The sequence below is a fragment of the Somniosus microcephalus genome, unplaced genomic scaffold (genome assembly GCF_052327205.1).
Source record: "Somniosus microcephalus isolate GS21.2 unplaced genomic scaffold, FLI_Smic_1.0 unresolved_chr1, whole genome shotgun sequence".
Taxonomy (NCBI): domain Eukaryota; kingdom Metazoa; phylum Chordata; class Chondrichthyes; order Squaliformes; family Somniosidae; genus Somniosus; species Somniosus microcephalus.
The window spans coordinates 123,729,727-123,801,159 of record NW_028225179.1 but is presented as its reverse complement, the minus strand read 5'-3'; the positions used below and the strand labels follow the sequence as shown (position 1 = coordinate 123,801,159).

At 49.1% G+C, this 71,433-nt stretch overlaps 2 protein-coding genes and 1 long non-coding RNA gene across 4 annotated transcripts in view; 2 read left to right on the top strand and 1 right to left on the bottom strand.

The window, feature by feature from the left end:
* LOC147095799 (zinc-binding protein A33-like) overlaps positions 1 to 15,018 on the top strand; it is a 198,380-nt gene extending 183,362 nt beyond the window's left edge. The window contains exons 4-6 of the mRNA XM_085974806.1: positions 530 to 552; positions 7,781 to 7,893; positions 8,943 to 15,018. Coding sequence (XP_085830932.1) covers positions 530 to 552; positions 7,781 to 7,893; positions 8,943 to 9,490 — 684 coding nt within the window. The 3' untranslated portion in view covers positions 9,491 to 15,018. The remainder of the gene's footprint in view (positions 1 to 529; positions 553 to 7,780; positions 7,894 to 8,942) is intronic.
* Positions 15,019 to 33,555: 18,537 nt separating this feature from the next.
* Positions 33,556 to 36,163, bottom strand: LOC147095798 (uncharacterized). Its single transcript, XR_015074823.1, has 2 exons — positions 36,078 to 36,163; positions 33,556 to 33,948 (listed from the first exon to the last, which is right to left on the bottom strand). It is a non-coding gene; the product is annotated as an uncharacterized LOC147095798 (long non-coding RNA).
* Positions 36,164 to 36,379: 216 nt separating this feature from the next.
* On the top strand, positions 36,380 to 65,970 carry LOC147095797 (zinc-binding protein A33-like). 2 transcript variants are annotated; one of them, XM_085974805.1, is made up of 6 exons: positions 36,380 to 36,459; positions 40,717 to 40,803; positions 44,664 to 44,888; positions 61,286 to 61,308; positions 64,000 to 64,112; positions 64,560 to 65,970. In XM_085974805.1, exons 1-6 carry the CDS (start codon positions 36,397 to 36,399, stop codon positions 65,102 to 65,104), a joined length of 1,056 nt encoding a protein of 351 aa, XP_085830931.1. In that variant the 5' UTR covers positions 36,380 to 36,396; the 3' UTR covers positions 65,105 to 65,970. The 2 variants fall into 2 exon arrangements, with proteins under 2 accessions (XP_085830931.1, XP_085830930.1); XM_085974804.1 differs by having other exon boundaries at positions 36,397 to 36,798.
* The last annotated feature ends 5,463 nt before the right edge of the window (positions 65,971 to 71,433 follow it).

The following is a 71,433-nucleotide window of genomic DNA, read 5'->3' as shown; positions in this document are numbered from 1 at the left end:
GCCGTTGAAAGGTTCCCAGGGGAATGTTGCAAAATCATCATACCCAGAGAGCTGGGCAGGGCTTAGCGAGGTCCCTTATACTGGCATTATGGGCGTGAATTTAAAGTGTTTCTCCCCTTACTCTGCTGGAGATACAGATCAGGGGTCTGTTTCCAAGGGTGCTCGCATGATTTCCCCAACTGTTCCTGTGAATGGTTTCATAGCGTTGTGTTATCGACGCACCTGTCAGAATCCCACACCCTTCCGCAGTAGCCAGTGCGCCCCTGTGGAGGCCGGGTCGGGTTCGCTGTGCAAATGCAGGTGGTCTGAGTGCACGGGTCACTGTCCCACTGTCCCGAGGAAGGTAAAAATCAGCTGAATTTGCTGAGCGCGTTGAGGAGCCAAATTTCCAACAATGGAGATCTGAGTGAATTTCTGGCCCAACCCTTTGTGCTGTGAATATCTGTTTGTTTGTTTGAGTGTCTTCTTATCTGCTGTTTAAAGAAAATCGTTTGGTTTATTCATTATGTTTTTATTTTTATTTATTTAGGATATCAAGGGTGTCCTTCAAAGGTAGTTAACTCTTAACAGCTTCCGTCCATGTTAAACCACAAGATTGTCTTTAACCCTGAATGTCGCCTCATGGTGTGTGTCTGTGAGAGTGTGAGGGCGGGCATGTATGTAAGTGGGTGGGTGTCTGTCATTGTGTCCAGGTGTGAGTGACTATATGTTGTGTGTGAGTGTGTGTCTCTGTGTGAGTGTGTGTGAGTGTGTGCATGTGTGAGTGTATGTTTGTGTGCCAGTGTTAGTGTATGTAAGTGTGAGTGAATGTGTATCTTTATCTCTTCCAGTCCTATAATGCCCCTAGACCTCTGCACTCAACCTATTCTGGCCTCTTGAACAATCCTGATTTTAATCGCTCCACCATTGGTGGTCGTGTCTTCAACTGCCTCGGTCCTTGGCTTTGGAATTCCCTCCCTAAACCTCTCCGCCTCGCTTCCTCTCTTTCCTCCTTTAAGACGCTCCTTAAAACCTGCTTCTTCGACCAAGCTTTTTTCTTATTTATTTATTGGTCCACTGCCCTAACATCTGCTCATATGGCTCGGTGTCAAACTTTGTTTTTTTTGGATAAGTTTCATTACGTTAAAGGTGCTACTGTATATAAATATTTGTTGTATGTGTGATTGTGTTGCGTTCGTATGTGAGTGTATGTATGTGTGTGCATGTTTCAGTGTGTATGTGTGTGAATGTGCAATTGAGTGTACGTGTGAGTGTGTGTTTGTGAGTGTGTTTGTAAGTGAGTGTATGTGTAAGTGCGAGTGTGGGTGAGTGTGCGAGTGTGTATATACTTGAGTGAGGACAGGATTAGGCTCCGCTGCCATTCCCTCCACAGTTGAATACATTGCTGACACTGTCTGAGCTGACACAAGAAGAATGGGCACAGTTGAGGTACATAAGAACATAAGAAATAGGAGCAGGAGTCGGCCACTTGGCCCCTCGAGCCTGCTCCGCCCTTCAATAAGATCATGGCTGATCTTGGGCTCAAAGCCACTTCCCTGCCCGCTCCCCATAACCCCTCACACTCTTATCTTGCAAAGATCTGTCTATCTCCACCTTAAATGTATTTAATGACCCAGCCTCCACGGCTCTCTGGGGCAGAGAATTACACAGATTTACGACCCTCTGAGAGAAGAAATTCCTCCTCATCTCAGTTCTAAAAGGGCGACCCTTTATTCTGAAACTGTGCCCCCGAGTTCTAGATTTCCCCACGAGGGGAAACATCCTCTCTGCATCTACCTTGTTGAGCCCCCTCAGAATCTTATATGTTTCAATAAGATCACCTCTCATTCTTCTAAATTCCAATGAGTATAAGCCCAGCCTGCTAAACCTTTCTTCATAAGTCAACCCCCTCATCTCAGGAATCAACTGTGTGAATCGTCTCTGAACTGCCTGCAATGCAAGTATATCCTTCCTTAAGTAAGGAGACCAAAACTGTATGCAGTACTCAAGATGTGGTCTCACCAAAGCCCTGTAGTTGTAGCAGGACTTCCCTGCTTTTATACTCCAACCCCCTTGCAATAAAGACCACCATTCCATTTGCCTTCCTGATTACTTGCTGTAACAACATGCTAACTTTTTGTGTTTCATGCACATGATCCCCAGGTCCCACTGAATTGTAGCATTTTGTAATCTCTCTCCATTTAAATAAAAATTGGCTTTTTTATTTTTCCTGCCAAAGTGGATAACTTAATGTTTGCCCACTCACTTAGCCTGCCTATATCCCTTTGCAGATTATTTGAGTTCTCTGCACAACTTGCTTTCCCACCCATCTTTGTATCATCTGCAAACTTGGCTACATTACACTCGGTCCCTTCATCCAAGTCATTAATGTAGATTGTAAATAGTTGAGGCCCGAGCACCGATCCCTGTGGCACCCCACTAGTTACCATTTGCCAACCGGAAAATGGCCCATTTATCCTGATTCTCTGCTTTCTGTTAGTTAGCCAATTCTCTATCCATGCTAATATATTACCCCCAACTCCGTGAGCTCTTATCTTATGCATTAACCTTTTATGTGGCACCTTATCGAATGCCTTCTGGAAATCCAAATACACCACATCCACTGGCTCACCTTTGTCCACCCTGCTTGTTACATCCTCAAAGAACTCCAGCAAATTTGTTAAACATGATTTCCCTTTCATAAAACCATGCTGACTTGGCTTGATTGCATTATGATTTTCCAAATGCCCTGCTACTGCTTCCTTAATGAAGGACTCCAGCATTTTCCCAACAACAGATGTTAGGTTAACTGGTCCATAGTTTCCTGCTTCCTGTCTCCCTCCTTTCTTAAACAGGGGTGTTACATTTGCGGTTTTCCAATCCGCTGGGACCTCTCCAGAGTCCAGGGAATTTTGATGTATTGCAACCAATGCATCCACTATCTCTGCAGCCACTTCTTTTAAGACCCTGGTATGCAGGCCATCTGGTCCAGAGGATTTGTCGTCTTTTAGTCCCATTATTTTACCAAGTACTTTTTCCTTAGTGATAGTGATTGTCTTTAGTTCCCCCCTCCCTGTGGCCCCTTGATTATTCATTTTTGGGATGTTGTTAGTGTCTTCTACCGTGCAGACAGATACAAAATATTTGTTCAGAGTCTCTGCCATTTCCCTGTTCCCCATTATTAATTCCCCATTCTCATCCTCTAAGGGACCAATGTTTACTTTAGCTACTCTCTTTTTATATACCTGTAGAAGCTCTTACTATCTGTTTTAATATTTCTTGCCAGTTTACTCTCATAATTCACCTCTCTCTATTATTTTTTTAGTCATCCTTTGCTGGTTTTTAAAAATTTCCCAATCCTCTGGCCTCCCACCAATCTTGGTAACATTGTCTGCCTTCATTTTCAATTTGATACCATCCTTTACTTCCTTATTTAGCTACAGATGGTGCTCCCTTCTCTCAAAATCTTTCTTTCTCACGGGAATATATTTTTGTTGAGAGTTATGAAATATCTCCTTAAAGGTCCGCCACTGCATTTCAACTGTCTTACCCTTTAATTTATTTTTCCAGTCCACTTTAGCCAGTTCTGCCCTCATGCCATTGTAATTGTCCTTGTTTAAGATCAGGACACTGGTTTGATACAACTTTTTCACCCTCCAACTGAATTTGAAATTCAACCATGCTATGATCACTCTTTCCTAGAGGATCCTTTACTATGAGATCATTTATTAATTCTGTCTCATTACACAGTAGCAGATCCAAGATAGCCTGCTCCCTGGTTGGTTCCATTACATACTGTTCTAGGAAACCATCCTGGATACACTCTATGAACTCCTCCTCAAGGCTACCATGGCCAATTTGATTTGTCCAATCAATATGGAGATTAAAATCACCCATGATTACCTTTTTTACAGGCTATTATTTGTTGATTTATACTCTGTCCAATAGTATTGCTACTGTTCGGGGCCTGTAGACTACACCAGAGACTTTTTCCCCTTATTATTTTTTATCTCCACCCAAACCGATTCTACATCTTGATCTTCTGAGCCAATATCACTTCTCACCCCTGCACTGATCCCATCCTTTGCCAACAAAGCCACCCCACCTCCCTTTCCTTTCTGTCTATCCTTCCGAATTGTCAAATACCCTGGAATATTCAGTTCCCTCTTATCCCAGTACTGGTGCCAGTGTTCCACAATTCAAAGCCCATTTCTCCCACACCAGTCTTTGAGCCACGCGTTCATTTCACTGATCTTATTTACCCTATGCAAATTCGCTCATGGCTCAGGTAATGATCCAGAGATTATTGCCTTTGTGGTTCTGCTTTTTAATTTAGCCCCTAGCTGCTCATACTCTCTTAGCAGAACCTCTTTCTTTGTCCTACCTATGTAATTGGTACCTACGTGACCATAAGAACTATATCTTCCCCCTCCTACTCCAAGTTCCTCTCCAGCCTAGAGGAGATGTCCTTAACCCTGGCATCGGGCAGGCAACACAGCCTTCGGGACTCACACTTTCGTCTGCAGAGAACAGTATTTATCCCCCAGCTATACTGTCCCCTATCACTACAACATTTCTTTTTACTCCCGCCACTTGAATGGCTCCCTGTACCATGGTGCTGTGGTCAGATTGCTCATCCCCCTGCAGTCCCTGTCCTCGTCCACACAGTTAGCAAGAATCTCGTTGGACAAGGCCAAGGGCTGAGGCTCCTCCATCACTACCTCCTGGATCCCAATACCTGCCTCGCTTGTGGTCACAACCTCCTGTCCCTGACCATGAGCCAAATTGGAAGTAATATCTCTAGTGGGTGTGACTGCCTCCTGGAACTTAGTGTCCAGGTAACGCTCCCCCTCCCTAATGTGTTGCAGTGTCCAAAGCTCGGACTCCAGCTCATCAACTCTGAGCTGAAGTTCCTCGAGCAGCCAACATTTGCTGCCGATGTGATCATCTTGGACCTCAAAGGTGTCCACCAGCTCCCACATGCAACAACAACAACACTTTGCCTGGTCTTCCATCACAATTAATTAATTAATTAGTTTTAACATTTAGAACACGTATATCTTTTAATCTACACCAAGGCACTTAAATTTAGATGCCCAAGTTTGGAAAAAAGCGAGAAATAGAGACATACTCACCAACCAATCATTTACCTGCTTTCTGGTGACATCACACTTCGATTACTATTTACTTCTTTACACCCTGTTGTATCTCTCTCTCGCTCCCGGCTCGGGTCCCGCTCAGGTCCGCAGCCTCTGCTCTGGGAGAGCGAGGAGTGGGAGGTGGGCGGGGGGCTCAAGTGTCCTGGAATCTTATCCCAGGAATGAACCAAGGCCACGGAACAGGAGGGGAGAAAATGAGAAGGCCAGTAAGGAGTGCTTTCAGGATGTGAATACAAACAGGTTGAATTGCGCTGTGTGATATTAGTTCACATGTTGGTGGATGCTCATTCCAATCCTCGTTGTAACAATAGCGTGAACACGTAACGCATACCTTTTCACATGACATTGGGAAGTTCTTGTTACCAATGCAGCCTCTACAGGAGCCACAGTCTTCTGCGCATCCATCCCCCACACATACACATAGGGGGCAATTTTACCCTAACCCACCCACCCAGAAACCCACATGACTGGGGCAATGCCGGTTTTATACCCCACCTGATTTTACTCCCCATTGAAGTCAATGGAGGGTAATATTGGGCGGGATGTAAAGCCGGCGATCCACCCGATCCCACGGTTAAAATTACCCCATAAACTCACACACAGGCACAGACACAGACACAGATTTGTAAACTCACAGACATACTCATACATACATAAACACACTCACAGACTCGGACATTTATAAACACACTGACACTCATGCCTATACTCTCACGCGCCTTCATACACGCACACTCACACACATAAACACATTTATTCACATGTTACCTCTCATACATGTACAAACACACACACAAACTCAGACATTCAGAGAGAGTAGACAATGGTAATGCAGTAGATGTAACTTATCTAGATTTTCAAAAGGCCTTCGATAAGGTACCCCAGAATAGACTGATGAACAAGGTCAGAGAATGCGGAGTCAGGGGACAAGTAGCAGAACAGCACAGTGGCATAGCGGTTAGCACTGTTGCCTCACAGCGCCAGGGACCCGGGTTCGAATCCGGCCTCGGGCGACTGTCTGTGTGGAGTTTGCACATTCTCCCCGTGTTTGCGTGGGTTTCCTCCAGGTGCTCCGGTTTCCTCCCACAGTCCAAAGATGTGCGGGTTAGGTTGATTGGCTATGATAAATTGACCCTTAGTGTTAGGGGGATTAAATATGTGGGGTTACGGGGATAGGGTGGGATATGTGTTGGTGTAGGGGGTTACGGGGATCGGGTGGGATATGTGTCGGTGCAGGCTCGATGGGCCGAAATGGCCTCTATCTGCAGTGTGGGGTTTCTGTGATTCTGTGAATGGATAGCTAGCTGGCTTCAGGACAGAAAGCAGAGAGCGGGAGTAAAGGGTAGCTATTCGCAGTGGCAGAAGGTGGGTTGTGGTGTTCCACAAGGATCAGTGCTGGGACCACTGCTGTTCACAATTTACATTAACGATTTAGACTTAGGAATCAAAACACAATTTCTAAATTTGCAGTTGACACCAAATTGGGGGTGATAGTCCATACTGAGGAGGACTGCAACAAATTACAGGAGGACATTAATAAACTTGCAGAATGGACATATAATTGGCAAATGAAGTGCAACAAAGATAAATGTGAGGTATTACATTTTGGTAGGAAGAATAGGGAGGTCACTTATCACTTGGCGGGTGCGAGCCTGGGTGGGGTCGAGGAACAAAGAGATCTCGGAGTACAAATACATAAATCACTAAAAGTTGCGCCACAGGTTAGCAAGGCCATAAAAAGAGCAAACCAAGCACTAGGGTTTATTTCTAGAGGGATAGAATTGACAAGTAGGGAAGTTATGCTAAACCTGTATCGAACCTTGGTTAGACCACACTTGGAATACTGCGTACAGTTCTGGTTGACTTATTATAAAAAGAATATAGAGGCATTGGAGAGAGTGCAGGGAAGATTTACAAGGATGATACCAGAAATGCGAGGGTATACATATCAGGAAAGGATGAACAGGCTGGGTCGCTTTTCTCTTGAAAAAAGGCTGAGGGGTGACCTAATAGAGGTCTTTAAAATTATGAAAGGTTTTGATAGAGTGGATACAGAGAATGTTTCCACTTGTGGGGAAGAGATAACTAGAGGCCATCGATATAAGATAGTCACCAAGAAATCCAATAGGGCATTCAGAAGAAACGTCTTTACCCAAAGAGTGGTGAGAATGTGGAACTTGCTACTTCAGGGAGTGGTTGAAGCGAATAGAATAGATGCATTCAAGGGGAGGCTGGACAATCGTATGAGGGAGAAGGGAATAGAGGGTTATGCTGATCGATTTAGATGAGGAAAGACGGGAGGAGGCTCAAATGGAGCATAAACGCCGGCATGGACTGGTTGGGCCGAATGGCCTGTTTCTGTGCTGTATATCCTGTGTAATCCCATGTAATTCATACTCACACACACTCACTTCCACATGCACTCACACTCAAAACACTGGCACTTACACCCATACTCCACACACCGTCAAACTCTCACATCCGCACTCACATACCCACACGCATACACCCAAACACACACGTGTGTTCACCTGCTTACACACGCTCGCTTCCATACTTACACCTTCGCACATGATGCCAGCGAAGCGGTTGGAAGGAGATGCCCCTGTGTGCATTTGCTAATCAGGCTCCTGACTTTTCAGAAGTGACTTGCACAACGAGCCAATCCTGCAGCCGCCCGACCTGATTGTGGGGGAGTTCAATGGACCTCTGCAGTACGCAGCTTGGAAACAGATGCTGAGCATCATCATCCCAGGTAAACGCCCCAACCCCCACTCCTTTCTGTCATGGAATTACAAACTGATAACTAGGCCGGCGGCCCAGCTAACACAGCGTGCCCAACTGAACTGTGTCAAAACTGAGCTCGAGTCAAACAGCTGCAGGTTTAAACACCGCCACTCAGCTTTATTCCCAGATGAAGTCTATAAAGAGAGGCTGAGGCAAACAGCTATCGGTAGCATCGTCACGCAGGCAGTTTTCTATTTATTACCGAATGTTGTAAGCAACTAGTCTGTGGGGTTAGCTCAAGTCATGTGGAACTCAAATATGGCCATTGAGACCTCCCAAAGAGATTTTAGATATTCAACAAGCCCATTTCTTTCCATGACATCGACCCTACCTACCCACCCACCTTCCCACTGTATCCCACAATCCTTTTGCCTCCTAGAAACACATGCAGCTGCCTCTTGAACCCACGTTAATTGCCTTCCGCATGGAACCTCCCCGGTAGGTGTCAGCCGTGACTCAGTGGGTAGCACCGTCGCCTCTGAGTCAGAAGGTCGTGGGTTCGAGTCCCGCTCCAGGGACTTGAGCACATAATCCAGGCTGACACCCCCAGTGCAGTACTGAGGAGCGCTGCGCTGTCGGAGGTGCCGCCTTTCGGATGAGACGTTAAACTGAGGCCCCCCGCCTGCTCTCTCAGGCACTACTTCAAGTAACAGCAAGAGAGTTCTGGTCGTCCTGGCCAACATTGATCCCTCTATCGTAATCACTAAAAACAGGTGATCTGGTCATTATCACTTTGTTGTTTGTGGGACCTTGCTGCCGGCAAATTGGCTGCCGCGTTTCCTACATTACAAAAGTGACTACACGTCAAAAAGTACTTCATTGTGAACTCCGGTGGCTTGTTCAATTGTGAAAAGTTCTGTATCAATGCAAGTCTTTCTTTTTAACTCATTCCACAACTCCATTACCTTTAGGGTGGAAAAAGTCCCACTTGATTCTCCTGCCTATTCTCCTTGTCCTCTGACATTTGAACTCTCACACTACAGCGAATGACTTGACTGCTCGATGTCTGTTTTCCAGCTCCAGCCCCTTTGACCTTTGACTCGGAGACAGCAAACCCCTGCCTCATCCTGTCCAAGGACCACACCATGGTCAAGCGTCGCACCAAGTACAAGCAGCTGCCGGAGGGCCCCAAAAGATTCACCTTCTGCCTCTCGGTGCTGACGACGGAAGGATTCACCTCCGGGAGGCACTACTGGGAGGTGGACGTGGAGAACATGTCCGGCTGGATCGTTGGCGCGGCCAAGGAGACGGTCAACAGGGGCGATGACGTCCCGCTGACGCCCGCCAACGGCTTTTGGACGGTGAGGCTGTGGAACGGGAAGGTGCACCGGTCCCACGGCAGCTCGGGCTCTTTGTGTTGCTGCGCGGACGCCAAGCCCGAGAGGATTGGGGTCTACCTGGACTACGAGAGGGGCCAGCTCTCATTTTACGATGGTGGTGACATGTCCCATCTCTACACCTTCTACGATCGCTTTGTGGAGAAACTCTATCCTTTCCTTTTTCCTCTGCTTAACCTGGAAACGGTGGAGGCAGAAGTCCTGAAGCTTTTCCATTTGTATTTATGATGACATCTGAAAAGAGGGAGAGGGGGGGGGGGCAGAGGGATGACAGTCCATGGAGTAAAGATTGTCTAGCAAAATTTTGGATAATGGGATATGATTATAAAGTCAATATTTCTGATTATCTTCTTGTGGAGTTTTTGAGCAGGGGATGAGTTGGTCTGTTGACCCAGTGATAAACATTTCACAATAGCTAGGTTCAGATGAAGAAGGTCCTCTGGCCTCTTGGACACCATCCATCAGCCATGGCTCAGTGGGTAGCACTCTCGCCTGAGGCAGAAGGATGTCGGTTCGAGCCCAGATTCCAGAGACTTGAGCACAAATTCTAGGCTGACACTCCCAGTGCATTGCTGAGGGAGTGCTGCACTGTCAGAGGCGCCGTCTTTCGGATGAGACGTTAAACTGAAGCCCCCTCTGCTCGCTCAGATAGACGTAAAAGATCCCAAGGCCACTATTTCGAAGAAGAGCAGGGGAGTTCACCCCAGTGTCCTGGCCAATATTGATCCCTCAACCAACATCGCTAAAAAAAATTTATCTGGTCATTATCTTATTGCTGTTTGTGGGAGCTTGCTGAGCACAGATTGGCTGCTGCATTGCCTACCTTACAACAGTGACTACACTTCAAAAAGTACTTCATTGATTGTAAAGTGCTTCGGGGCATCCTGAGGAAATGAAAGGTGCTATATAAATGCAAGTTCCTTCGTTCTTTCCCGAATGCCAACCCTACTGACTTCACAGTACAGCTTCAGTGACCTGACCTCACCAACGCATCTTAGCAACCACTGCTTCCTGTTGATCATCCACTCGTGTAAACAAAAGCACTGCTGCCCGTGTCCCAACTCGCACCAAGTCCCGTTCACTCATCACCCCCTGTGCTCGCTGACCTACACTGGCTCCCGGTTAAGCAACACCTCGATTTTAAAATTCTCGTCCTTGTTTTCAAATCCTCCCCATGGCCTCGCCCCTCCCTACCTCTGTAACCTCCTCCAGCCCTACAGCGCCCCCCCCCACAGAGATATCCTCGCTCCTCTAATTCTGCCCGCTTGCTCATCCTCGATTTCCAACGCCCCCACCATTAGCGGCTGTGCCTTCTGCTGCCTAGGCCCTAAGCTCTGAAATTCCCTCCCTAAACCTCTCCGCCTCTCTCCCCTCCTTTAGAATGCTCCTTAAAACCTCTCCCTTTGACCAAGCTTTAGGCCGCCTGTCCTAATATCTCCTTATGTGACCTCGGTGTCAAATTTTGTCTGATAACACTCCTGTGAAGCACCTTGGGATGTTTTTACTATGTTAAAGACACTATATAAATACAAGTTGTTGTTGTTGCTATATAGCATCTGTAATGTAATAAGATGTTGGAAAGCGCTCTGCGGAATTGACAACTGACAAGCAAGCAGTGGCGGGAGAAGAGTTAGGGGAGGGGGTTCAAGGTGTGGCCGAGGCTTTTCAAGGAATAGATAGAAGTTGCAAGGTGGAAGATTTTGGTGGAGTGTTGCAGGGCGTTGAACCAAAGTGGCTGATGACTCTGTGACTCAAGATGGGCCGGAAGGAGGGAGGGAAACAAAATGGGCCAGAGTTGGAAGTGTGGAGGATAGATGCTTGCAAGTAAGGCTGGAGGGGGTTACAGATTTAGGGAAGGTGGGACTATGATGGGTTTGTGGGTGAAAAAGGATTTTGAATTTGTGACGTTTGGGGGTGGAGGGGACGGGAAGCCATCGGAGATTTGCAAGGACAGGAGGGATAGAGGAAGCAAGGATGTCTGCAGGATGTGATGTGGGTGGCGGAGTTATATAGGGAGGAGCTCGGGAGGCTAGCGTGAAGAACCTGGAGGTGAGGAAAGTGTGAATGAGGGTTTCAGCGGTGTTGGCTTTGAGTGGAGGCAAAAGGGGAGGGGGGAGATGTGTAGGTGGAAATAGGCAAGTAATACATCCTGGTGTCTGCCCTAAATGGGAAGTTTCTGCAAGAGAAACACCATTTGCCCCATGTCACCAGATATCCCTGTATCTGATGTCAATCAGCAGATTGGAGATCTATCAATGGATCTGAAACTTTTGAAATCTGTCAGGCTATGGATTGGAGCAGAGGCCTCAGACCTGGGCTCTAAATCCATCCCAGACAGGCAGGGTGACGGTCTGCTGATTGGTGGAGAGAGTTTTATTAGTCTCAGGCTCCTAGTAAGCATGGGCCGACAGCAGAAAAAAGGCCCTAATTTGCATTAAATTGCCAATCTCAAAGACCACAGCATGGTATATGCAAATATATCCCACTGGTGCACTAGATGGCGATGATCTGAGGTTTGGGCTCAAGCATACTGTAGGGACAGTGTAGAGGAAGCTTTACTCTGTATCTAACCTGTGCTGTACCTGTCCTGGGAGTGTTTGATGGGACAGTGTAGATGGAGCTTTATTCCGTATCTAACCCGTGCGGTACCTGCCCTGGGAGTGTTTGATGGGACAGTGTAGATGGAGCTTTATTCCGTATCTAACCCGTGCTGTACCTGCCCTGGGAGTGTTTGATGGGCAGTGTAGAGGGAGCTTTACTCTGTATCTTACCTGTGCTGTACCTGCCCTGGGAGTGTTTGATGGGACAGTGTAAAAGGAGCTTTATTCTGTATCTAACCTGTGCTGTACCTGCCCTGGGCGTGTTTGATGGGACAGTGCAGAGGGAGCTTTACTCTGTATCTAACCCGTGCTGTACCTGGTCTGGGAGTGATTGATGGGACAGTGTAGAGGGAGCTTTACTCTGTATCTAATCCGTGCTGTATCTAACTGCTGCTGGGAGTGTCTTATGTGACCAACAGAAAGTCAAAAATAAGGAGGAATTAGCATTTAACTCAATTGTCGACTATTGTGTTCCTGATTCAATCTTTTGAAAGTTGGGGAACTGTAGTATTGTAGAACGCTAGAGTTCGGAAAGGGTTAATAGTTAGGTTTATTGAAGCCACCTTGTGGAACATAATGCTGTAAGCAAGTTATCTGGTAGGATGTGGCTTGTTTACATCAGGTGTCGTAACAGTGTCAATCTTCGCACCCCTCGGATAGGTTGGACAATAAAATAACTCTCAGTGCTTGTTATGTCCAATCAGAGGCCAGCTTTTTGTAATTCGATCACGCCTTCTAAAATGAACTGTGGAAGCCAGTTTTAGAAAAAAGCTACTTAAAGCAGGTAACGCCATTGCTGAATACGGGTTTGAGCCATGTTGACCAGGAAGGTCCCACTTTTTCCTCCCTGCGATCCGCGATCCCAGCTGAGGTGGGACTCCACGATTGGTCTCCGTTCCCTTGGGGCGGGGGAAGGGGAGCGATCAGCTAAAGTTGCTGCTTTAACTGTCACACAAGGACGGGTGCGGCTTCTGTCAGCTGCAGCTCAGCTGGGTTCTGCTCTCGCCTCCGAGTCAGAAGGTTGTGGGTTCAGGTCCCACTCCAGGGACTTGGGCACCTAATCTCGGCCGACAGGACTGAGGGAGCGCTGCACTGTCAGAGGTGCTGTCTCTTGGATGCAATGTTAAACCGAAGCCCCGTCTGCCCTCTCAGGTGGCCAAAAAAGATCCCGCGGCCACTATTTCGAAGCAGAGCAGGGCAGTTCTCCCCGGTGTCCTGGCCAATGTTTAAACATCAACCAACACCACTAAATACAGATTATCTGTGTGTGTCTCTCTCTCTGTCTGGCTCTCAGTGTCTCTGTTTCTGTGTCTTTGTCTCTTGCTCTCTCTCTATGTCTCTGTCTGTCCCTCTCGCTCTCTTGCTTTCTCTAGCTCTGTCTGGCTGGCTGTCTCGCTCCTTTGCTCTCTCTGTCTCTCGCTCTCTCTTTGTGTCTCTGTCTGTTCCTCTCTCTGTCTCTCGCTGTGTCTCTATCTCTCTCACTCTCTCTCTCTTCTCTCTCTGTCTCTCTCTCGTTCTCTCTTTGCCTCTCTCTCTCTGTCTCTCTCTGTCTCCCTCTCCCTCTCTTGCTCTCTGTCCATTTCTCTTGCTCTCTCTCTGACTTTATCTCTTGCTCTCTGTGAATCTGTCTCTCTCTGTCTCTTTATCTCTCTGTGTCTCTCTGTCGCTCTTTCTTTCCCTATCTCTCTCACGCTCTCTCTCTGTCTCTCTATCTCTGTCTGTCTGTCTCTCTCTGCCTCTCTATCTCTATTTCTTTTTCTGTCTCTATATTTCTCTTGCTCGCTCTCTCTCGCTCTCTCTCTCTCTTGCTCTCTCTGTCTCTCTCTCTCTGGCTCACTGATCACCACTCCCATTTCTCCTGTGACCTCCTTTCTCATCATACTATGATAAAACCACCTGCATTGTTACCAACTCAATGATGCAGAACTCTGTAAAGATAGCTTGCTTGCTGGCATTGCGAAACATCACTGTGCACAAAACACGGCAGGTCTTTGCTATGAAGCTGATTGCTGAGTGAAGCTGGCTCAACCAGGCCTGGTTACATGTTGGGTAAAGTGGAAACCTGCCATCACATGCGTGCTGGTCCGTACTGACTGTATTGCTGTTTCTCTGCCTTAATAAACTGCTTCAGTTCCAACCAACTGTGTCCAAAATTCCTTCTGAATTCGCTAGGGCAAAAGGTTACCAGAACATTTATTGAAGGTTGATTTTTCCTCCCTTCCTCTTCATACAGCAACACCCTGCCCATTGCAAAAAGGGCAGGAAACACCAAACAGATTGTTTTCCTTGCAATTAAATGAATGTATTTCAGGAAATAAAAAATATAGTTACATGGACCCAGAAAATGAATTTGTGAAAGAAAGGGCTGGATGTCTGGTTAATTCTTAATCTCATCAAGGTGTTGCTGCTGTACCTGCCCTGGGAGTGTTTGATGGGGCAGTGTAGAGGGAGCTTTACTCTGTATCTAACCCGTGCTGTACCTGCCCTGGGAGTGTTTGATGGGGCAGTGTAGAGGGAGCTTTACTCTGTATCTAACCCGTGCTGTACCTGCCCTGGGAGTGTTTGATGGGACAGTGTAGAGGGAGCTTTACTCTGTATCTAACCCGTGCTGTACCTGCCCTGGGAGTGTTTGATGGGGCAGTGTAGAGGGAGATTTACTCTTTATCTAACCCGTGCTGTACCTGCCCTGGGAGTGTTTGATGGGATAGTGTAGAGGGAGCTTTACTCTGTATCTAACCCGTGCTGTACCTGCCCTGGGAGTGTTTGATGGGACAGTAGAGGGAGATTTACTCTTTATCTAACCCGTGCTGTACCTGCCCTGGGAGTGTTTGATGGGACAGTGTAGAGGGAGCTTTACTCTGTATCTAACCCGTGCTGCACCTGCCCTGGGAGTGTTTGATGGGACAATGTAGAGGGAGCTTTACTCTGTATCGAACCAGTGCTGCACCTGCCCTGGGAGTGTTTGATGGGACAGTGTAGAGGGTGCTTTACTCTGTATCTAACCTGTAGTGTATGTACCTTTAAGAGAGAACTACTTTTACAGCTCCTGTATACTGTAGTACCGGCAGTGACCACACCTGTGTATAAGCCTTGAGCATGCCTCTGTAACCCAGTCTTGAGACTACCCTACTCCAGTAAATACCTGTTGATTGTTAAGTTACAGCATCCGTGTGGTTATTGTAAAACATCATACTCTCAGAATCACAGATCTAACAGTGGCGATGAGTGCCGATTCGAATCTACCTGCAACTCTGCATTTCCCTTCGAGGATTCGCTCCGGGAGGGCGGTGGAAGAAAGTCGAGGCCAGAAACACGGGCGTCGACCACGAGCAACCGCCCAGTCATCCGGCAGAGAGTGAACATCGCAGGGGAGGCTGTGGAGAGCCAGGCTTGGTTCCCCAGCCACGACGGTCAGCAAGAGGCTGACGACAGGTACAGCGCAGACCCTTCCCGGACAGCGGCGGCTGGAGCCGACCGACGGCGGAACGAAAGCCGAGCAGCGTCGATGGGGTAAGACAGAGGGTGAAGCGCACAGGGCGCAGCCCGGGGTTGAAAACCGAGCGGTGTCGAGGAAAAACAAAACGGAGAGAGAGGGTAAAGCAACAGCCGGGTTCAGGACCGAGCGGCGGTAACGGGAAAGGCGCACAAAAAAAAAAAAAAGAATGCGCAGAGCACAGCCACGGCTCAAGGGCTGAACAGTGTCCGCGGGGAGAAGAAGGGAGAGCGCGGGAGATGCCATTGAGCCACGGAGAAGAAGGAAGAGCGCGGGAGATGCCATTTTTAGAAGCCGCAGCGGAGAAGAAGGGCGAGCACGGGAAGGAAGGAAGGAAAGCGCGGGAGACGCCATTATGTGCCAGTGGAGAAGAAGGGGAAGCGTGGGAGACACCATTTTTGACAGTTAAATCACACCCTGGGATGCAGAAGAGTGGCAGTATCTCTACGTTCGACGATGAAGTCGAAGATTGGGCGACATATGTGGAACGTATTGCAGTGTACTGCAGGGTGAATGAAGTGCCAGATGCTAGGAAAGCATTGGTTTTGTTAAATTCCATGGGTGCAAAAACTTATGGGTTACTGCGAAACCTAATAACCCCAGAGAAGCCTGTGAACAAGAATTTCGAAAGCATAGTAAAAATCCTACAGGACCACTTGAACCCCACACCACTGCTGATAGCAGAACAATTTAAGTTCCATAAAAGGAACCAACACAAAGACAAAAGCAATGCTGAGTACCTATTGGAACTGCGCAAGCTATCGAAACACTGCCAGTTTGGAGCGGGACTAGCAGATACGTTAAGGGACAAGTTTGTGTGTGGGCTGCAAAGTGAAGGAACCCAGAAACGGCTTCTATCAGAAAAGGATCTTACGCTGGACAAGGCTTTCAGTATGGCAGTATCACACGAAGCAGCCGCAAGGGGCGCTGCAGAGATACAACGGAGACCACAAGAATATGGCACCAATGAAATGTCCTATGAAACAGGGAAGTGCTATCGCTGCGGCAGAACAACACATGACCAGAAGGATTGTTGGTTCAAGGACCAAGTGTGCAGACAGTGTGGAAAAGCAGGACACATAGCAAGAGTCTGCAGGTCTGGGAAGAAAACCAACAGTAAGAAATCTCCACAGGAGAAGCACAAAAAGGTACACCAGGTGATGGACAGTAGTTCAGACGAACAGAAAAGTGACACAGACTCTGGAAGCAAGGAGCTGGGTTGTCTGAAACTACATAAGGTAACCAAAATGGAGGATCACCAGACTATCTGGGTTACACTCAAGATAGACGGAGTCCAAGTGAAAATGGAATTGGACACAGGATCAGCCCTAACAGTCATAAACCAAAGGGACTACAAGCAGCTATTTTCACATATACCCTTGAAAGCTACAGAGATTGTCTTGAAGACGTACACGGGGCAAAAAGTCTATCCCAAAGGAAAAATAAGGGTGAAAGTGATATATAAAGGCCAGGAAATACCTAAAATGGATATGTATGTATTGCCAGATGGAGGACCACCACTGCTAGGACGTGAATGGATCCGGAAGATACAATTAGATTGGCATTCCATACAGGCACTGAAGGTTGAGGCCAAAAAGGATGACGACGTCACACCTGGACGACTGTCAAAAATGCTAACTGACGCAAAAGAAGTGTTCCAGGAGGGACTCGGAACACTAAAAGGCATAACAGCAATGATTAAAATAGAGGAAAATGAAAGCCCAAAGTTTCTTAAGGCCAACCAGTGCCTTATGCGATCAGACCAGCTGTCGAAGCAGAGCTGGAAGGGTTGGAACGTTCAGGAGTACTGTCCAAAGTAGACTGGAGCAAGTGGGCTACACCCATCGTTCCTGTAATGAAGAAGTCGTTGAGTAATACGCCTGGGGAACCAAAGAAGGTCCGCATCTGTGGGGATTTTAAGGTGACAGTGAACCCAGTCCTTCACATGGTACAATATCCGCTTCCACGAATTGAGGATATTTTTGCCTCGCTATCTGGAGGTAAACGCTTCACCAAAATTGATCTAGCCCGGGCGTACTTGCAAATGCAGGTAGAAGAAGCCTCGAAACAATACCTTACAATTAACACTCATAAAGGTCTTTATCAATACAACCGGCTGGTGTTCGGGGTAGCATCGGCTCCGGCTATTTGGCAAAGGGCGATGGATCAAGTCCTGCAAGGGATTCCAGGGACCCAGTGTTATTTGGACGACATCCTGGTCATGGGCGAAAATGACAGTGATCACCTCACCAACTTGGAGAAGGTGCTCACCAGATTAAAGGAATATGGGCTACGAGCTAATCGCCACAAGTGCGAGTTTTTCCAGAAGCAGATCTCGTATTGTGGCCACGTCATCGATGAAGAGGGGTTACATAAGTCCCCTGAAAAGATTGAGGCAGTAGTCAAGGCTCCAGCACCGGAAAATGTGTCACAACTGAGGTCGTTCCTCGGGCTGGTAAACTACTACCATAAGTTCTTACCAAATTTGTCCGCGGTATTACACCCACTGAACACCCTACTGCAAACGGGTACTATGGAAGTGGAATGACGAACGTAGACGAGCTTTCCAGAAGTGTAAAGAATTGATCACATCAAAAGAGGTGTTGGCCCATTTCAACCCAGCACTAACAATTCGTTTGGCATGTGATGCATCACCCTATGGTATTGGAGCGGTGCTGTCGCACAAATTCCCAGACGGGTTGGAGAGGCCAGTAGCCTTTGCGTCTCGGTCACTAACCTCAGCCGAGCGCAACTACGCCCAGATTGACAGGGGAGTAAATAAATTCAACCACTATCTGCATGGGCAGAAGTTCACCTTGCTGACTGACCACCAACCACTTGTCTCCATCTTTAATCCTAAGAAGGGCGTTCCAGTAATGCCGGCACAATGGTTACAAAGATGGTCCTTGTTTCTAGGGGCGAATCAATATGAAATAGAATATAAAGGCACGAAACAGCATGGAAACGCTGATGGGCTATCGCACCTGCCACTGCCTACTGTGGAGGAAGCACCAGCAGTGGACCCTATCGAGATATTTTATTCGTCAATAATTGAACGATTGCCAGTAACGAACGCGTATATAGAGAAGGAGACCCGCAATGATCCGACGCTGTCTCGGGTATATGATTTGACGGTGAGGGGATGGCCAACACATGGTGACTCACTGTTGCCAGCATTCTCATCCAGAAGAGAACAGCTGTCAGTATGCCAGGGGACAGTGATGTGTGGATCCAGAGTCGTGATTCCACCCAAGTTAAGGGAGAGAGTGCTAAATGAGCTACATGAAGGTCATCTGGGGGGAGTGAAAATGAAAAGCCTTGCTAGGGCTTATGTGTGGTGGCCGGAAATCGATCAACAAATCGAGGACCTAACCAAGAGCTGCTCAGGATGCCAGAAGGTCCAAAATGCACCACCACATGCCCCTCTACACCCATGGGAGTGGCCCTCCTCTCCATGGCAACGGGTGCATATTGATTTTGCTGGTCCATTCATGGACTCAATGTTCTTAATAGCAGTGGATGCTCATTCGAAGTAGCCTGAGGTGATAAAAATGTCCTCAACCACTACAGAGAAAACGATTGCAGTCCTACGGACCATATTTGCCAGAAACGGCTTGCCAGAGCAGATTTGCTCTGATAATGGACCACAGTTTGTGTCCGAAGAGTTTCAAAAATTTATGAGAAGGAATGGGGTAAGGCATTACACATCCGCCCCGTATCATCCAGCTACAAATGGATTGGCTGAGAGGTTCTTACAAACCTTTAAGAAGACGATAAAGGCCATGTGCGATGATGAAATTCCACTACAGCATAAGGTGGACAATTTCTTATTAGCCTACCGAAACGCGACACATGCAGTTACCAACCAGACCCCGGCCATGATGTTCTTTAACCGAAGGTTGCGATCTCATCTGGACTTGCTTAGACCAAATGTCCGAAGAAATGTTGAGGATAAACAATTCCAGCACATCAATGAGAAGCTGACAAGGAGCTTCAATGTAGGACAACCAGTCTTGGCCCGTGACTACCGAACAGAGAAATGGCAACCCGGAATGATATGCACACGGCAGGGGCCATTAATGTACACAGTGGATGTCGGGGAGAACATTGTGAGACGCCACGTTGATCAGATCTTAGCGTCACAGGAACGAGTCAACCCCATGTCTTGCGTACCTGGGGATGAACCCAACATACCGGTAGCATCTACCTCCGAACCAGTAGCAGTGGAACCCGATGAACTAACTGATAAAAAGGGGCCAGAATCGCCTCCGCACCAAGAACAAGAACCTCAGGAAAGGCGCTATCCCGAAAGGATCAGGAAGCCGCCCCAAAGACTGAATCTATAAATGGACTATTGTTGTTTAATGTACATGTTAAAGTGTTAATTGTTATTTGAATATTATGGGTACTACTAATCTAAAAGGGGAGGAATTGTAGTGTATGTACCTTTAAGAGAGAACTACTTTTACAGCTCCTGTATACTGTAGTACCGACAGTGACCACACCTGTATATAAGCCTTGAGCATGTCTCTGTACCCCAGTCTTGAGACTGCCCTACTCCAGTAAATACCTGTTGTGGTAAACCACTGTTATACCTGTCTGTATGTGTATTCCACTAGGTACAGATCTGGACATGCCTCGGCTGACTCCTCCCACTATTCCAGGTATATAAGTGACTACCTCCCAGCCCCTTAGTATTCTGGACAGGTCGACCACTCGAGACTAGACCTTCATTCTTTAGTTAATAAAAGCCTGGTTGTTAGTCGCTTAACCTCAGTCTTTTGAGTAATTGATGGCGCATCAATTTTATTAACTAAATTTTTTATAATGGAGAAGATCCTCACACCAGCATGCCTGGACCTGGACAGTCGGGAAGCGGACGCTTCCACCAAGTTTGCTCACTGGCTCATGTGCTTCGAGGCATTCCTGACTGCCTCCACTGCGGTCGTAACGGATGCGAACAAACTGTCTGTCCTGATCTCCAAGGTGAACCACCGAGTGTACTCAGTCATCCGGGACGCGACCTCGTACACAGCCGCCCTCCAGCTCCTCAAGACCCAGTACACGCGCCCTGTGAACGAAGTTTACGCCAGGCACCTCCTGGGGAGTCGCAAGCAACAACCTGGGGAATCGACTGAGGAATACCTCCAAGCACTGTCCGTGCTCAGCCGGGCCTGTGGGTGTAAGGCGGTAACGCCCACTAAGTACACGGAGGAACTGATCCGGGATGCCTTCATAGCGGGCCACAGGTCCAACTACACCCGACAGCGACTGCTGGAGCAGAGTGACCTCACCCTCGACAAAGCCTCCGAAATCGCACGAACGCTGGACGCAGCCTACCGGGGCATGGATGCCTACTCCTCTGCACCGTGGACGCCGCGGGGAACGACAACCTGGGACATGGTAGGACAGCCCCATAGCACCGTGCCACCCCAGCCACAGCCCAACAACGGCCCAACCACCGCAGCAGTGTTCCAAAGCCAGACAGCAGTATCCCAAGGCCAGAAATGCTACTTCTGTGGCCAGGCCAACCACCCCAGAGCGCGCTGCCCGGCGAAGAATGCGACCTGCTCGGGCTGCGGGAAAAAGGGACACTACGCTAGCGTCTGCAAGGCCAAAGCCACCCCGAACGCCAGCAGCGCCGCGTGTGGGCCGTGCGAGCCGCCATCTTGGGACCCCAACAGCGCCGCGTGTGGGCCGTGCGGGCCGCCATCTTGGGCCTCCCCAGCCATGTGCGAACCACCGCAGCAGCAGCCATCTTGGATGACTCCAGCCACATGGGAATCATGGACGCCGCCATCTTGGACACCAGACGGGACGCAGCAGGCCACCAAACCCCCCCCATCTGATACCCGCAGCGACACACCGACCCCTACGCTGGCCTCTGTTACGCTGGACCAAACGAGACCGCACCAACTAGCTCGGTCCAAAATGGACGTTAAAGTAAACGGCCATGCAATAAACTGCCTTTTTGACTCCGGGAGCACAGAGAGCTTCATCCACCCCGACACGGTGCGGCATTGCTCTCTCCCAGTCCTGCCTGCGCACCAGCGGATTTCTATGGCCGCCGAGTCCCAGTCAGCGGATATTGGTGGCTACTGCGTGGTGACACTAGTAGTAGACGGGACTGTGTTCAATAATTTTAAACTCCTGGTCCTGCCCCAACTTTGCGCTGCCGTTCTACTGGGGTTGGATTTCCAGTGCCACCTCAAAAGCGTTACGATGGCGTATGGTGGCCCCCTCCCCCCACTCACAGTCCGCAGCCAGCAGCCTCCAAATTGCCCGCCACGCACCACTTGCAACCTCTCCACACTCAGAGTCACCCCCCCCCCACTGTTTGCTAACCTCACCCCCGACTGTAAGCCCATCGCCACAAAGAGCAGGCAATACAGTGCCGGGGACAGGGTTTTCACCAAAACCGAAGTGGAGCGGCTCCTGAAGGAGGGGATTATTGAGGGCAGCTCCAGCCCCTGGCGAGCCCAGGTTGTGGTCGTTAAGACCAGCGAGAAACAACGCCTGGTCATCGACTACAGCCAAACAATAAACCGCTACACCCTGCTGGACGCCTACCCACTCCTCCGCATAGCTGACATGGTCAACCAGATCGCGCAGTACCGCGTCTTTTCGACCATTGACCTGAAATCAGCATACCACCAGCTCCGCCAGTATACTGCTTTTGAGGCAAACGGCCGCCTCTATCACTTCCTTAGGGTTCCCTTTGGCGTTACCAACGGGGTCTCCGTCTTCCAAAGGGAGATGGACCGGATGGTCGATCAAAACGCGCTGCAGGCCACTTTCCCTTACCTAGACAATGTGACCATCTGCGGCCATGACTTGCAGGACCATGACGCAAACCTCGAGAAATTCCTCCGCACCGCCCAACTCCTGAACCTGACATATAACAAGGAGAAGTGCATATTCCGCACAGACCGCCTCGCCATCCTTGGCTGTGTTGTGGAACACGGGGTCATCGGTCCCGACCCGGACCGGATGCGTCCCCTTATGGAACTCCCACTGCCCCACTGCCTAAAAGCTCTGAAGAGGTGCCTAGGGTTTTTTTCCTACTACGCCCAGTGGGTCCCCTACTATGCAGACAAAGCCCATCTGCTGATCAAATCCACCTCTTTTCCCCTGATGGCAGAGGCCCGCTCGGCCTTCCACCGTATCAAGGAGGACATTGCCAAAGCCACCATGCACGCAGTGGATGAATCCATCCCCTTCCAGGTGGAAAGTGATACGTCCGACTTCGCTCTGGCCGCCACCCTTAATCAGGCGGGGAGACCTGTGGCATTCTTCTCACGAACCCTCCAGGGCCCGGAGACCAGACACTCCGCGGTCGAGAAGGAGGCCCAGGCTATTGTGGAGGCTGTGCGTCATTGGAGGCACAACCTGGCCGGAAAACGATTTACCCTGCTCACTGACCAGCGTTCAGTTGCTTTTATGTTCAACAACAAGCAGAGGGGCAACATCAAAAATGACAAGATCTTGAGGTGGAGAATTGAACTTTCCACCTACAATTACGAGATCTTGTACCGGCCTGGGAAGCTCAATGAACCCCCAGATGCCCTATCGCGTGGCACCTGCGCCAGCGCGCAGATCGATAGGCTGAGGGCCCTCCACAATGACCTCTGCCACCCGGGGGTCACCAGGTTCTTCCACTTCATCAAGGCCCGCAACCTGCCTTACTCCATTGAGGAGGTCAGGACCATGACCAAGAACTGCCAAGTCTGCGCTGAATGCAAACCGCACTTTTATAGACCAGACAGAGCCCACCTGATAAAAGCCACTCGCCCTTTCGAACGCCTGAGCGTCAATTTTAAAGGGCCTCTCCCCTCCTCCGACCGCAATGTGCACTTCCTCAACATCATTGACGAGTACTCCCGTTTCCCGTTTGCTATCCCCTGCCCGGACATGACCAGTGCCACGGTCATTAAATGTCTGAACAGCCTCTTCACCCTGTTCGGTTTCCCCAGCTATATCCATAGCGACCGGGGCTCATCGTTTATGAGCGACGAATTCCGCCAGTACCTGCTCGCTAGGGGTATAGCCACAAGCAGGACCACCAGTTACAACCCCCGGGGGAACGGACAGGTGGAAAGAGAGAATGCAACAGTTTGGAAGGCCGCCCTACTAGCCTTAAAGTCGAGGGGCCTTCTGACCTCCCGCTGGCAGGAGGTGCTCCCCGATGCGCTCCACTCGATTCGGTCACTGCTCTGCACTGCCACCAATGCCACCCCTCACGAGAAAATGTTTGTCTTCCCAAGGAAGTCCACATCGGGGACAGCGTTACCACCATGGCTGACGTCCCCAGGGCCGGTACTACTGAGAAGACACGTGAGGACCAATAAAACGGACCCCCTGGTCGAGAGGGTCGACCTCCTCCACGCCAACCCCCAGTATGCTTACATTGCGTACCCGGACGGGCGGGAGGACACAGTCTCCATACGAGACCTCGCACCCTCGGGGACCGCTGTAACCCACTACCCATTACCACCCCCCCCCATGACACCCTCGGGGACCACTGTAACCCACTACCCATTACCACCCCCCCCACGACCCGATATCCAACCCCAGCAGCCGGCTCGCCTTGGACCGTCACCCACAAGGACTACGCTCCAGTGCCCCAGCCTACACGGGACGCGACGCCGGAAGCTCCACCACCCCTGCCGTCGCCACGTCGATCACAGCGGCAGACAAGACCTCCGGAGAGACTCCAATACACAAACTTTTAAATGCACTTCACCTCGCCGGACTCATTTTTAAACAAGGGGTGAATGTGGTAAACCACTGTTATACCTGTCTGTATGTGTATGTGTATTCCACCAGGTACAGGTCTGGACATGCCTCGGCTGACTCCTCCCACTATTCCAGGTATATAAGTGACTACCTCCCAGTCCCTTAGTATTCTGGACGGGTCGACCACTCGAGACTAGACCTTGATTCTTTAGTTAATAAAAGCCTGATTGTTACTCGCTTAACCTCAGTCTTTTGAGTAATTGATGGCGCATCACCTGTTGATTGTTAAGTTACAGCATCCGTGTGGTTATTGAAAAACATCATACTCTCAGAATCACGGATCTAACATAACCCGTGCTGTACCTGCCCTGGGAGTGTTTGATGGGACAGTGTAGAGGGAGCTTTACTCTGTATCTAACCCGTGCTGTACCTGCCCTGGGAGTGTTTGATGGGACAGTGTAGAGGGAGCTTTACTCTGTATCTGACACGTGCTGTACTGGACCTGGAAGTGTTTGATGGGACAGTGTAGAGGGAGCTTTACTCTGTGTCTAACCCGTGCTGTACCTGCCCTGGGAGTGTTTGATGGGACAGTGTAGAGGGAGCTTTACTCTGTATCTACCCCGTGCTGTACTGGACCTGGAAGTGTTTGATGGGGCAGTGTAGAGGGACCTTTACTCTGTATCTGACACGTGCTGTACCCGACCTGGGTGTGTTTGATGGGACAGTGTAGAGCGATCTTTACAAAAATCTATCTCTCTCAGCCTTGAATATACTCAACGACTCAGCATTCACAGCCCTTTGGGGTAGTGAATTCCAAAGATTCATAAGCCTCTGAGTGAAGAAATTCCTCCTCATCTCAGTCTTAAATGGCTGACCCCTTATCCTGAGACTATGCCTCCTAGTTCTAGATACTCCAGCCAGGGGAATCAATCTCTCAGCATCTACCCTGTCAATCCCCCTCACAATCAGATATGTTTCAGTGAGATCACCCCTCATTCTTCTAAACTCCAGAGAGTACAGGCCCAATCTACTCAATCTCTTCTCAGAGGATAACCCTCTCACCCCAGGAATCAATCTAGTGTTCTTGTTTCTACCTCATTCCTGTTCCCGTGGTAACCACCAACACCAGTGACTTTTTACTGCTTCCTCGTCTCCTCTTCCTATAAAAATACAAGATGGTCACTAATTCTTATGTCCGTATGTTCTTATTCCATGCTTTAATAGCCAATAATGGCCCACTAAAGACTAGAATACTGTGCACAGTTCTGGTCTCCACATGATCAAAAGGATATGGAGGCACTGGAGAAGATGCAAAAAGATTTACAAGGATAATACCAGAACTGAGAGGTTATAACTATCAGGAAGGATTGAACAGGCTGGGGCTCTTTTCTCTAGAAAAAAAAAGCAGGCTGAGGGGTGACCTGATAGAAACCTTTAAAATTATGAAGGGGTTTGATGGGGTCGATGTAGAGAAGGTGTTTCCACTTGTAGGGGAGACCAAAACTAGGGGCAATAAATATAAGACAGTCACTAATAAATCCAATAGGGAATTCAGGAGAAACTGCTTTACCCAGAGAGTGGTGAGAATGTGGAACTCGCTACCACAGGGAGAGTGGTTGTGGTGAATAACATTCAAGGGGACGCTAGATAAACACACAAGGGAGAAAGGAATAGAAGGTTATGGTGATGGGGTTGGATGAAGAGGGGTGGGAGGCGGGTGTGGAGCATAAACACCGGCATGGGCCATTTGGGCTGAATGGCCTGTTTCTGTGCCGTACATTCTGTCTTATTACTCACATAGCTCTCCCTCCTCTTTGGCATATCCTCAAGCAAAATGTTCATTTAAAATGATCAATTATTCCTATTGTGGAGTTGGTGTGGGTTGTGGGGGGAGGCGCCCTGGGGCACATTTAAACTTTGGGGCGATATCCAATTAGACGCCCGTTATAGACCCCGCCCAGTTTTCGTTTCCATTCAATTCATTGGGTGGCCAGGTCGATGGTGTCCATTTATGCACTATCACCCACAGTTAAAACCTCCCCTCCTCCCCCCTCCGAGGTCCAATCTCAGCAGCAACCATTCTGCGATTTTCAGAGAGCTAGTACTCTCGCCTCTGAATCAGAAGGTCACGGGTTCAAGTCCCCCTCCAGAAACTTGAGCCCCGAAATCTGGGCTGGCACATCCAGTAAGGGAGCGCTGCACTGTCGGAGGTGGGTCTGCTGGATGGGACGTTAAAACGTGGCCCCGTCTGCCCTCTCAGGTGGAGGTAAAAAAATCCAGTGTCACCATTTTGAAGAAGAGCAGGGTGGGGGGGGGGGGTTAGTTCTCCCCGGTGTCCTGGCCAATATTTATCCCTTAACCAACATCACTAATAACAAATGATCTGGTCATTTATTACGTTGCTGTTTGTGGGAGCTTGCTGTGCGCAAATTGGTTGCCACATTTTAACATCACAACAGTGACTGCATTTCAAAAAGAATCTCATTGGCTGTAAAGCACTTTGGGACATCCTGAGGTTGTGAAAGGCGCTATATAAATGCTAGTCTTTCAAGTCATTTTCTTGAAGGCCAGCGTGGCCTGAAATAAGATGATGTAAGCCCCCAAAGTGCAGACCAAGTGATATACATGGTCGACGTCACTGGCTTGTTGTAAGAAAGACAGACCCAATAATTGAAGTCAAAATGGTTTATTCAGGCCTGGGGAGATATGACTCTTGCTTCCCAACACAAGGCTCCAACTCCACCGAACCTCTTGAGATTCACACAGTTATACACATTTTCCAAGACCTCCTACTCCAGAGGTCCAATCGATTTAAAAGTCTATACATTAATCACTAACTAGGTGTGTCTAACTTATACAAAGTAGCCTATAACATAAGTTTCACTTTTCACTGAAGGGGCCTGTAGACCCTCTGATTTCTTGGAAATGAGTCATCCAGGACATGTGATTTCTGAGAAACAAGTCATTCCTCTCCTGGCCACTACTAAGTTTCGTTTTCCAGGAAAGGGTTATGTCAGTGTCTCTTTTTGTAAGTTTCATCTCTCTAAACTGGTATGGTCATTTCTGCAATTAAACATAGAATAATTACAGGTAGACTATCCTTTATCCGAAAACCTCGGGACCAGCCGTGTTTCGGTTTTCGGAGAATTTCGGATTTCGGAAGGTGGGTCGGCGGGGGGGTCGTGCACACGACCCCCCCGCCGGCCCCGACCCCCCGCTGACCCCCCCGCCGACCCCCCCGCGGACCCCCGCCGGCCCCGACCCCCGCCAACCCCCCCGCCAACCCCCGCCGGCCCCAACCCCCGCCGACCCCCCCGCGGACCCCCGCCGACCCCGACCCCCGCTGACTTACGGTCGGGGTCGGCGGGGGTCCGCGGGGGTCGGGGCCAGCGGGGGTCCGCGGGGGGGGCGGCGGGGGGTCATGCGCATGACTTACACTGACGCTCAGCGTAAGTCGGCGGGGGCCGGGATCCGCGGGGGGGTCGGCGGGGGTCGGGGCCGGCGATGGTCCGCGGGGGGGTCGGCGGGGGGTCGGGGCCGGCGGGGGTCCGCGGGGGGTCGTGCGCACGACTTACGCTGAACGAAAAAACCTTCGGTTTTTAGAGGGTTTCGGTTTTCGGAAGTTCGGATAAAGGGTAGTCTACCTGTAGTACATTTCATCTTTACACATTTTGCTGCCGCAATTCCATTCTACTAAACGTGCCCTGTTACGCTCATTTTTTAATCTTATTTCAGTCCCTCCTTTTGACCTTTTGGACAATTGTTCCAAAACAGGTCAACATGTATTTCCACTGCCTGGTGTCTGCCAAAGCGTACACTCCCTGGCCTTCTACCAGTCTAGGTTATACATGTATATATCCTATCAATTTGGAGGCCGACTTCCCCCCCCCCCACCCCCACCCCCCCCGTGGTATGGTGGTCTTTCCTTTATGGTGGGCTTTCCTTTAGGGTGGTCTTTCCTTTATGCACTCCTTCCAGTGTAACCATTCCCGGGGCCCCTTAGACCCTGCATTAATGGTTTAGGCTTTCTGCTCAAGCTTGTCCCTCATTCCCGCGTTGGATGTGTGACATGCCAATTCGAGACTGTCATCACACACCAATCCTCATTCACCACCCTCCTTCTGCCACCTCCATCTTACGGTTGGCCGGCCCGGTCCTTAATTACCATACCCAATTAATCCCTCCTAATTTCAGGGCTTCCTATCATGTCTTACACCATTTGCCTTGGAGAGGCGGGGGAGTTGTCCATTCTTAACTTCGCTACCTGCCCCTCCTCAGGCTCGACTTCTTTCACCGCACCAATTTCGGCTTTACTCATTCTGGTACAGACGCACTGGATAAATAAAAATACACAATATATCATAATAACAATCAGGAGGAATATCATTATGCCTTGTATCACTGAGGCGCCCAAAGTCCCCGACCATCCTGGTCCCCAATTATCAAAATACGAGGAAGTGGGTGAGTTTCCTCTAATGTTGTACTAATGTCTTTCTGTTGTCTCTTTAAGCCTTCTTCTATTTTATGATAATGTACTTTAAGATTTCCTTCGTTTCCTACCGTTACTTCTGGCAAGCTTCCTCTAACTTAGGAATTGCCTTGGGCTCTGGCATGACATAAGTTTCAACCCTTTTTAGTAGGTCCCATATTATCAAATGACCAGGTTTTCCTATCTGTGTAGGTATCTTTAGACCAAAACAACGGTTTGGTTGGGGAATGGGACAAGCCATATCTTGATATTCATATTTCTGTTCGATTGTGGTGACACAATATGTCCCATTGTTCCTTGGTGCTACCCATGTCCGGTGTATCCCCCTTGGGTGTACCTCGAGGGTGCAATTGGTAATTTTCGCAAATCCGCACTCGGCTGGGTCTCCCTCGGTGGGGGGGGTGTGTACACACCCATGTCCTTCCCTTGTGGTGGCACCCGTCCACTACCACCCCCCTTTAGGTTTCATTCTTCTGTTTATTATCTTCATCCCTTTCCCAAAGCGCCTTGGTAGGGACATCATGATATTTAACCCACTTTCCCTTTGTACTTCTCCTATATTAATCACATCGTATAGGGGTTGTCCCCCTTCTGGGAATTGTGGGATGGCCAGTACAAAGCCAATCATCTTAGTCCATGGGGTCAGACAATCGCCTGCCCGGTATACTTGTCCCATTTTACATCCTTTGCATAGGCTTTTATTTGTGTCAATCCAAGGTTCCAGATCCTCATTAGTAATCCAATCAGGGATCTGTTCATTATTTATTTGCCTCATGTTAGGCTGAGCATTCGACAATAGCCATGAGCCCTACGTGGCACATATTAGTTCCTTATCGGTTTGGCGAGAAGCATTATTAAGTCTATCAATAATTGTATTGATTGTTTCTGCATGGGGGGCTACTATCTCTTCCACCCCTGACAATTGCATTATTGTTTGGTTTCCCTGCCAGTGTCAATTGCTGGCTATTTCCAGTAGCTTGTTTTAGTAACTTCTCTATTTTTGCTTATAATTCTTCTACTCCTTCGTTTACTCCTTCTATGTCCAAGCCATTAACTGTTGCTAACCCGGCCGCATGCCTTGCTCCGGTCGTTTCCAATATTCCCCGTTTCTTACATCTTTGTAAGATAGATTTTTCCTGTGGACCCTCTAATTGTTTTACCCACAGGGAGTTCGATGTTTTTTTTTATCTCAAAAGTACTCATATTAATGGCAAGCTTAGTAACTCTATGTGCCACACTAAAATACACCTCATCCTGTGTTCTCCTTATTACTAATCCCCCTCAATAATGGCAATACTTATGTTCATCCCTAGGATCAAGGCGAGGACGCTCCATCTCATTCCGGATGTCCAATGTTCCTGTAATTACAAAAAGGGGGCTGGTCGTCACCAGCCAGTTAGAATTATTCTGCTCTTATCCATTTTATCAGTTCAAAATGCTGTACATCGGGTTCATTTCTTGTTCTGTGGCTCTGTCCCCAGACATACCTGAAGATGCAAACTATGGCATATAACATTATCATCATACACAGCCCTATCATTGATATATGTAGTAACTCCCCCTTCCCATTCTTTATATCTTCTAGTATACTCCTCACTCTGTTAAAAAGGGCACCATCTCTGGTTTACTCATTGTCTTTCTTATATATTTTTAATTGAGTCCAGTGTTTCCACCTTCCTTTACCCGTTCCAGACCCATCTACATGAGCACATGTGTCACTATTCATTAATACTTCATAAGGTCCTGACCATCTGGGTGCTAGCCCTGGTTGGGCTGGTATTATTTCTGCCATCACTTTGCTATCTATTGCTAAGACCTCCTTCTGGTCGTCCCGTGTATCCTGTTCTCGATCCCGTATAATTTGTTGGTCTTTGGCCTCATGTCTCTAACTATCTGTCCAGATTTATCTTTGGGTAACAGGACAGCCTCCCAAGCAGTCTCCCGGCCGTTTGAGACGGTGCTGCAATTAGTTTATAAGATAACTTCCATTTATCAAATCCTAATTTTCCTTCTATCACTGTGGGGTAATATTAACTCAACATTAAGAAATTTACATTTATTAATGTCCAATATCTTTAACTTCTATTCAGTAATACTGAAGTTGTTGCTTGGTGAACTCAAACAGCTGTCAGTGGAAAGGGTTAACTCCTTCGCAGGCTTTTGAAGGTGGAGCTAAACATTATTGCGTCACTTCACGCAACCCAAAAACATCCCTGACTGAAAGACAGTTGTGGTTTCACACTTTAACTCAACATGAACATTTGGGCTTCATTGGTCAGATTCCCTCTCTCAGTTGCTCGTTTAGCTGCCCATCCTCTTGTGTGCTTTAATTTATTATTATGCACTCTTTGGGTAGGAGAGAGGTTCCTACTCATTCCTTGATTATATTCTTGTCTCTTACGAGTCCTCCTCCTGGTGACATATATCCCTGCCTACTCCCGCTATCATGTAATCAGACACCACCCCAAAGGCATTCCGACTATCTATATAGGTTTACACTTTTTCCTTTGGCTACCCCCCTTTGATCAAATCCTGTATAGGCTGGGCCATTTCTGCATATTCTGGGATAAAGTTCTGGCAATAATTAAATAGCCCTAGTACTGGCCTGACCCCATCCCCTTTCTGGCGCGGTCCATTTCTGCTGCCATCTCTGAGGGCTTCCCCCTTTCATTTCACAAACCTTGCCCTTTGGCTTATTCATTACCCCGATATTCCTTTTATCTGTATGGCGCACCTCAAAGTGCAGGGTCATTTCTACTTTGTTTCCCGGGCCTGTCTGTTTGTTTAACTTATAATCTGGGGGCCAGTACACTTCATTCGCTTTAGGGTCGACTAAAGCTCCTACTTCTCGCAGTATATCTATCCCTAGGATTGTTCCTTCGGTGTTCTCGCATACCCACAACTGTGTAGGTATTATTATACATCCAATTTCTAGTAAGACTGTTTCGCTCTTATAAGTCCTGATTTTTCGTCCACCGATTCCTGCTATACTAACTGAAAGTTTCGTTTGGGGTAAGGGTAAGTCTGTCAATGAGATTGTGGCTCCTATGTCTATTAACATTTTTCACTGTCGGCCCCCTACCAATGCGTCAACAAACATCCTTGGATCCCCTGCTAGCCCCAACTTATTCATATTACTGGACATTTTCCCTTAAATCCTCTGTATTACAGAATCACAACCCCCCGATCGAGCAGCCCTAAGTCTTTAATCTGCTTCCTTTAATGGCCACACGTCACATTGATTCTGATTACTTATCCCCTGGCTCTCAAGGTACTGTTCTTTATTAACCCACCTTTCCGTCTTTGGGTATTTGTCTCTTCCCTTGTATTACTATGTATCCTAGGGAGATTACTTCATCCTTTCCTACCTGTACCTTTCTAAGGTTTAACTCGAGTCCCGCCTTCTATAAGGCTCCCAGTACCATAGTCAATTAAATATTGTAGAGGGACCTGCCACTATCGGATATTCTTGCGGAGTTGAGTTATCTTATTCAATTTGGACTACACCAATTTACATCAACCAGAATTTCACTGTGGCCACAATGAAAGTCTGGTTTTAATAGGTTAATTTACCTCATAACTCCAAGGTTAGATCTTAGACTGAAACTTAATCTCTCGTTAAACAAACTTTTTGTTGCTCTTCTCAGTTTTTACACTCCAGCTTAACTTAAATTGTAATAGGTTTTTTTCATTCTGGGGGCACAATCTTATTTGCACATTCTTAAACTTCCAAAATTCAAGACAAGACAAAGGGGTTAAATGCTTTTTCTTTAACACAAAGAAGTGGGTGGAGCTACAACACACAGCAGACATTTCTTTTTCCTAACGGACAGATTTTCAGACAAAGGAATATTATAACCTCTTAAACATTCCTAGTCAGGAAATATTCACACTTTAACACACATTTTCATACAAACTGTAATTCCAGCATATGTCTAAGGTTCCTTTCACTCAGCAAATCTCGTGTTTTACTTGTCTTGGTACAGATGCTAATAACTTCCATGTTGGTAAAGCTTTAAGTTTATCTTTTCCTTCCTTTTTAAATCGGTGACTCAGCTGCTTTCCAAATCCCTGTTTGTTTCTTTTTTTTCTTGCTGGGGTTTCAAATTGGTTCGCCTGCAAATTAGATCTTTTTCCTTCTTTATCTCTCCCTTCTGTTTCAATTCCTTACATTATCTGTTGCCTCTTTGTCTTTAGCTCCTCCCCACCAAGCCTTTGGCTCTCTGCACTGTTTTTTTTTATTTTCCAGGAGTCGGGTTATAGAATCCAGGTCCCTTGAGGATTCTTCTTCCACCCTCTTAGTCATAACTAACTGCTACGTTTAATGCGTAATTCACGGTATTGGTGAATTAGGTTTATACACTACATTGCTCACCCCTATAGCGTTACTCTGATTAATTGCTCACTTCCTGTCAATCACTGTGTTTCGTTAAACACACCAACCCTTTAGTCCCGAGGTTTTGAGTTTTAACCTCTTTGTGACTGTAGGGGTTTTATTTCATTCACTCACCACGGTGCACCCATTCATTCAATTGTTTAGGGAACGACGTGCCCCTAACTGAGGTTTTGCCACCTCACAGCTTTTAGGGAACGACCTGCCCCTGAGGTTTCGCCGCCTCACGGCTTTTAGGGAACGACCTGCCCCTTACTGAGGTTTCGCCGCCTCACGGCTTTTAGGGAATGACCTGCCCCTAACTGCAGTTTACTTTTTAACCGCCTTCAATTAAAGGTGTCTTTCTTTTTACAGTTCTTTTATACGTCGATTCTGACTTAACGCCTCGCCAGCGATTAACCCCTAATTTTACAGGTGGTAATTAAAACATACTCACCCATCTTAGGTTAACGCTGTCCGAGAGTCTTGTTCAGATCGTGTATCCCATCCTCGTCGCCAATTGATGTAAGCCCCCAAAGTGCGGACCAAGTGATATACATGGTCGACTTCACTGGCTTGTTGTAAGAAAGACAGACCCAATAATTGAAGTCAAAACGGTTTATTCAGGCCTGGGGAGATATGGCTCTTGCGTCCCAACACAAGGCTCCAACTCCACCGAACCTCTTGAGATTCACACAGTTATACACATTTTCCAAGACCTCCTACTCCAGAGGTCCAATCGATTTAAAAGTCTATACATTAATCACTAACTAGGTGTGTCTAACTTATACAAAGTAGCCTATAACATAAGTTTCACTTTTCACTGAAGGGGCCTGTAGACCCTCTGATTTCTTGGAAATGAGTCATCCAGGACATGTGATTTCTGAGAAACAAGTCATTCCTCTCCTGGCCACTACTAAGTTTCGTTTTCCAGGAAAGGGTTATGTCAGTGTCTCTTTTTGTAAGTTTCATCTCTCTAAACTGGTATGGTCATTTCTGCAATTAAACATAGAATAATTAGTACATTTCATCTTTACACATTTTGCTGCCGCAATTGCGTTCTAATAAACGTGCCCTGTTAGGCTCATTTTTTAATCTTACTTCATAAGACCAGAAGAATTCAAAGGACAAGCACATCAAAGGGGCAAAACTCAGCCAGCTACGATACTGAGGAACATAAGAAGCAGGAAAACAAATCTGAAACTAAGGTGTCTCTGGAAGAGTAGATGTTTCTAAATATAAAAAATCAGTTTCAATATAGGCTTTCAAAACTGAGAGGGAATACCACGCAGTCAGTTCACAGCACGGTGGCATAGTGGTTAGCACTGTTGCCTCACAGCGCCAGGGACCCAGGTTCGAATCCGGCCTCGGGTGACTGTCTGTGTGGAGTTTGCACATTCTCCCCGTGTTTGCGTGGGTTTTCTCCGGGTGCTCCGGTTTCCTCCCACAGTCCAAAGATGTGCGGGTTAGGTTGATTGGCTATGATAAATTGACCCTTAGTGTTAGGGGGATTAAATACATGGGGTTACAGGGATAGGGTGGGATATGTGTTGGTGTAGGGGTTACGGGGATCGGGTGGGATATGTGTCAGTGCAGGCTCGATGGGCCGAAATGGCCTCTATCTGCACTGTGGGGTTTCTGTGATTCTGTGAAATAACCTGAGTACTGGTTCAATTATAGATGACATAATAATATATACACAGGCTGGGAGTGTCCCCCCCAACACACAGGCTGGAATGTGAAATTCCTCTTTACATCGCACATATCTGCTTCACTCTGGGGTTTACAAGCCAGTCCACGTTTTATCACAAAGTCACAAGTCACACTGTCCCATCAAACTCTCCCAGGGCTGGTACAGCACAGGTTAGATACAGAGTAAAGCTCCCTCTGCACTCTCCCATCAAACACTCCCAGGGCAGGTACAGCACGGGTTAGATACAGAGTAAAGCTCCCTCTACACTGTCCCATCAAACACTCCCAGGGCTGGTACAGCACAGGTTAGATACAGAGTAAAGCTCCCTCTACACTGTCCCATCAAACTCTCCCAGGGCAGGTATAGCACGGGTTAGATACAGAGTAAAGCTCCCTCTACACTGCCCATCAAACACTCCCAGGGCAGGTACAGCACGGGTTAGATACAGAGTAAAGCTCCCTCTACACTGTCCCATCAAACACTCCCAGGGCAGGTACAGCATGGGTTAGATACAGAGTAAAGCTCCCTCTACACTGTCCCATCAGACACTCCCAGGGCAGGTACAGCACAGGTTTGATACAGAGTAAAGCTCCCTCTACATTGTCCCATCAAACACTCCCAGGGCAGGTACAGCACGGGTTAGATACAGAGTAAAGCTCCCTCTACACTGTCCCATCAAACACTCCCAGGGCAGGTACAGCACGGGTTAGATACAGAGTAAAGCTTCCTCTACACTGTCCCATCAAACACTTCCAGGGCAGGTACAGCACGGGTTAGATACAGAGTAAAGCTCCCTCTACACTGTCCCATCAAACACTCCCAGGGCAGGTACAGCACGGGTTAGATACAGAGTAAAGCTCCCTCTACACTGTCCCATCAAACACTCCCAGGGCAGGTACAGCACCGGTTAGATACAGAGTAAAGCTGGAAAGGTCATCGACCTGAAAGGTTAACTCTGTTTCTCTCTCCACAGATGCTGCCTGACTTGCTGAGTATTTCCAGCTATTTCTGTTTTTATTAATTACATGAGTGATTATCTAGGTCACTTCAAAGCCACTGCAAAGCACGCACACAGCGTGGGACTTGAGCGTGACCTCCCTGCACAGACAGGTGGCCAGGAAATGGTTTTGCTTGCTGATGCAGAGGCAGATGAAACGTAGTAAAACGTCCCAAGACGCTGCACAGGAGTGTTGTAAGACAAAGAATGTCACCGAGCCACATAAGGAGAAATTTGGGCAGGTGACCAAAAGCTTGGTCAGAGGTAGGTTTTAAGGAGCGTCTTAAAAGGAGGAAAGAGAGGTAGACAGGTGGAGAGATTTAGGCAGGGAATTTCCAGAGCTTTGGGCCCAGGCAACAGAAGGCACGGCCACCAATGGTTGAGCGATTCTAATCAGGGATGCTCAAGAGGGCAGAAGTAGAAGAGGGCGGATACCTCAGTGCATAATAGGTTGCAAAGAATTGAAGTGGATTCACTGACTATCTCTCTCTCTGTGAATGTCACGTCGATTTTAGTCTTCTCTGTAACCTGCAAACATCCTGTGTGTCAAAGTTCAAAGGCCCCTGCAACTAGCGTGTGTTGCAACGCCGTCGGAATTCCCCTGAAATGTTTACGGTCCTTATATGGAAACTCAGCTGATAAGCGGGCGATGTCGCTGGGAGGAAATGGTGCTGAGAATTGCAAACCCGAACTGAGAACATTCGCAAACAGACGACAGCAAGGCACTTGAGCGAGAGCGGCCAGAGAGACAGAGATGGCCGAAAATCTGAGTGCCGATCTGAGCTGCCCCATCTGCATTGACTTCTTCTCGGAGCCGGTGAGCCTGCAATGCGGCCACAATTTCTGCAAAGAATGTATCCTGAGCACCTGGGCGCCATCCGGCAACGCCAGGAGGATCTCCTGCCCCCAGTGCCGCCAGGAATCCGGCCGGCTGGACCTCAAGAGCAACCGACTGCTAGCCAGCATCGTGGAGGGCTTTCAGCGGCTGGGGCGCCTGGAGCCGGCCGAGCCGCCGCTAATGTGCCAGCTCCACCAGCAGGAGCTCCGGCTCTTCTGCTCCGACGACCTGGAACTCATCTGCCGGGCTTGCTCGAGATCACAGGAGCACAGGGACCATAGCTGCACGGCGGTAAAGGAAGCTTATGAAGCCTGCAAGGTAGAAGCGCTCCAACACCAGCAACAAACTTTAAAAAAAAATTCGTTTATGGGATGTGGGCGTCGCTGGCAAGGTCAGCATTTATTGCCCGTCTCCAATTGCCCTTGAGAAGGTGGCGTGGAGCCTTCTTGAACCGCTGCAGTCCGTGTGGTGAAGGTACTCCCACGGTGCTGTTAGGAAGCGAGTTCCAGGGGGGCACGGTGGCATAGTAGGGGGGCATGGTGGCATAGTGGTTAGCACTGTTGCCTCACAGCGCCAGGGACCCGGGTTCAAATCCGGCCTCAGGCGACTGTCTGTGTGGAGTTTGCATATTCTCCCTGTGTCTGCGTGGTTTTCCTCCGGGTGCTCCGGTTTCCTCCCACAGTCCAAAGATGTGCAGGTTAGGTTGATTTGGGTTGATTTGGCTATGATAAATTGACCCTTAGTGTTAGGGGATTAAATATACGTGGGGTTACGGGGATCGGGTGGGATATGTGTCGGTGCAGGCTCGATGGGCCGAAATGGCCTCTATCTGCACTGTGAGGATTCTGTGATTCTGTGATTTTGACCCAGCCACGAATGAAGGAATGGCCGATATACTTCCAAGTCACGACATCCTTCATCGTCGCTGGGTCAAAATCCTGGAACACCCTCCCTAACAGCACTGTGGGAGTACCTTCACCCCACGGACTGCAGCGATTCAAGAAGGCAGCCCACCACCACCTTCTCAAGGGCAACTAGGGATGGGCAATAAATGCCGGCCTTGTCAGCGATGCCCACATCCCATAAACAAATAAAAAAAAACTTCCAAGTCAGTGTTTATGTAACGCCTTTAACATAGTAAAACGCCCCAAGGCGCTTCACGGGAGTATTAAAAGATTTTTAAAAATTGACACCGAGCCACACAAGGAGATATACGGCAGGTGACCAAAAGCTTGGTCAAAGAGGTAGGTTTTAAGGAGCGTCTTAAAGGAGGAAAGAGAGGTAGCAAGTCGGAGAGGATTAGGGAAGGAATTCCAGAGCTTAGGGCCCAGGCAACAGAAGGCACGGCCGCCAATGGTTGAGCGATTATAACCAGGGATGCTCAAGAGGGCAGAATTAGAGGAGCGCAGATATCTCGGGGGGATTGTGGGGCTGGAGGAGATTACAGAGATAGGAAGGGGCGAGGGGAGACCATGGAGGGATTTGAAAACAAGGATGAGAATTTTGAAATCGAGGCACTGCTTAACGGGGAGCCAATTAGGAGATATTTAATATCTTTCTTTACCCACCGCCCCCCACCAACCAGTGTCCCATCAAACTGACCCCAGCATGGCATGTCAGTTTGATGGGACACTGACCACCCTCATAGCTCTCTTCCCAAATGCTCGCTCGTCATGCATGCCTCGGGGCAATGAGAGTCGGTAGGCTGGCCAATGTTGGGGAGGGGACATCACGGCTGCGCTCTCCGGCAGGGGTGTCACTGGCTAATGATCGAGAGAGACACCTCGTCTGATTGTTCCCTGGCCCACCCCAGGGGTGCTGCAACTAATTGTGGTGCCCCAAATGTGGCTCAGTGGGCAGCCCTCTCGCCTCTGGGTCAGAAGGTCGTGTGGTTCAAGTCCACCCTTCAGAGACTCGAGCACCAAATCTAGGCTGACACTCCCAGTGCGGTACTGAGGCTGGAATTTTCTGAGGTAAGAGTGGGTGGGTTGGAGGCGTGGGGGGCGGGGAGAAGTGAAAATTGCAAAGATGTGAACCTCGCCTCCAACCCGCCCACATTCACCTTTCACTCAGGCAGGATGTGGGGAGGCCCTCCAGCCCACTGCCAAGAGACCAGTTGGCAATTTACTTCTGATAATGAGGCCTGAACCCTCGACTTTAACCTGCTCTGCAGGTTTTACTGCAGGCAGCCGGGGATCCCGAGGGCCGCAACGAGGCAGCCTCAGCCTCGGAGCAATGCTTGTGGGCCGGGAGGAGCAGGAGTGCTTCCTCATGGCCCCCCAAGATTCCCCACTATCAGCCCACACCACCCGGGGTCGGGGATCGGACCCTCCCCAGGGATCGGACTCCCCACCCCCGGGCCTGAAACACCACCACTCCCAGATCACGATTCAGCCCCGGGTTGGGGATCGGACCACCCCCGGAGAATCAAACCCCCTCTGGGGAATTGAAGCCCCGCCCCCACCATCCTGGGCCCAGCACTTACCTGTTGCTGCGGCCTCCTCCTCCTCCGATTTCCCTGCACGACTGGAAGCCAGCCTGTCGATCAGAACATGAGAACATAAGAAATAGGAGCAGGAGTAGGCCATTTGGCCCCTCGAGCCTGCTCCGCCATTCAATGAGATCATAGCTGATCTTCTACCTCATCTTCACTTTCCTGCACTATCCCCATATTCCTTGATTCCCTTCATATCCAAGAATCTATCAATCTCTGCCTTGAATATACTCAACGACTGAGCCTCCACAGCCCTCTGGGGAAGGGAAAACCCCCGGGAAGTTCCAGCCCTGAGCATCGGTCTAGTTTTCCTGCTCGGTACTGAGGAAGTGCTGCACTGTTGGAGGTGCTCTCTTTTGGATGAGACATTTCGGAGGTCCCGTCTGCTCCCTCAGATGGATGGGAAAGATCCCACGGCCACCATTTCAAAGACGAGCAGGAGAGTTCTCCCCGGTGCCCCGACCAATATTTATCCCTCAATCAACATTACTGTACTAGAAAAAACAGATTATTTGGTCATTATCATATTGCTGTTAGTGGGAGCTTGCTGTGCACAAATTGGCTGTCGCATTTCCTACATTACAACAGTGACTACACTTTGAACATTGGCTTTAAAGCGCTTTGGGACGTCCTAAGGTTGTGAAAGATTCTTTTTTATCATTGCCGCCCACTTTGAGTACAACAGACCAGATTTAAGTGGGCGAGTTCAACACTCGTCATTGCTTCCCACACAAAATGCCGGAAAGTACAGTAGTGAGCACTTCACCGGAAGAACAGCTCCCCGGCCAACTGCCTGCTCCCACCTACCCCTTGAACCCATCGGAAACTGGGTAGAGATGGAATGGAAAATCCTCCCTTTGTCTAACACATTACAAATGAATGGTAGGTGAGGCAAGGGGGAGAGGGGAGACAGCACCTGTGGAACTGTATCACAGTGAGGAGATCAGCCCCTTTTGGCAGTGGAGGGGATAAATAGAAAGAGAAGTGGAAAAAAAAAAATCAGGTCATACAGGTAGACTACTTTATCCGAACTTCCGAAAACCGAAACCCTCTAAAAACCGAAGGTTTTTTCGTTCAGCGTAAGTCGTGCGCACAACAAGACCAGAGTGGCGCACGACTTACGCTGAGCAGGGCAGAGTAAGCCGTACGCACGACGCCGACCCCCACCGCTGACCCCGACCCCCGCCGACCCCCACCGCCGACCCAGACCCCCGCCGACCCCCACCCCCGCCGACCCCCACCCCCGACCTCCCGCCGACCCCCCCGCCGACCCCGACCCCGACCCCCACCCTTTCGGATAAGGGATAGCCTTTATCCGCACTTCCGAAAACAGAAAACCTCTGAAAACCGAAAGTGGCGCAAAACATGACCCGACGCCGACCCCGACCCCCCCGCCGACCCCGACCCCCCGCCGACCCCCACCCCCGACAAATTTCCCAGTCTTATAAAATACCTTCCGAAATCCGAAATTTTCCGAAAACCGAAACACGGCTGGTGCCGAGGTTTTCGGATAAAGGGTAGTGTACCTGTATTTGCTGCACACAATCTGTGTGCCAGTGTATTTTCACCAGTTCCATCATCGCATTGAGTAGTTGGGGAACAAACATAGCCTGCTGACCATTTCTTTTGATGACAAGGAACAAATTGGGGGCACTTGCCCCTATAAGAACTCCGCATTGACTTAAAAGTCTCCAAATGAGAACTGCCAAGATGACTCTACCAATGTTTTTTTCTCCTTCAAGGCGAATTCAGTTCAGCTGCTCCAGAACAGACTGAAGGAATATCGTGAATCCCACACAGCAACGGGACTGAAGATCTCCGAAACCCTGGTGAGATTTTATCGGTAAAAGATTGGCGGGTACATTGTTAAATCTGGTGTGTTATCCGCCAGCTAACATACAAGGGTGCAGTTTATAAAGCAGTTATAACGTGAGGACCCTGCAAGTGATTGCAAAGGCTTCTTGCATTCAGTGGGAGCCTTGAGCCTGACATCGTGGTTCAGTGGGTAGCACTCGGGCCTCTGAGTCGGAAGGTTATGGGTTCATAGTCCCACCCCAGAGGTTTGAGCGCATAAACTAGGCTGACACTCCCAGTGCAGTGCTGAGGGAGTGCTGCACTGTCGGAGGTGCCGTCCTTCGGATCAGATGTTAAACCGAGGCCCCGTCTGCTCTCTCGGGTGGCCGTTAAAGATCCCACAGCCACTATCTCGAAGAAGAGCAGGGGATGTCCTGGCCAATAATTATCCCTCAACCAGCATTATTATAAAAGATTATCTGGTCACTGTCACATTGTTGTTTGTGGGACCAGATGGGTTTTTACGACAATCTGATAGTTTCATCGTTACCATTACTGACACTAGCTGTTTTATTCCAGATTTTAGTTAATTAACTGAATTTAAATTCCCCAGCTGCCATGGTGGGATTTGAACTCATGTCTCTGGATCATTAGTCCAGGCCTTTGGATTACCAGCACAGTGACATTACCACTGTAATTGACGTGTGGTGAAGACCATGTCCATGATCTTCACCGCACGTCAATTACAAGAGAAATGCAGGGAACAGCACCAACCACTACATGGCCTTCTTTGATCTCACAAAGGCCTTCGACACTGTCAATCGTGAGGGATTATGGAGTGTCCTCCTCAAATTCGGCTGCCCTCAAAAGTTTGTCACCATCCTCCACCTGCTTCACGACGACATGCAAGCCGTGATCCTGACCAACGGTTCCACCACAGACCCAATTCACATACGAACCGGGGTCATGCAAGGCTGTGTCATCGCACCAACGCTCTTCTCGATCTTCCTTGCTGCAATGCTCCATCTCACCCTCAGTAAGCTCCCCGTTGGAGTGGAACTAATTTACAGAACAAACGGGAAACTGTTCAACCTCCGTCATCTCCAGTCCAGATCCAAGGTCGTCCCATCCTCTGTCGTCGAATTACAGTATGCAGACGACGCTTGCGTCTGCGCTCACTCGGAGGTCAAACTCCAAACCATCATCAACACCTTCACCGACGTGTACAAGAACATGGGCCTTACACTAAACATCCGTAAGACAAAGGTCCTCTACCAACCTGCCCCCGCCACACAGTACTGCCACCAGATTATCAAAATCCACGACAAGGCCTTGGACAACGTGGACCACTTTCCATACCTCGGGAGCCTACTGTCAACAATGGCAGACGTCGATGACGAAGTCCAACACCGCCTTCAGTGTGCCAGTGCAGCCTTCGGTCGCCTGAGGAAGAGAGTGTTTGAAGACCAGGACCTCAAACCCGGCACCAAGCTCATGGTCTACAGAGCAGCAGTGATACCCGCCCTGCTGTATGCCTCAGAGACATGGACCATGTACAGCAGGCACCTCAAAGCACTGGAGAGGTACCACCAACGCTGCCTCTGCAAGATCCTGCAAATCAATTGGCAGGATAGGCGCACCAACGTCAGTGTTCTTGCTCATCCCAACACCCCCAGCATCGAAGCTCTGACCACGCTCACATTGTCCGCATGCCCAATACGAGACTCCCAAAACAAGCGCTCTACTCGGAACTCCAACATGGAAAGAGAGCCCCAGGTGGGCAGAGGAAATGCTTCAAGGACACCCTCAAAGCCTCCTTGAAAAAGTGTAACATCCCCACCGACACCTGGGAATCCCTGGCCCAAGACCGCACAAAGTGGAGAAGAAGCATCCAGGAAGGCGCCGAACACCTCGAGTCTCTTCACCGGGAGCAAGCGGAAGCCAAGCGCAGGCAGCGCAAGGAGCGCACGTCAACCCAAGCACCCCAGCCACCCGCCCCTTCAACCACCATCTGCCCCACCTGTGACAGAGACTGTAGGTCCCGCACTCGACTCATCAGTCACCTGAGAACTCATTTTTAATGTGGAAGCAAGTCATCCTCGGTTCCGAGGGACTGCCTAAGGAGATTACCACTGTGCTAACGTCACCGTTTCTTGCATTACAGCAGTGACTACACTTCAGAAGTCCTTCATTGGATGTAAAGTGCTTTGGGACGTCCCACGGTCGTGACATTCTGAGTGACTGAGCAGCACTCCTGAAGATGATGGTCCATTTTCAAAAAGGCTTTGCAAAGGGGGCCCCTTTCAATAACATTCTGCTTCACTTATTCAAGTCCGCTGCCTCTTTCTGGGTGAACGGCTCGATCTGCTCATCACTTTCTTCAGACAAATGCTTTACCCTTTTCTGTGATATTCCTTTGTCTGCTAGTTTAGACGTGGCATCAGCCCATTAAATCCGAGAACCTTACAGCACAGAAGGAGGCCAGTCGGCCCATCGTGCCTTGGCCGGCTCTTTGAAAGGAGCTATCCAATTAGTCCCACTCCCCCCTGCTCTTTTTTCCCCACAACCCTGCAAGTTGTTCCTTCAAGAATGCTCTGGGGTTGCTCGGTCTGTCTGTCGCACAGTTAATCTACACACTGTGATTACCTCCCCTATACACGAACTCCACACACCCGCACACCACACACACGGTCCCCACACACGCAGACCCCACACGCACGGTCCCTTCATTCAAAATTAAAAATTTTTTTTTATCACTTCCAGAAGGAAAACAAGCATAAAACTTCAAAGAATTAACTAACCTACTAATTAGAGTCTTTTATTTTACCAGCCAGGGGGGACTATAATTACAATTGCAGAATACTATTAACAGAGGATCTTCACAAAGCTCACTATCTTTCCACATTCTGTCATCTGGCAAGGCAGGATCAAATTACACATTCCAGACAAACTGTTGGATGTGTCTTGTCCTTCAAGGGGACCAATCAGAACTCTGGTGTTGCAAATAGATGCAGCCTAATCGACAAGCTCTCCTTTAATACAACCAGTTATAAAGAAGATGCAGATAAACGTAAAGTAAAAATGCCAACCTCCATAAACACGCAGTCTTAGTGTTATTTGCCTATTAACATGTTGATAAAAGATGCACATAAACACAAATGTAACAGCACTGTGGCTGCTTTTGATTATAAAGAATGAACTTGAAATAACTTACATTTCTATAGCGTCTTTCACAACCTCAGGACGTCCCAAGGTGCTGTACAGCCAATGAAGCACTTTTGAAGTGTAGGCACTGCTGTAATGTAGGAATCTGTAGGATGATTATGGGATGACTGTAGGAAATGTGAACGTAAAAAAAAAAAATAATTTGCTTGTGGGATCTGGGTGTCGCTGGCAAGGCCAGCATTTATTGCCCATCCCCAGTTGGCCTTGAGAAAGTGGTGGTGAGCTGCCTTCTTGAACCGCTGCAGTCCGTGTGGTGAAGGTGCTCCCACAGTGCTGTTAGGGAGTTCCAGGATTTTGACCCTGCAACGATGAAGGATCGGCGATATACCTCTAAGTCAGGATGGTGAGTGACTTGGAGGGGAACTTGGAGGTGGTGGTGTTCCCATGCGCCTGCTGCCCTGGTCCTTCTAGGTGGAAGAGGTCGTGGGTTTGGGAGGTGCTTCCAAAGAAGCCTTGGTGAATTGCTGCAGTGCATCTTGTAGATCGTACACACTGCAGCCACGGTACGCCGGTGGTGGAGGGAGTGAATGTTTAAGGTGGTGGATGGGGTGCCAATCAAGCGGGCTGCTTTGTCCTGGATGGTGTCGAGCTTCTTGAGTGTTGTTGGCATAATTGATTGTCAATCAGGAGCCTCAGTATATTAACGATGACTTTACGCCAACCATTCCAGGAATACGCCAGCTGTCTGCAGGATCAGATCGTGGCGAAGTTTGCGGAGCTGCAGCGGTTTCTTCAGGAGCGGGAGCGCGCCCTGCTCCAGAGGCTGCGGGGCGAGACCGAGACTGCCATCAGTCAGCTGGTGGGAAACATGGTCCTGATCTCGGAGCGGTGCGCCCGCATCGAGCAGGCGCTCGAAGACATACAATCGATGCGGGAGAAGACACAGCTTCTGAAGGTAAGACCTGCACTGGGGACCCCTACAAAATAACGGGCTGGAATCTCCCGTGTATCTACGCCCCGGGCCGTAAATAAATATCGAGGGGAAAGTCGAGCGCAAGTGAGTTACGCTCGTAACTGCTCTCTGCCCCAATTTCCTCGCCCTATTACACCCGTCCATCAATCCCCATTCCAGAATGCAGCTGGGCTCAATATAATGGCTCCCTGGTTGTTTATTGCGATTGTTTTTAAGTGATTCTTTTTATGAATCCCAACTCACACCTCTGTGTTTTCTGTTCCTTTTGAATGCATTTTTATGGCATCAGTTTCAGTCACATTAAAAATTGAAAAGCTTCCAGGATTGCATATTCTTAGACATGCTCGGAGAGGGTGCAGCAGAGATTGACTAAAATGGTACCAGGGATGAGGGACTTCAGTTATGCAGAGAGACTGGAGAAGCTGGGGTTGTTCTCCTTAGAGCAGAGAAGGTTAAGAGGAGATTTGATAGAGGTGTTCAAAATCATGAGGGGTTTTGAGAGAGTAAATAAGGAGAAACTGTTTCCACTGGCAGGAGGGTCAGTAACCAGAGTATTGCGTTTGCAAAGATAATCCAGAGACCGTCAGTGAGTTCAGTTCATGCTGCTTTTAATATGGCTGCCACATACACACTCTTCCAGGCACAAGCAATCGAATACCTATACACAATACAATGATCACAGCACTATCAAACTGCATGTGCTCAGGCCAAGGCAATCGAGTACCTATCACCAGATGTCAGACATAACATTTCCTCCCCCCTCACAGAATTTCAAACATGAAATGTAGTGACAAAGTCCTGTAGGTGGCCAGGGCGAGAACGCGTACGAACAGGCCGAGGTGTGGACTGGTGAGGAGCAGGCTGAGGCACAACATCTGCTTGAGGGTTGGCTGGCTGAGCCACATGTGCATCCCGCCACTCTGGGGGTAAGGCTTGGGGGTTAGGTCCATATAATCCCGCATCAGGGGGTGCTGGCACCTTCCGAAGGCGGCTGGCATGCCACCGAGAGCCGTCAGTGAGGCAGAAAGTGGCTGGTCCAAGTTGTTGGCTTATTTGGAGAGGGGAGGACCAGAATGACGCCATCTTATTATTGTGGTGAGGCCTACGGACTCTGACCCAATCGGAGACTGAGATGCTGGGCGCCTTGGCCCTCTTCGACTGGTCGAAGCGGAGTTTCATCTTCTCCTGCTGTCTAGCGATTGTGGCTTGAGCCGGTGGAGCAGGGCTCTGAGCTAGCGAGGGGCGGAGCCTGCCAAGGGGCAGCATGAGCTCACGGCCTAGCATGAGGGATGCGGGTGAAACCCCTGTAGTGGAATGCTGGGAGGCTCTGTAGTGCAGCAGTGTCTGGAGGAGGGCCTTGTCAAACGCACACCCCTGGGATAGGTGTGCTCTGAGGCCATTTTTCAGAGTCTGGTTAAAACGCTCCACCCCCCCCATTTGACTCTGGGTGGTAGTACGCTGTGCGAATGTGACGGATGCCCTTGCTCTCAAGGTAAGAGGAGAGTTCCGAAGAGACCATTTGGGGGCCATTGTCTGTGGTGATGGCCTTTGGATGCCCCCAGCGGGAGAAGAGGGACTCAAGGATATCAATGATGACCCGAGAGGTGACGGAGCCCACGGCAGTGACCTCTGGCCATTTTGAGTGCAGGTCATAGGTCACCACTAGGAACCGTTGATGGTGGGGGACACCATGGATCTCCCCGCAGGCGTCCAGCTGCAGGTGCTCCCAGGGCTGAGAGGGCCAGGCAAGGGGTTGCAGGGGTGGGGGAGCTTGGTGGCCAGTCTTGCCACTTACAAGGCAGGCTGCACAGTCCTTGACCAGGGCCTCGATTTCCCTGTCGATACCCGGCCACCACACTAGATCTCGGCATCGTTGTTTGAGCTTCACTATGCCCAAGTGGCCCTCATGCGCCATGGATAAAACACGCGCACGAAGGGCACTTGGGACCACAGTGCAGAGCCCACGTGCAACACAGGAGTCATTCCAGCAGGAGAGCTCCTTTTTAACTCTGGAGTAGGCAGACAGTTCCTCAGGCACCTTGCGAGGCCAGCCATCTCTGATGAAGGTGCACAGCTGGGAGAGGGCCGGATCCTGTTCAGAGGTCTCTTTGAGCTCCTGGAGAGAGACTGTGGTTTGGAGAGGCGTGTGCAGCATCTGGACGATATCCTGTTCCACTTGTTCAGACCCGACGAATGGGGCTGGGGCAGAGACAGTGCGGGAGAGCAGATCTGCAACAACATTGTCACGTCCTGGTGTGAACTGGAGACTGAAATTGTATTGGCAGAGGCGGTCAGACCAGCGGTGTAGACGCAGTGGTCTGTGGCCCGTGCCGGATGTCGACAGCAGGGCAGTGAGAGCCTGGTGATCGGTTCGCAGGGTGAAGGCACGGCCATACGTGTACAGGTGCCACTGCTCACATGCCCAGACGCACGCCAGCGCCTCACGCTCGCCTACTGAGTACTTCTGTTCGGTGGGGCTAAGGGCTCGGGAGGCAAAGGCGATTGGTTTCTCCACTCCATTCTGTATCTGCGATAGCACCGCCCCCACAGCTGCAGCAGACGTGTCGCAGGTGATGAGGGTGGGGCTGGCAATGTCAAAGTGAGCCAACACTGGAGGCGATGTGAGCTGCGATTTGAGGAGGCGAACAGTTTCTGTACAGGCTTGTGACCACACCCAGGGCTCATCCTTTCACAGGAGCTGGCGCAGTGGGGCTGTGGTGGCTGAGTACTGGGGCAAAAACTTCAGGTAGTACCCAGTCATGCCAAGGAAGGAGGCAACCTGTGCTGCAGAGCTGGGTTCTGGGATGCTGTGAATGGCATCCACATTTCACTGGAGTGGGGATATACCGTCAGCTAACAACCGAAACCCCACAAATTCGATCTCTGAAACAGCAAAGACACACTTTTCGCCATTCAGTGTGAGCTTGTGTTTTGCTAGAGCTGTGAAAACTCTGTGAAAGCGTTCGTTGTGAGTGGAGGTCGAGGGCCCATGCACGACGATGTCATCCAGGTAGATGGCCACTCCAGGAATGCCCGCGAGCACAGAGGCCATCACCTTTTGGAAGCAGCTGGGTGCAGAGCTAAGTCCAAATGGCATCCTGGTGTACCGAAAGACGCCAGCATGTGTCACAAAAGCAGTGAGGTCCCTGCTGCTGGGGTGGAGGGGAACCTGTAGCTAGCCCTGTCGAAGGTCCAGTTTCGAGAACAGGATGGAACCATAGAACTGCGCTGTGAGTTCCTCTGACGTGGGCAGTGGATACTTGTCAGGGATTACGGCCTTATTCACTGCTCGAAGGTCGACACAGACGCGTAGACCACCTGACTTTTTTGTTGCGACCACCAGGTTGGAGACCCATGGGGAGGCATCAACTGGTTCGATGATGCCGGCTTCCAGCAGCTGCTTTAGTTCAGCTGTGACCCTGTCACGGGGAGCAAGCGGGATGCAGCGCAGTGTCTAAATGACAGGGATAACGGTGGAGTCAACCATGGGCTGGTGGGTGAAGGCAGTCAGGCAGCCCAGACCCTCGAAGAGTGCTGGCCATGTTTAGCGCCACGATGCTAGCCATGTCTGCAGAATCGCAGACCCGCCGGTGTCCAAGAGAGAAAAACCCAGGTCAGTGAAAAGATCCAGCCCCATCAGGTTAGCTCCTTGGCGTGCCACATGAAAACAAAAATCTGGCAAAACTTTTGTTCCATAGCGTACTGTGAGGTTGACTGAGCCCACTAGTCCAATTTTGGAATTACCATACCCGCAAAGGGTAGTGGAGGGCGCAGAGAGTGGCAGGGAGCTGAAAAAGCGTTTGAATGTGTCCACATTCAGCAGTGAGACGCTGGCACCGGTATCCAACAACAGCGGGATGCACACATCATTCAGGTTAATTGTGCATGATTTGAAAGCCACTACTGGCCCAGAGCTCACGTTGTGGATTATAGTGCTTGACGACTGAGAGTGTTCATTTGTAGCAACCGGGGCAGAGCGGCAGACATTGGCAAAGTGATTTTGTTTTCCACAATTTCGACAGGCTTGGCCGCGCGCGGGGCAATTCTGCGCTCTGGTAGCATGTGAATGAGATCCGCAGTTTCCACACTGTTGCCGCGGTAGCGCGCGTTGCTGCCGTCGCGCGAGCATTACCGTGTCAGAGCTGTCGGGGCCGAGGACGCTGTCACTGGGTGTGTGTGCTAGTTTCGCTGCACATTCGGCTGCAGACTCTACTTGAAAGGCAATGTTGACTGCCTGTGACAACGACAGATCGTCGGACTCGAGTAACAGTCTTTCACGCACTCTCACGTTGTTGGTGTGCTCTATTAGTTGATCACGCACCATCTCATCTTGTAATGCACCGAACTTGCACGAGCTAGCTAACCCCCTCAAATTAGCCACGTATTGATGCACTGACTCGCCAAGGAGTTGGTGACGCTGTCTAAAAATGAATCGCCGCAGAAGGGCACTTTGTGGGGCAGAGAAGAGTGTGCTTAACAGAGCCACAGCCTCATCATATGTTTGGATTGAGTCTGCTGTGCATAATGTCCCAAGAACACGCTGGCCCTCCGCTCCCAAGCAATGGGATAACCGTGCCTTTTTCCGAGCCGTACTCACACAGTTTCTAGTCCAAGAGCAATGAGATCGGTTTCAAAGGACTGTAACCAGCGAACCCATGGGATCGGGGGCTCACCTGGTAGTGCAAGGAAGGGAGGAGGTGGTGGAAGAGAGATTTCAGCCATCCTTGTCGCCAAATATTGCGTTTGCAAAGATAATCCAGAGACCGTCAGTGAGTTCAGTTCATGCTGCTTTTAATATGGCTGCCACACACACACACACACACTTCCAGGCACAAGCAATCGAATACCTATACACAATACAATGATCACAGCACTATCAAACTCCATGTGCTCAGGCCAAGGCAATCGAGTACCTATCACCAGATGTCAGACATAACACAGAGGACACAAATTTAAGGTGATTGGCAAAAGAATCAGAGGCGACATGAGACAGCATTTCTTTTACACAGAGAGTTGTGATCTGGAATGCTCTGCCTGAAAGGGTAATAATAATAATAGTAACTTTCAAAAGAAAATTGAATAAACCTTTGAAGGAAAAAAAATTGCAGGGCTATGGGGAAAGAGCAGGAGAGTGGGATTAATCGGAGAGCGCTTTCAAAGAGCAGGCACGAAGGGCCGAATGGCCTAGTTCTGTGCTGTCTCATTCTATGATACCATGTTGGGCCTGGTGCACTTGAGTGATGGTTCGATGGTGTGAAACTTTAACGTTCGTACCTAAATTAGAACTATAATGTGTGAGCTTGGTACTGTCCTCGGGCTCCGATTGTTGACGCTGATTTTTACTTTCCAGTGCATACTAATGAAATTGGCAGGAAGCTTGGGCGTAAATAGACATAATGGGCACACGAAAGGGCATCATTCCGGGGGGGTAGCTTTCAGATTAACGCCCCCACAGGAACTTGCACCCCAATGAGCGAGCTTCAACTCCTGGCATTTGACAACCACTGTGGGAATGGGAAGCGTTGTTATCGTTGCCCTGTTCCTGGGACTAGGGACAGGGTCACTGGCAAGGCTTGGAAGCTAAACTAGAGCCAGGCCTGGTTAGTACCTGGAGGGGTGACCATCAGGGTAAGACCAGGTGCAGAAGGTCACTGGAAGGAGCCCCGAGAAGGGGCGGTTGGTGAGAAGGTCACGGAAGGAGCCCCGAGGAGGGGCGGCTGGCGAGCAGGCCCGGGCGTTGGGCTGAAGATTGTCGGACAGGAGGAATGGTGGAAATGGAATGGCGGCGCGCACAGACGCAGCGGCTTTGCTTCTCCCAGGACGGTGCTATTTATTTTTAATGTTAATGTTATTTGTACTGGACTCATGGGAGCTTGCAAGATCACATTTCGTTGTTCATGTGCTTGTGCATTGTACAATGACAATAAAGTTGAATTATTATTAAGGATTGCAGGACAAGTTGAAAAAGCTGCTAACAAATCATACGTCATCCTGGGCTTTATGACTGGAGGCATGGAGTAAAAGGACGTTCTGCTAAACCTTTATAAATCACTGCTTGGAATCTTAGAATCTTACAGCACAGAAGGAGGCCATTCGGCCCATCGTGCCTGTGCTAGGTCTTTGGTAGAGCGATCCAATCAATCCCATTCCCCTGCTCTTTCCCCATAGCCCTGCAAATTTTTCCCCTTCCAAATATTTGTCCAAATCTCTTTTGAAAGTTACTATTGACTCTGCTTCCACCGCCCTTTCAGGCAGCGTATTCCAGATCACAACAACTCGCTGCGTTAAAAAAAAAATTCTCCTCATCTTCCCCTCTGGTTCTTTTGCCAATTACATTAAATCTGTGTCCTCTGGTTACCGACCCTCCTGCCAGTGGAGACAGTTTCTCTCTACCTGCTCTATCAAAACCCCTCATAATTTTGAACACCTCTATTAAATCTCCCCTTACCCTACTCTAAGGAGAACAATCCTTGCTTCATGGACACCTTGAGTAGGCTGATACCTACATGGGTCAAAGGAGGAGCGACACCACAGGACCCGCTCATGCTCGGGCGGAGCCATTGTGGTTAAAGCCGCAGCATGAAGCCTGCTGCAGCTTGGCACTAATATCAGTCAATAATAGTCTGCACAGGGTAAGAGTGTGGAAGCTTCATACACTGCTTGCGGCCGGGGGAGAAATTTGACACGGGTGGCAGCGCGAGACGGGCTGTGTTACATTGGCCGCTCACTACACGCACCACCCAATATTCAGTTCCATTGGGGGTCATTTTAACCTAACGCATCGGACAGGTATCCCATGGGATCAGGGTGGAACGCCGGTGTTTTACGCCAGTGATTTACACCAGGGTAAAGCCGACGTCGCATCCGATCTTCTCAGTTTCCCGGCGGGTGTTGAGGTTAAAATTGGTCCGTTTATTGAAATGGGACTGAATATCGGGTGGGGGGGGGAGGTTATAACGGGCGGTCCTTGCAATAGCGCCTGAATTGAGCAACCACCACCACCCTCTTTCCCTCACCGTCCCGAGGCTAATTTCTACTCCCAACCTTCCCACATCTGTGAGGTCCACTCCCGCAGAGGCCGGGATTTTCCCACCTTAGCGATACCAGCGGGAGGGCGCACTGGGAAACCGTGCTCACCGGCCCGTGAATTCCCACCCATCCGTTCCACCCTGATGCCGAGGGAGCACTGAAGCAGAAAAGCCAAAGACAGTGCCTGGGATTCAAAGGGCGGGGGAGGGGAGGGATTTTCAGCAGGGAGCACGGATCGGGGTAATTGTGAACGGCCATCCCATAATTTTCCATCCATTTCATTTTAGTGATCGGAAAATCATGGGTTGGAGGTGCGCAGTTTCCCGACATATATTTATATCTTAATCTAGTTCTTTCCTTTTTTAATCAACGACAACTTGCATTTATATAGCGCCTTTATCTCAGTAACACGTCCCAAGATGCTTCACAAGAGCGTTATCAGACAGTATTTGACACGGAGCCACAGAAGGAGATGTTAGGACAGACAGTCAAAGGTTTGGTCAAAGAGGTCGGTTTTAAGGAGCGTCTTAAAGGAGGAGAGAGAGGCGGAGAGGTTTAGGGAGGGAATTCCAGAGCTTAGGGTCTAGACGGCTGAAGGCACGGCCACCAATGGTGGGGCAATTAATATCGATGATGCTCAAGAGGCCAGAATCGGAGGAAGGCAGAGATCGCGGAGGGTTGTAGGGCTGGAGGAGGTTACAGGGATAGTGAGGGGCGAGGCCATGGAGGGGGGAGTGGGCGTGGGGGGGGATTTGTAAACAAGGATGAGAATTTTAAAAGTGAGGTTTTGCTGGACTGAGAGCCAAATGTCGGTCAGCGAGCACAGGGGGCTGATGGTAGAATGGGACTTGATGCGAGTTAACACAACCACCCCCATATATTCCATGTTTTACAAACACCCTCCATAGACTTGGGCAGCAGCGTTTGGGAGGAACCCAAATTTCGGGAGCGTGTTTGTAAAAACATGGAATATATGAGGGTGGTTGTGTTATGTTACTGGGTTTATTTTGTTGGTGAGTAACACGAATTCAGTCACGCTTGTGAGCCTGTGACTCTTCGACACACGTATCATTCACTCCGCGAGTGCCTGTCTCAGTGAGAGGACAGAGGTTAGAAAAACATTTGATCAGAGAAATGACTATTTACCATGCAAGTGCTTCCCCCTGCTGGAGTCAGAGAGAAATGCAGCAGCCGCTTCACAGCAGCCAAGTAGAGTGAGGGAGTGTCAGCAAGCCTCTCGCTAGCTCAGTCGAGTTCTACTAGAATCGGGGGCCCACGAGGTGAATGATCAATATCGTTTTATTATATGTGGGATATGTGGAACATTCGTCGTTCCAGTCCTACTCGGGTCCCCTCCCTCACCTCTTTTTCCGGTACATTGATGAGTGTATTGGTGCCATTTCCTGCTCTCACCCTGAACTAGAAAATTGCATTCACTTTGCTTTCAATTTCCACCCTTCCCTCACCTTCACATGGTCCATCTCCAACTCTTCCCTTCCCTTCCTTGACTTTTCTGTCTCCATCTCTGGCGATAGGCTATCGACAAACATCCACTACAAGCCCACTGACTCCCACAGCTACCTGGACTACACTTCCTCCCACCCCGCTTCCTGTAAGGACTCTATTCCATTCTCCCAGCTTCTCTGTCTCCGCCGCATCTGCTCTGACGATGCCACCTTCCATACCAGTGCTTCCGACATGTCTTCCTTTTTCCTCAACCGAGGATTCCCCTCTACCGTGGTTGACATGGCCCTTGACCGTGTCCGTTCCATTTACCGCCCTTCTGCTCTCACCCCTGCCCCTCCCTCCCAGAACCACGATAGGGTTCCCCTTGTCCTCACCTTTCACCCCACCAGCCTCCACATTCAACAGATCATCCTCCGCCATTTCCGCCACCTCCAACGTGATGCCACCACCAAACGCATCTTCCCCTCCCCTTTCAGCATTCCGAAGGGACCGCTCCCTCCGCAACGCCCTGGTCCACTCCTCAATCACCCCCAACAGCCCCTCCCCTTCCCACGGCACCTTCCCGTGCAAGCATAGGAGATGCAACACCTGCCCTTTCACCTCCTCCCTTCCCACTGTCCAGGGCCCCAAACACTCCTTCCAGGTGAAACAGTGATTTACTTGTACTTCTTGTAATCTAGTATACTGTATTCGCTGCTCACGATGCGGTCTCCTCTACATTGGGGAGACCAAACGCAGATTGGATGACCGCTTTGCGGAACACCTCTGTTCAGTCCGTAAGGGTGACCCCGAGCTTCCGGTCACCTGTCACTTTAATTCCCCGCTCCACTCCCACTCGGACCTCTCTGTCCTCGGCCTCTTACACGATTCCAATGAAGCTCGAGGAACAGCACCTCATTTTGATTAGGCACTTTACAGCCTTCTGGACTCAACATTGAGTTCAACAATTTCAGACTCTAACCCCAGCCCCCATTTTTTCAGGCGGCAGCTGTTGATGATTCTGCCATCCCCATTTGCAACATTTAATCTCTCCTGCGTCCTACCCTAGCACAGAACGTTCCTCCCCCCACCTTTCCCTGCCTCTGCACCTGCTTAAAACCTGCTACATCCCGAACTTTTTCCAGTTCTGACGAAGGGTCCCAGACAAATCTGTTTCTCTCTCCGCAGATGCTGCCCTGGCCTGCTGAGTGATTACAGCATTTTCTGTTGTTATTTGAGATTACCAGCATCCACAGTATTTTGCTATTGCCTTCTTTTACGCTGTGCACCAAACCATGCCTGAGAGGACAGGTAGCTGCCCTGCCAGAAAGAAAGAACTTGTATTTATATAGCGCCTTTCACCACCTCAGGTCATCCCAAAGCACTTTAAAGACAATTAGGTACTTTTTTGAAGCGTTGTGACGTAGGAAAAGCGGCAGCCAATTTATGCACAGGGAGATCCCACAAACAGCAACGTGATCGTAGCCTGATAATCTGTTTCAGAGATGTTGGTTGAGGCATAAATATTGGCCAGGACTCCAGAGTAAAGTCATCCGCTCTTTTACGTCCGCGTGAGAGGGTTTAATGGTGTAACGTCCGTGTGTAATTGAGACATGGACTGCAGGAGTTGGTTATAACAGGTGTTTACTGAATGGAGACAAAACTGGTATACAAAGTTACTACACAGGCTTATATACCGGGGTGGTCACTACTGGTACTGCAGTATACAGGGGCTGCAGAATATAGTTCCTTCTTCAAAGTACATACACTACATTTCCTCCCCTTTTAGCTAAACAGTACATAACATTCGATTAATAATTAAATAACATATTTACAATTACAGTTGCTATATACATTAGCTGAAGTTAAGCAATTATAAATTCAGTCTTTGAGGAGGCTTCCTGATTCTGTCTGGATAACGCCTCTTTGGGGTATCAGGTTCTTCTGGCAAAGTTGATTCGGGATCAACGTCGTTGTTTGGTTCGTCTGCTTCCAATATCACCGATTCTGAGGTAGATGCAATTGGTACTTCGGTTTCATCACCAGGTGTATCGGATCATGGTGTGGATTTGACGTTTTCCAGTGTCTCTAGAATCTGGTCAGCATGGCGTCTTACAATGCTCTCTCCAACGTCCACGGCATGCATTAGAGGTCCTTGCCGTGTGCAGATCGTTCCTGGCTGCCATTTCTCTGTGCGGTAGTCCCGGGCCAAAACTGGTTGACCCATCTTAAAACTCCTGGTTGGCCTTTCATTCATATTCTGAAACTGCCTGTTCTCCACATCTCTTCTGATGTTTGGCTTAACCAAATCCAAGCGGCATCTTAGTCTTCGATTGAAGAACATCATGGCTGGAGTTTGGTTGGTAACCGCATGTGTCGCATTCCGGTAGGCAAACAAGAAGTTATCCACCTTGTGTTGTAGGGGTATATCTTCATTACACATTGCCTTGATAGCCTTCTTAAATGTTTGAACGAACCTCTCAGCCAATCCATTGGTGGCTGGATGATATGGGGCGGATGTGTAATGCTTAACACCATTGTTCTTTAAGAACCTCCAGAACTCTTCAGACACAAACTGTGGTCCATTGTCGGAGCAAATCTGTTCAGGCAGCCCATTTGTGGCGAATATGGTTCGTAAGACTGTGATGGTTTTTTCTGTGGTGGTTGAGGACATTTTTATTACCTCTGGCCACTTTGAATGTGCATCCACCGCAATTAAAAGCATCGAGTCCCTAAATGGACCAGCAAAATCAATGTGTACCCTTTGCCATGGAGATGAGGGCCACTCCCATGGATGTAGAGGGGCTTGTGGTGGGGCGTTTTGGACCTTCTGGCATCCTGTACAGCTCTTGGTCATCTCTTCGATTTCTCTATCGATTCCCGGCCACCACACAAACGCTCTGGCTAAATTCTTCATTTTTACCCCTCCCAGATGACCCTCATGAAGCTCATTGAGCACTCTATCCTTCAATTTGGGTGGAATTACTACTCTGGATCCACACATCAAGGTTCCTCGGCACACTGACAGCTGTTCTCTTCTCGGCGAGAATGCTGGCAACAGTGGTTCGCCATGTGCTGGCCATCCCTTTACCGTTAAATCATAGACCCTGGAGAGTGTCAGGTCATTTCGTGTTTCCTTTTCTATGTTTGCATTCGTCACAGGTAGACATTCGACTATGGTCGAGTGGAATATTTCCACAGGATCCACTGCAGGTGCTTCTTCCACCGTCGGCAACGGTAGGCACGACAATCCATCAGTATTCCCATGCTGTTTAGTTCCTTTGTACTCGATGTCATATTGGTGTGCCCCTAGGAAAAGGGACCACCTCTGTAGCCGTTGTGCTGTCATTATCGGGACGCCCTTCTTAGGGTTGAAAATGGAGACAAGAGGCTGACGATCAGTTAGTAGAGTAAATTTCTGTCCGTGCAGGTAGTGATTGAACTTCTTCAGCCCCCACACCAGGCTGAGGGCCTCTCTGTCAATCTGGCCGTAGTTACGCTCGGCTGCAGTTAACGAGCGTGATGCAAAAGCTACCGGCCTCTCTGAACCATCAAGGGAATTATGTGACAGTACCGCCCCAACGCTGTAGGGAGACGCATCACACGCCAGTCTTATCGGTAGTGATGGGTTGTAGTGAGCCAATACTTCTCTTGAAGTGATCAGGCCTTTACACTTCTGAAAGGCCCGCTTACATTCATCGCTCCATTTCCATGCTACTCCAGTTTGTAGCAGGGCGTTCAGTGGGTGCAGAATTGTGGACAAATTCGGCAAAAACTTATGGTAGTAATTCACCAATCCGAGGAATGACCTCAGTTGCGACACATTTTCAGGCGCTGGAGCCTTAACTACCGCTTCAATTTTGTCAGGGGACTTATGTAACCCCTCTTCATCAATCACGTGGCCACAATACGATATTTGTTTCTTAAAAAACTCGCACTTGGGGCGATTGGCTCGTAGCCCATGTTCTCTTAGTCTAGTGAGCACCTGCTCTAGGTTGGCAAGGTGTTCACTGTCATTTTCACCTGTCACTAGGATGTCGTCCAAGTAACAGTGAGTCCCCGGAATCCCTTGCAGGACTTGTTCCATCGCTCTTTGCCATATAGCCGGAGCTGATGCAACTCCGAATACCAGTCGATTATACTGGTAAAGACCTTTGTGAGTGTTTATCGTGAGATATTTCCTAGAGGATTCTTCAACCTCCATCTGCAAATATGCTTGCGCTAGGTCAATTTTTGTAAAACGTTTCCCTCCAGATAGTGAGGCGAAAATATCTTCTATCCTCGGAAGAGGATACTGTACTGTGTGAAGGACTGGGTTCACAGTCACCTTGAAGTCCCCACAGATGCGAACCTTCCTTGGCTCCTCAGACTTATTGTTTAACGTTTTCTTCATGACAGGAACGATGGGTGTCACCCACTCGCTCCAGTCTACCTTAGTTAGCACGCCTGCATTCTCCAGATTCTCCAGCTCTGCCTCGACGGCTGGGCGAATTGCATACGGTACCGGTCTTGCTTTGAAAAACTTGGGAATTGCATTCTCTTCTATTTTTATCGAGGCAGTTACGCCTTTAAGAGTTCCCAGTTCTTGTTGAAATACCTCTTTAGCGTTAGCCAAGATTTTTGACAATCGTCCAGGTGTGATGTCGTCATCCTTTTTACCAGCCACCGTCAGTGCCTGAATGGAGTGCCAGTCTAAACTTATCTTTCTGATCCATTCACATCCCAATAACGGTGGTCCACCATCTTGCAGTATGTACAGATACAATTTCTGTATTTCCTTGCCGTTGTATTCGACAGGCACCCTTATTTGCCCTCTGGGGTATACTTTCTGCCCCGTACATGTCTTCAAGACAATGGATGTGTCTTTCAAGGGTATGTGTGAGAATAGCCGCTCGTAGTCTCGTCGATTCATGACGGTCAGGGCTGATCCTGTATCCAATTCCATTTTGACTTGGGACCCTGCTATCGTGAGGGTGACCCAAATGGTTCGGTGATCCTCTTTTGTGATTACGTTGTGTAGTTTGAGACAGCTTAGTCTCTTGTTCCCGGATTCACTATCGCTCTTCTGGTCTTCGGAACTACTGTCCGTCATCTTTTGTACTTTCCTGTACTTTTCCTTAGTAGTCTTTTTGTTGTCGTTAGTCTTCTTCCCGGACCTGCAAACTTGTGCAATGTGTCCCATCTTTCCGCATTGCCTGCATGTTTTGTCCTTGGACCAGCAGTCCTTCTGGTCATGGGTTGTTCTGCCGCAGCGATAACATTTTTCAAATCCCCGTGACATTTCATGGGTGCCGTATTCCTGTGGCTTTTGCTGTATTTCCGCAGCTCCCCTTGCTGCTGCTTCGTATGATACTGCCACGCTGAAAGCCTTATCTAGCATCAGCTCTTTCTCTGAGAGTAACCTCTTCTGGGTTCCTTCACTCAGGACTCCACAGACAAATTTGTCCCGTAGGGTATCTGCCAGTCCTGCTCCGAACTGGCAGTGCTTTGGTAGCTTGCGTAGTTCTGTAAGGTAATCAGCATTGCTCTCATCTTTATGCTGATTTCTCTTGTGGAATTTAAATCTTTCTGCTATCAGCAGCGGTGTAGGATTTAGGTGTTCCTATAGGATATCAACAATTTCGTTAAAACTCTTCGCCATCGGTTTGACTGGAGTGATCAGGTTCCGCAATAGGCCGTACGTTCTTGCGCCCATTAAGTTTAGTAGTACCGATGCCTTTTTCTCATCGGCTACTTCATTTGCCTTGCAATATACTTCGACTCTTTCCACATACGTGGTCCAGTCTTCTATTGCATTATCGAAGGCAGTGATATTGCCAGTCTTCGGCATCTTGGAGATCTAAGATGGCGCCTCCCGCGCTTTGCCTTCTTCCCCGATTGAACAAAATGGCGCCTCCCGCGCTTAGCCTTCTTCCCCGCTGGATTAAGATGGCGCCTCCCGCGCTTTCTGTCTTTTCCGCTGCTGCTAGCGCTGTTGCTGGCGTTTTTATGCCTTGATGGTGACGCCCTATGGTCTTCGCGCACTTCCCCCCCCCCCCCCCGCGCTGCTGCCAACGCCGCTCCCCGCGGTCCCCGTGGCAAACTGCAGCTCCTCGCGGCTTTCTGCACTTCTAATTTCTTTAATTTTAATTACTGTTCCCGTCGTCAGAGCAGACCCTATGGGACACTTTCCTCCCTCTTCTCGGGTCTGTACGCTGCCCGGCTTCGTAGCACCGGCCGCGCCCTGTGTGCTCCACCCTCTCTCTCTCTCTCTCCTCTTCCCGACAACGCTGCTCAGCCCCGTTGAAAAGCCACCCGATCGAGCTCTAGCCCGCCGCAGCCCAGGAAGGATCAGTGTACTACCTGCCACCAGCCCGATTAGCTGGAACACCACAGACTGGATAACCAAGCCCAGCTCTCGACAGCCTCTCCTGCAAATCTTCGAATTCGATGAATCAGAGGGCGGTTGCCCACGGTCGACGCCCGTTTCTTCTGTTTGTTTTTTTTTCTTTTTGGATTTCTTCCTTCTGGCCTCGACCCCTAACAACTTCGCTTCAGGGATGGATCCCCGTGAGGTGGTGCAGAACTGTAGGTAAGTTCGGATCTGTTCGTCGCCAGTGTAACATCCGTGTGTAATTGAGACACGGACTGCAGGAGTTGGTTATAACAGGTGTTTACTGAATGGAGACAAAACTGGAACTACTATACCCGGTCGCGCCCCAGCACAAAAACTTCCCTTCGCCCCCTGCAGCAGCGCCGGGCGATGGCAGCGACTGCTGCAGGGGACGCGAGCAGGGCGGCCGGCCGCTAGCGGGGGCGTCATTTAAAGGTGAGGTGACCAGCCTCCCTGAAAAAAATGTCGCCATATTTGAAAATGTTTTTTTTCTTCCGGATGCGGGCTCCATGCTGCGATCACTCAGCCCGGCACCCTGCTTGAGTGCTGGGCTGATGGCATGGCAACCCCGCTCCCCGGTGCTGTAGGTAAGTTAAAAAAGAACTGTAGAGTTCGCAGCGTTGGGCCCTTCCCTTTAATTCAGGGAAGAGCCCCTGCACCGTGTCAGCGCCACGTGTCCCCAGTGCGTGGCGCTGCTGAGCCGGGCGCCCCGGGTCGCAAACTTCCCCACCCTCTTGTGCTCCAAGAAGCAAAAAGTGGAAATTTTAGAAAGGCTTTTCCAGCTTTTCTGGTTTAGTGCCCCAAACAGGGCTCGAGGGGAATTTCTAGCCCTTTTAAACTGTTTCCACTTGCAGGAAGGTCACGGGTTTAAGACATTTGGCAAAAGGAACAAAAAGGAGAGATGAGGATTTTTATTTTACACCGTGAGTTGTGATAATCTGGAATGCACTGCCTGAAAGGGCGGTGGAAGCAGATTTAATAGTAACTTTCAAAAGGAAGTTAGATGTAAACTTGAAAAGGAAAGTTTTTTTTGCAGTGCTATGAGGAAAGAGCCGGGAGAGTGGGACTAATGGGAGAGCTCTTTCAAAGAGCCGGCACAGGCACAATGGGCCGAATGGCCCCCTCCTGTGAGGCGCTTTTCTCTGTATCTGGCCCATGCTGTACCCAACCTGGCAGTGATATATTCCATGTTCACCTGGATGGGACAGCGTGCTTTAGGACTCTAGGACTCCTCACAATAGGAGTGTTATCAGCTTATGATGGCAGTGATAGGGAATGTGTTAGTGGGTTCAGACTGAAAGGATGAAACGTTTGATGCCCAACAACACGAGGGTTGTCAGTGTTGGCAACTGAAAAACATTTTCACATTGTACAGGAGGTACTCCCAGGGGAGGTACACTATGTGCTAATTTCAGAATAAAGTTACCTGTTTTCTGGCCCAAGAGTATATTGAAATTATACACTAAATACAGCAAGCTGAACTATGGCGGCACAATGGTAAAGTAAAGTTATCTTACATTTTGTTTTTCAGGAGATCAAATGCATTCTTCAGAGGTGTGTAACTTATTTACAAGTTCATTTATTTGGTTCTACTTCTTCTTTGAATTTTCTCAATCTCATCCCACAACTCCTATCACTGCCCATTCAGAGGGCATGCAGAAAATCAGCCTCCAGAGTTCTCCCAACGTGGTACAGCATAAAGCTCCCTCTACACTGTCCCATCAAACACTCCCAGAGCAGGTACAGCACAGCTTAGATACAGAGTAAAGCTCCCTCTACACTGCCCCATCAAACACTCCCAGGGCAGGTACAGCACGGGTTAGATACAGAGTAAAGCTCCCTCTACACTGTCCCATCAAACACTCCCAGGGCAGGTACAGCACAGCTTAGATACAGAGTAAAGCTCCCTCTACACTGTCCCATCAAACACTCCCAGGGCAGGTACAGCACATGTTAGATACAGAGTAAAGCTCTGTCTACACTGTCTCATCAAACACTCCCAGGGCAGGTACAGCATGGGTTAGATACAGAGTAAAGCTCCCTCTACACTGTCCCATCAAACACTCCCAGGGCAGGTACAGCACGGGTTAGATACAGAGTAAAGCTCCCTCTACACTGTCCCATCAAACACTCCCAGGACAGGTACAGCATGGGTTAGATACAGAGTAAAGCTCCCTCTACACTGTCCCATCAAACACTCCCAGGGCAGGTACAGCATGGGTTAGATACAGAGTAAAGCTCCCTCTACATTGTCCCATCAAACACTCCCAGGGCAGGTTCAGCACGGGTTAGATACAGAATAAAGCTTCCTCTACACTGTCCCATCAAACACTCCCAGGTCAGGTACAGCACGGGTTAGATACAGAGTAAAGCTCCCTCTACACTGTCCCATCAAACACTCCCAGATAAGGTACAGCATGGATTAGATACAGGTCATAGCTCCCTCTACAGTGTCCCATCAAACACTCCCAGGGCAGGTGCAGCACAGGTTAGATACAGAATAAAGCTCCCTCTACACTGTCCCATCAAACACTCCCAGGGCAGGTACAGCACAGGTTAGATACAGCATAAAGCTCCCTCGACACTGTCCCATCAAACACTCCCAGGTCAGGTACAGCACGGGTTAGATACAGAGTAAAGCTCTCTCTACACTGTCCCATCAAACACTCCCAGGACAGGTACAGCATGGGTTAGATACAGAGTAAACCTCCCGCTACACTTTCCCATCAAACACTCCCAGGGCAGGTACAGCACAGGTTAGATACAGCATAAAGCTACCTCGACACTGTCCCATCAAACACACCCAGGTCAGGTACAGCACGGGTTAGATACAGGTAAAAGCTCCATCTACACTGCCCCATCAAACACTCCCAGGTCAGGTACAGCATGGGTTAGATACAGAGTAAAGCTCTCTCTACACTGTCTCATCAAACACTCCCAGGACAGGTACATCACGGGTTAGATACAGCGTAAAGCTCCCTCGACACTGTCCCATCAAACACTCCCAGGACAGGTACAGCATGGGTTATATACAGAGTAAATCTCCCTCTACACTGTCCCATCAAACACTCCCAGGTCAGGTACAGCATGGGCTATATACAGAGTAAATCTCCCTCTAAACTGTCCCATCAAACACTCCCAGGGCAGGGACAGCACAGGTTAGATACAGAGTAAAGCTCCCTCTGCACTGTCCCATCAAACACTCCCAGGGCAGGTATAGCACGGGTTAGATACAGATTAAAGCTCCCTCTACACTGTCCCATCAAACACTCCCAGGGCAGATACAGCACGGGTTAGATACAGATTAAAGATCCCTCTACACTGTCCCATCAATCATTCCCAGGGCAGATACAGCACGTGTTGGATGCAGAGTAAAGATCCCTCTACACTGTCCCATCAATCATTCCCAGGGCAGGTACAGCACGGGTTAGATACAGAGTAAAGCTCCCTCTACACTGTCCCATCAACCACTCCCAGGGCAGGTACAGCACGGGTTAGATACAGAGTAAAGCTCCCTCTACACTGTCCCATCAACCACTCCCAGGGCAGGTACAGCACGGGTTAGATACAGAGTAAAGCTCCCTCTACACTGTCCCATAAACCACTCCCAGGGCAGGTACAGCGTGGGTTAGATACAGAGTAAAGCTCCCTCTGCACTGTCCCATCAAACACTCCCAGGGCAGGTACAGCACGGGTTAGATACAGAGTAAAGCTCCCTCTACACTGTCTCATCAAACACTCCCAGGTCAGGGAAGACACAGTTTAGAGACAAACTGAAGATGCTCTGTGCACTATTGCTGGCACAGTGTTGGGGACGATGAGGCATCTTTTATATCAAGGATGAATATCAGAAAAGGTTGATGGACATAAATTAAGTTCTAGCCACCCTACGGCAAGAACGGAACTGCTTTCAGTAAACACCAGATGACACCAGTTGTGTTGTGGCTCCTTTCAGCTGCTTCTCATTGACAGTCCTTCGGCTGTGGTGTGATCCAGTATCAGCAAAGAAGCAGGGCTTAGGCTGTCACAGAAAACCTAAACCAGTCTTGGTGTAGAATGGACTGCCGATTCGCCATCACCCATTCTTCGCCTGGCCATGAAAGTTAAATTTATCCCCATATCATTCACTGTGAATGAAGCTGCTTTGTGTCCCTGGAGTCACAGGTAGCCCGGTTTGCTCAGCCACTGCATGGCTTGTTCAGTATTTATTGAATAGCAATTAAAGCACTCATGTTTGCTTTCCAGATGTGACTTGCACACTAAGCCTATACTAAAGACCCCCAAACTGAATGTGGGGGAGTTCAATGGTCCTCTGCAGTACACAGTATGGAAACAGATGCTGAATGTAGTCAACCCAGGTAATGTCCTCTGCACTCATACCCCTTCTCTTCTTTCATCTCTTCTCCTCTCTCCTCCCCCTCCTCACCGCGCCTCTGCTCCCCTCCTCTCTGCCCCTCCCCTTCTCTCTTCCCCTCCTCTCCTCTCCTCCTCTGTTCTTCTCTCCTCTCCTACCCTCCCCTCCATTCCACTCTACTGCTCTCTCTTCTCGCACTATCACAAGAATAAAACTTCACTAACTCACTTCACACAAGTCCCAGTTCAAGAGTAAAAACAACATTTCTGGCCAACTGCAACTCAAAGTTGAATTCCAACTAAGACCAATATCCTGCCGAGATTGCTCTCCCCTTCCCTTTTGCGCTCTGTTGGCCTCTCACAGCTCCCGATTAATTACTTGGAAACATTTTGCTCCTTTTTTACTTTGCTCTCGGCTGCTGAAACAACGTGTGTATATATCTCGATTGCAGCTCCTGCTCCTTTGACTCTGGACTCGGAGTCAGCAAGCTTGGACCTTGTTCTCTCCAAGGACCACACGATGGTGAAGGGCCGCTCGCAGGGGAAAGAGTTGCCTCACAACCCCAAGCGATTCAGTTATTACGGATGTGTGTTGGCGCAGGATGGGTTTACATCGGGCAAGCACTACTGGGAGATCAGCGTCGGGAACCTCACCGAGTGGATTGTTGGTGCAGCCAAAGAGTCTATCGATAGGCACACCGCCGTCGCACTGACTCCACCAAATGGCTTTTGGATCTTGAGACTGTGGAATGGGAATGTGTACGGTCCTCAGCATGCAACGGAATCCGAGTGCTGTCATAATACGAACCTGAAGAAGGTTGGCGTCTGTGTGGACTATGAGGGAGGACAGGTGTCCTTTTATAATGCCGACGACATGACTCATCTCTATACTTCCACTGACCGATTCACGGAGAAGATCTACCCTTTCTTTCTACCTTTCCCTGAAATGGTGTTCAAGGACAAGGAAGCGCTGAAACTCTTTCACTTGAAGCTGTAAGACATCGACACAAGGGTGAGGTGTCATTCAGGGGGCCCTTCATTTATATTCCTATTATCTGCCGACTTATTTTCAGACTCATTTTCCATGTACCAAGCACTTCCATGAGGTCGACAGATACATTCTGACTTACTGACTAAATACTGTTTCTCCAAACCAAATGTTATCTCAGATATTTCAGTGTCTTTCATTCATTTCTAATAAAGACTATTGAAATCATTCAGCCCCCAATTCTTCCCTTGCAGTTATTCCGTCCTTTATTTGCTTAATGGTTATTTAAATTTGGATTTTGTTTTTTACTAATTTCCAACACAAGTTCATAGAATCTTACAGCATAGAAGGAGGCCACGCAGGTCCACCATGTCTGTGCCGGCTCTTTGAAAGAGCTATCCATTTAGTCCCACTCCACTTATCATTCCCCACAGCTCTGCAAATGTTACTTTTTCAAGTATTTATCCAATTCCCTTTTGAAAGTTACTGTTGAATCTGCTTGCACCACCCTGTAGGATTCTGCTTCTTCAACTGAGAAGCTTAAGGGTTGACCCATAGGAAAGACACAACAGCAGGTAACCTTAGTTCAACTATCTTACTTGATTAGTCAACAGTAAGCAAACAATACATAGAAACATAGAAAAATAGGAGCAGGAGTCGGCCATTCGGCCCTTCGAGCCTGCTCCACCATTCAATATGATCATGGCTGATCCTCTATCACAATACCATATTCCCGCTCTCTCCCCATACCCCTTGATGCCTTTTGTGTCTAGAAATCTATCAATCTCCTTCTTAAATATATTCAGTGTCTTGGCCTCTACAGCCTTCTGTGGTAGAGAATTCCACATGTTCACCACCCTCCGAGTGAAGAAATTTCTCCTCATCTCAGTCCTAAATGTCCTACCCCGTATCCTGAGACTGTGGCCCCTCATTCTAGACCCCCCAGCCAGGGGAAACATCCTCCCTGCATCCAGTCTGTCTAGCCCTGTCAGAATTTTATACGTTTCAATGAGATCCCCTCTCATTCTTCTAAACTCTAGTGAATACAGGCCTAGTCGACCCAATCTCTCCTCATACGGCAGTCCTGCCATCCCAGGAATCAGTCTGGTGAACCTTCACTGAGCTCCCTCTATGGGAAGTATATCCCTTCTTAGGTAAGGACTTCACCTCTTTCAGGCAGAGCATTCCAGATTTTCCTCTGAACCCACACCCTTAGAACCCAGTTATTTACCAATCCTAAAATCCATACACTCCCTTCAGTCCAAACGATTGATTAGTTCGGTTGTGTTCTTGTAGATCTTTGTGTCGGGAATCAACCTACCCAACAGATAGTTTAGCTGCTTAGGCTCACAGCCCTTTATATCCCCAGGGCCAGTCATATGGTCGAGCCGATATCTATCTGTCCTTTCCGTGATGCTTTTCCTGTTCGTCCACCCTTTGTGCGTTGTGTCGTACCGGCCGTCTCGCTGCACCCCCCCCTTCCCCCGGGTTCCTTGCAATTAAGATTTTGACCAATTCTCAAGCAGATGCTCCGCTCTTGTCTCAAGATTTCAAATACAAACATATCTTCTTTCAACACATACCCACCGGATTCAGTTTTAGCAAACTCAATCAACAGCAGCGATTAAATGTAAGAGACAGAATCAAGCACACTTACCTTACAGTGCACAAGTTATACATACGCTCCTTCACCCCTTTCAGACAGAGCATTCCAGGTCACAACAACAGCGTCAGAAACATTAATAATTAAATAATCATTAAATAAAGACCACAATTCCCTGTGTTTTTTTAGTTTGAAGATCGATACAATTGATTTCTTCCTGTATTTTCCTCCAAACCCACCCCCCCTTAAATTCCCAGTTATTTACCAAACCTAAAATCCACAAGTCAGCATGCAATCCCATGCTCTGCATCTGCAGTCAACAGCACAGATCCGATGTGCGCGCATCTCCGGGTCAAATGTTCCACCCAAAGAAATTAGTATTTTGCACTCCATGCATATTTTTTGGCTGTCGGCCGAGGCTCAGTTAGCAGCAGTCTCACTTCTGCTTCAGGAGGATGTGGGTTCAAGCCTCACTTACAGGAATTGAGCACATAATGTAGGCTGACACTCCCAGCGCAGTAGTGAGGGAGTGCAGCACCGTCAGAGGTGTCATCGTGTGGATGAGATGTTCAATTGAGTCAGAAATCTCAGGTAGATATAAAAGATCCCATGGCACAATTCGAAGAAGAGCAGGGGAGTTCTCCCTGCTGTCCTTGGCAATATATATCCCTCAACCAACATCACTAAAGCAGGTTATCTGGCCAGTTATCTCATTGCTGTTTGTGGGACCTTGATGTGCGCAAAATGACTGCTGTCTTTCCCTACATTACAACAGTGACTACACTTTACAAAGTATTTATTTAGCTGTAAAGACCTTTGGGACATCCTGAGAACAAGAATGGTGCTGTATAAATGTAAGTTCTTTCTTTCTAATCTCCAAATGCTACACTGCATCTCATCAGATCCTTTGAAGTCAAGTATATTTATGGACAAGATGACCCATTCATAGAAAGAAATCATTAGCATAATTCTCTACGCTGATCATCTAAAGTGCATTGCCTGTTTTTGTGACCCAGATTTTTTTTTCTGTTTTCAACTATTTACGCTGTTTCTTTGGAGTTCCACCAGTCTGGTGCCAAAGTTACGACAGGAGACTGGGAGAACCCCCATGGAAATTCAGGATCCACATGTATATCCAGATTTAATCTGAATAAATAGGCCTTTGACACTCATTACGGTGGTGTACATGAGCTGTGTAAATAACTGGGTTATCATTTAGCATTTAATGGTGTTTTTTTCTAAGTCCATTGTTTCCTTGAGTTTGAGCAATGTATCAATTTTCTCCAAATTTACCTGGATTTTTAGGGTTCAGCTCTGAGCCTCCCCCCCCCCCCCCACCCCCTCCGCCAGAGATATTAGGTAGTTCCTCCATTGTTGTATGACTATTTAAAATGTTGTACTTGATGGTGGGGCTGGGTACGCATTTCATAAAAAATGTCCATGGTCTTCTTGCCTCTTTAAATGAGTCATTTGAGGCAGGACATGTGGTAAGTGTAGTATGGCTTGGGAGGAAAAAGGTGGGGGTAATTTTTCGGGGGGTGAGCAGGCGCGTTTGGTGGCGGGTCGGGTGGGAAGTTTTTTTTGACAGAGGGTAGGGAACCCACTGTCTACCCGCCACCATGAGACTTTCCCAGATGTCGGGTCTGTCAACGCTGAACAGACCCGACTCGCAGCGGCGGGGAGGCAAGTTAAGTCATTCGGAACTTGTTAAGAGCCACTTAAAAAGTATTTTAAGCTCACCTTTAAATTTTACATGGGATCCACGTTGTTCTGGGATCATGATAGGTAAGGAGGTTGAGAGTTGTGTTACCATGAAATAATCTCTTTACTTAAGCTGCAAATGTGCTATAAAAGCTCCCATCTCACATCTGTTCACTTTCCAAACTCAGAAGCTGTTGTTTACTGCATTTGGAAGACAGATTGAGCTTTATGCAGGTTGCAAGTGTTTGGAGCAAGCTCTGTATCGAGTGTCACCTCATTGGAACAACCTCTCTCACCATTGACAGGTCGCTTATGTCATCTCAACTTCACCTGCCATCTATTACATCAACATCAGTGCCCTTGAAACTATCTCATCTTGGCCCTCAGAATCCCACCACGATCAGGCCCAATGCCAGCAACACCAGACACATCAGCAGTACCAACAACACCACCAACCTTCTCCGCAATCAACTGAAGCTGCACAGAACACAGGGCATCAACAGCTAACCACATTACTGCTGGGAGGCCAGGATGGCCTCATCTTTAACCAGATTTACTTCAGTTGACGCTATACACACTAGTTGCCACATGGTGTGCCAGGTTGGCACTGTCCCACACCAATGCCATAAAGGATCCCTACAATGCCCACGCCATTCCTTTTATACTCATCACCATTGTGGGTGGTACCGTTATAGCTCACCATTCACTGCAACTCACTAAGCCACTTCCAAAGTTGCACAGGAATCTGTCCAAGAACGCAAAGTGTTGGAAATAATGATTTCAATGTTTGACAGCACATTAACAGAAACTTCACATCAACATTGCATAAAACACACAAGTACCTATCTTTGTGTGTTAGTTGCTATGAGTGGACTAGGATGAGGGTGAGTGCGAGGTGGCTATTGAGATGGGGATGAGATAATGTAGATAGAGGGATGGGTGGAGGTGCAAGGTAAGTTGGTGTGTGTAAGGATGTGCAGGAGTAGGGTAAGAAGACAGAGTGATGGGGGTGTGATGAGAGGCACAGCAGGATGAGGTTGAGTGTGGCTTTGCAGTAACATTATGTGATTTACTGAGATCATTGAAAGGTTTGCGCCACTGCAGCCTGGTCCTCCTGACGACATCCCTGCTTGTGCCCTCCTGTAAAATGTGCAACCAGGCTGCACTGGTCTCCTGGGGAGGTCTCCTCCGCCTATAGGAAGGGAAGGGAAGAGAACCTCCCTGCGTGCTGTGACTCCCTCCATAAGCATATGGAGAGGGTCATGGGAGGGTCTGGGTGCAGCCCTACATCTCTGAGCAGAGATTGTCAGTGTTTGCAGGACCTCAATGCTGTAGAACACTGACAGCACAACTGTCAAAATAAATTTGCGCATGGTCCCAAGTGACGTCATCAGACCCACTTCCTTCAATTGGCTGGAAAATGAGCTGGCGGGGCTTAACAAGCACAACCATTGTAAAATCATTTCACAGTGCGGGCTGGAGCCAACAGCGAGGTCAGTACCCACCACCGACACCGGCCACACCTAACCCGCCGAGGTAGGGGAAATCGCGGCCAGTGTGTGTGTATCTATATATATAAAAGGATAGTGGTGTGTGTGTGTGTCTGTCTGTCTGTCCGGGCATCACTCAAAAGTTATAGAGTGTACCTACACATATGTTATATCAAAAGAAAGGTTATGATTAGGAGGGTGTCCTAGGCGTATTTACTTTTTGGTCAGACAAAAATTGTTCGGACAGTAGACAAAAAAAGTTCAAAATTCTGCTCATTAGCAGTTGGCCAATCATACGGGGGAAATCCGCTCATTAGCATTGAGTGACGTGAAGGTTGACCAATCCGCGCGCTGCGTCATGGGGGCGTTTCATGGCATTTGTGGCCGGGGCCTAATCCTTCAAACTGCCGTTATTCAGGTGTTGACCAATCCTACCACTCATTAGCGTTGAGTGATGTGATGGTTGACCAATCCGCGCGCTGCGACATGGGGGGTGTTTCATGGCGTTTGTGGGTGGGGCCTAATCCTTCAAACTGCTGTTATTCAGATAAGTGGTGGCCATTACAGACTGGCCGGGCCTGAAGCTCAAAAAATTTCTCTCTCTCTCTCCTCTTCCCTCTCTTCTTCACTCTCTCTCTCTCTCTCCTTCCCCCTCTCTCTCTTGCCATAAGTGCGGGACCGGCAAAACCGGGGCTTTGCAACGAGCCGTCCCCGACCGCAATCGGACAGGGGAGTCCGCAGCGAAAGGCGTTCATCTGCCGCCCGGCCAACCGGGTCCAAAGGCCCGCCGCGTTAACCGTCTGGAACCCCGGAGCGCTGGGCACCCGGCCTCCCGTTGTTGGACTGACTCCGTTCTGGTACCGAGGTGAGTCCGGCCGGGCCTGAGGCGCTAGGGAGGGAGAGGGGAGGGAGGGAGAGAAAGGAGGGGGAGGGAGGGAGAGGAGAGGGTGAGGGAGGAAGAGGAGGAGGGAGGGGGAGAGGGGGAGGGGAGAGGGGGAGGGAGGGAGGAAGAGGAGAGGGGGAGGAAGGAGAGGGGAGGGGGAGGAGAGGGGGAGGGAGGGAGGGAGAGGAGAGGGGGAGGGAGAGGAGAGGGGGAGGGAGAGGAGAGGAGGGAGGGAGAGAGGAGGGGGAGGGAGGGAGAGGAGGGAGAGAGGAGAGGGGAGGGAGGGAGAGGGGGAGGGAGAGAGAGGGGGAGAGGAGAGGGGGAGGGAGAGGAGAGGGGGGAGGGAGGGGAGAGGAGAGTGACCAGTCCACCAGTCTCATAACCAGTTTTACAAAAAAGCCTGGTGTTTGTGGGCGGGGCCTAATCCTTCAAACTGCTGTTACTGAGGTGAGTGGCGGCCATTACAGACTGGCCGGGCCTGAAGCTTAAAAAATTTATCTCTCTCTCTCTCTCCTTCCCCCCCCTCTCCTCTCCTTCCCCCCCCCCCCCTCTCATCTTCCCCCCCTCTCTCTCTCCTTCCCCCCTCTCTCTCCTTCCCCCCCTCTCACTCTCCTTCCCCCCTCTCTCTCTCCTTCCCCCCCTCTCTCTCTCCTTCCCCCCC

Bases quoted from the DNA above. Each gene is read 5' to 3' on its own strand.
- LOC147095797 (XM_085974804.1), top strand. From the start codon at position 36,397: ATGGCCGAAAATCTGAGTGCCGATCTGAGCTGCCCCATCTGCATTGAC. The intron at 40,804-44,663 runs GTGAGATTTTAT...CAACCATTCCAG, and splicing joins TGAAGATCTCCGAAACCCTG to GAATACGCCAGCTGTCTGCA. The intron at 61,309-63,999 runs GTGTGTAACTTA...TTTGCTTTCCAG, and splicing joins ATCAAATGCATTCTTCAGAG to ATGTGACTTGCACACTAAGC.